The 72,089-nt window shown below is 41.1% G+C and overlaps 2 protein-coding genes and 1 pseudogene across 2 annotated transcripts; 1 reads left to right on the top strand and 2 right to left on the bottom strand.

Moving 5' to 3' along the window:
* Window positions 1-36,866: 36,866 nt before the first annotated feature.
* Window positions 36,867-39,188, bottom strand: LOC135492601 (uncharacterized). Its single transcript, XM_064779149.1, has one exon. The coding sequence runs from the start codon at window positions 39,186-39,188 to the stop codon at window positions 36,867-36,869; it is 2,322 nt and encodes a 773-aa protein (XP_064635219.1).
* Window positions 39,189-48,409: 9,221 nt separating this feature from the next.
* Window positions 48,410-49,537, top strand: LOC135492600 (putative nuclease HARBI1; annotated as a pseudogene).
* Window positions 49,538-53,439: 3,902 nt separating this feature from the next.
* LOC135492768 (uncharacterized) lies at window positions 53,440-54,557 on the bottom strand. The gene has a single exon (XM_064779406.1). It carries the CDS (start codon window positions 54,487-54,489, stop codon window positions 53,545-53,547), a length of 945 nt encoding a protein of 314 aa, XP_064635476.1. The 5' UTR covers window positions 54,490-54,557; the 3' UTR covers window positions 53,440-53,544.
* Window positions 54,558-72,089: the final 17,532 nt, after the last annotated feature.

The following is a 72,089-nucleotide window of genomic DNA, read 5'->3' as shown; positions in this document are numbered from 1 at the left end:
TTCTGCTGGTTTTAGGGACTGCCCTTTCAAAGTGAGGCACTGCTCAGGGAGGTAATGGAGCATGTCTTCGGGTCTTATCATCCCTTACCAGCTTCGGGCTTTCAAAGATACTTTGCAGTGCGAAATTGGTAAGAATGAGAAGTTGTCCGTCACATATCTGGAGACAAAACCGAACATACCTCTAAATGTACAGTCTTGTCCGAAGTGATCAGTGAAGGATTAAAAAAAAACGATGCAAATCCCGATTCAATTTTTTTTCAAAGCTAAAGATACACATTATTAGATTGTCCAGCTTTCAGAATCGTACCCACAATCATTCACAACACCCACAGTCAATTCAAGTCCATCACAATGTCCTCCTCGACTACATTCACGAACTCTGGTCCATCCACGGCATTCTCCTCTTCTTCCTCCAAGATAGCATGTGGTCCAGCTTCGATTGGCCTTGGTTGAAACAATGCTTCAAATCAATTGACGATAACGTCCTCATCAACACCATCCCAGGCATCTCTGATGATGTTGGTCACGTCTCTCAGGCCGATGTGAGGGCAGTCTCCTCTTTCGTCCGTGTGGTCCTTCTTCCACGATTTCCATTGTCGTCGTACGTGACATTTGAAGGACTTCATGACTGCAACGTCTAACGGTTGTACGAGGGATGTGCAACCAGCAGGTACGTAATCCAGGCTGCCTCTCATGTCGCGGACTCTCGTCCGGAAGTTCTCTGTCCGGTGGACCTGATAATGATCGACGATTAACAGGAACTGGTCGGTCTCGTTGTCGGTGAAGTAGGGTGATAGGACTTCATCTAACCACTTGTGCGCCGTTTCCTCCCTCATCCAACCAGTTTCCGATAGGGTAATCTTTACATCTGCTGTTGGGTTGTCTTGGAGGGCTGCAAACACCCGGACGAAACCTCTTCTGGGGAAGGTGGTGTGCGCCGGCAACTTTGCTCCAGAGGCTGCGATGCAGAGGGTGACGGTGCATCCCAACTTAGTATTGGACCTGGATGATCAGACGTCTATGGCCTTCTCCCCCGTGGTGTTGTCCGTGTACATGGTTCTCATATCAAACAGGACAAGGTTTGGTCCATGTTAAAGAAGAACCGCATCTGTATATCAAGACGATCGATGCTCCCAGTAACCGCATCTCGGAAGGTCTGGATCCTTGCAGCAGCATCAGCGGGGACGGTCGTTGTATTCTTGGCCACCTTCCGTAGGGACACGTGGCGTCTCTTCATCAAGCACTCCACCCAGCCTATGGATGCGTTGAAATCCCATAGCTGAGGGCGACAATGCTGAATCCCTTCTCTGACATCTTGGGCTAACTCATTCCACCAGCTTTGCCACACTACCAACGCCTTATCTTGAATGTCGAGAACGGAGACTGCGAGGCGATGCTCTCTCATCTGCTGCAGCCATTGGTAAAGCTGGTCCTCAACCTGTGGCCATAACGGATCACGGGGCTCCATCACCGTCTTCTTCCGGCCATGCCCTTCTTCTTGCTTCTGCTCGAGGTCCTCGAGATTCCACCTTCTAAACGTCTCAGGGGATGTTATAGTGGGCGGCGAACTCTCTCATACTGCGCGACGTACCGTTCACCAGTGCCTCCTTCTGGTCTCTCAGGCAGGCAAGTTTTTATGTCACGGTGTAGCGCCGGCGTCGTTTTCTCAGCAGCTCTACAGCATCCATTGTCGCACAGGTTGTCTGCAATGTGGGTACCCTCAGTGGGGCTTCATTTATAGGCCTAAGAGGCCCTAGAGTTCCTCAAGAAAACCACAAATCCTAGAAACTTCGATTCTGTTTTCTCCCACGTAGGCCTAGGGAGTCTAAATCAAAAAAAGAGGGTTGTAGAAAAACAGAGGATGAGCTCCTCGTTTTTCTTCGGAATTTCGTGACTACTAACATTGCCTGAATATCACTTTGCTTTACTAATGAAAGCATTTGTAGATTTTTCTTCAGAGTTTCAATAAGGACTTTTTTTGTTTTGGGGGGTTTGTATCAATCTAAAAGGTGCTTCAGTTTTATGAGACAACCTGTATAAACGGTCGGCGAGTGGCCTCACCATTTACGTCATCCCACATGCGCACTCATCGACCAGTAGGCCCACAACACTTCGAATCAATAGGGCTGCGGTAATAAGTGGTTTAGCGTAACCGTGACAGCTCGGCTGAGCCATCACAAGGGTCAGCGAAGTCACTCATTGGTTACCTCTGGTGAATAGACTCGAGAGAAGAGGCCGGGCCTTGAATATCCCGAAGTGGTGTTATTTTCATGAAACTACAGTATATTGGCCTGGCAAAGTCATGAAGTAATAGGCCTCGTTTCAGAGATGTTATGGACATATTTATTAGGTCCTTGTCATCTGTTCATTCTTCCGTTCGTTTCATATTTTCTTATTGATTTTGAAACCTTTCGTCCTTATATGTTAATGTTTTTGGAACAAAGAGATTGATACCCTGTTCACGGATGTGTAACAGCGCACTACTCCATGACTTGTGTAGGCCGACTACTGTACGTGCATGCGTGTGTGCACATACAGTCTGTTGATGTACACACACGCTGTGTATGCCCTATTCCTAATTGACTCCTTCCCGCGCTCGTCACCAAGGCAACCCCAATTAGACATAAGAAAGTCCAGGCTTCATTCGTAGATGTTCTTATCAAAATTGCCGAGCACTACCGAAGTTGGATGGGATATAGCAATGCAGCAGGCGGGTGGGAGAGGGGGGGGGGGGGGACTCTTATAAATAGGCTAGGCCTAGAGATAGGTTGTGTCGTGACATGTCCTCGGCGACTGTTGTCTCATCTTTAGGCCTACTCTCGGAATAAGACCCCAGCTGGGTGAAACACTAGGCCTGCACCCCCTGCCTTATGAAGTATATAGGCCTAAAGGTTGTGACAATCCTCACTGTTTATTGTCTCATCTCTCCGAACTATGGGTTGTGACGTGTCTCCAGCGACTATCCTGATAGGCTAGGCTACTAGAGGACACCAAATTTGGTCCTGCCTAATATTATTATTATCATTATCCGCATCCTCATCATCTTCCGGTAGGCCTAAATGGTAGGGCGCAGTTTGCGCGTTATTAACCATGAAGTAGTTGCTCATTACGCAGACGGTGCACAGACGTTTATAAAATCTTGGTCGGTGCGATTAAAACGATAAAATATGGTGGTTAAAATAGTTGTGGTCTACGCGGAGCTGGAGGCTAGGGGTCTTGGCAGATGTTGTCGCTTCTGGGAGGGTGTTCCAGCTTCTGATCGCTCTGTGGAAGAAGGATGATGCGTCTTGCTGGGTGGTATCTGTCCAGGCATGGACTGTAAGAGCCGTGGTGATGAACTTTTGTTCCACTTTGACCGTGGGTCGCAGATCATTTGATAGGGGCAGTACCGGTATTGGTGTTGGTGGACATATGCCGAATCCCAGAAATAATAAATCCCAATCCATTTAATAGACTGTTATTATAGAACACCCCCCATACGGTCTCCCAACCAAAGGTTTGGAATCATCGACAGCAGAGATACCATGAGTACATACATCTGGAATACGATCCGCTATAAAGTTCAAATTGTCTTTCAAGAGCCAAGTTTCCTGAAGCAACACAATGTCATGATTGTCTAGTAAGTGCGATATGTAGTCTATTTTACCACTCCCAAGTCCCTGGTATTATAAGTACAAACGCTTAATACCATGATTAATATTATAAACACCACAGAAAGATTATTTGGTACCATTAACATTACTGTATCTGTTTTGGCTACCCCCGACTTCCGGAGAGATATTTTCGGAACTGTTCCTTGGTCTTATGTACTTTCTTACACACACGCCACCAGGCCACAATAGTTCATCGAACATTTTATGATAATCTGTCTTGGTAACACTAACTTGAAATGATTTAAACTTTGCATTTTCGTGAGATCTACACTCGACTGATTTTACTTCAATGGAATTTTCCTCGATGAAATTTCTTAAGTCATCCTCGTTAGTAGCCTTGTCCAGCCGATAAACAAAAACATCACGACAAGGAAAAGGGGCACCTTTCACTTTAGAACTATCGGTAGACTTTCCCATGATTATTTTATGTTATTTTTATTTTATGTTATTTTATTAGTTTTATTCATTCATAATTTGTCCCTGGTTAGGCTGAATGTGTAACTGGTATTTCAGTCATATTATTACATGTTAATTTAGACCTTTAGCTTGAGTGTGTTGAATAGGACTTTGGTAACTTCAGGACGTTGTGTGATTACTCATCGACATAGACTTATATAACTCTCGGGTTCATTAGTTGGAGCTGGACTGGGTGTGTGCAGTTCCTGGCTGGCCTCTGTAAGGAGAAGTTGTACATCGAACGTGCCGAACTCAATTCCGTTTGACCAACGTGGTCGTCATTCCTGGTTGAATGTGAACCGGCTGTGTGTCGGAGAGTCGTGGTGTTCTCACCTGTTTATTTGCGTCCAGCCGCGGGTTGGAGCGCCTTAGCATGGCTGCTATCGTGTCGGCGAACCGTGAGTTGGCTTTGCGGCCAAGGTGTCGCCAGACCGTTAATTTGTAAACGAGCTTCGTGCTTGGTGGCTACTGGCTACTGGCTACTGGAGTAGCCTTGGACCGACTGCGTGTCGGGACGGACACTTTTGTGTCGTGTGTTGTCGTGTGGTAACGGGAGAGGAGTTCGGAGAGACGTGTGTTACGTGTGTTACGTGTTGGGAGACCGGTGGTAGGTGGAGGAGCCGTTGTTGGGAATTGACCGCACCCAGGGAGTGGAGCCCGGAGTGGAGGGAGCTTTGGACTTTGGTAACGTGTGAACAGACTTTTAGTTGTTGGATTTGAGCGGTGAAATGTTAATTTTGTAAATATATTTTTCTTGTTCTTGTTAATTTTTAATACATCTAAATAATTATACATTCAGCAGGCTTTTTCTAATTTGTGACCAGGCCCGTGCAATAGCCTAAATCCCCGCTCCGTCACATTGGTACCAGAAGTGGGGTCTGGTCACATATATGTAGCAAATTTGCTAAATTGTAGTTTTTTAATTGTATTTTGGGAGTAAGCAAACTTGAGACGAATTTGGTCACAATATGTGTAACCTGTTGAATCACTGTATATGTTGAGTGTGAATCTTATGGGTGCATGAAAGATGTTGCCTGAAGACTTAACCAAGCTGACGGTTGCTGAGTTGCGTGTGCTGTGTGACGAACGTGGGTTAAGTTATGCTGGGCTGATTAAGTCACAGGTTAAAGACATGCTGAAAGAGCATGAAGAACAAGAAGAGACTCGGGTAAAGGCATTTATACAGAGTTTTCATGAGGCCAAGGTAATGGCCAGTCCTCAAGCCAAGTCCACGCCTACAAAGGGGTGGCGGTGTCGCGTTATCTCCTGTAAAAGAGAACAAGGTAAATGGTAGTATGGATGTAAGGCTGTATGAATTGGAGCGTGAGAAAATGGCTCATGCCATTCGCATGGCACAAATTGAGCGGGAAAAAGCAGAGCGCGACGCCGTGATTGAGCGTGAGAGACGAGAGCGCGACGTGGAGATCGAGCGTGAGAGACAGAGATTTGAACGCGAGCAGCAGGAGGCTGCTAGGGCGCTAGACAGGGAAAGGTCGGATTTAGAAAAAGAAATGTTAAAAATGGAACTTGAAATCTCCAGAATGCGCGAGCAAGAAATAACACGGAGAGCGGTTGATCATTCCCGGTCGGACATGGCTGGGAGGTATGGTAAGTATTTGCCAAAGATCCCAAAGCTGGCAGCTGGGGAGGACATCGAGGCCTACTTAGGTACGTTCGAACGCCTCGCTACAGCAAATGAGTGGGAGCGAGACTCATGGGCACCGAGGTTGGCGGCTGTAGTCACCGGTAAAGCCAGGGAAGCTTATGCGCTCATGCCAACTGAGGACATCGGCGATTTTGATAAGGTGAAGCTTGCCATTCTAAAAAAGTACCAGCTTGGGTCTGAAGCGTACCGTGAAAAATTCAGAACCTCAAACAAGGAAGCCAAAGAGAGGTTTCAGGAATGGGGAACTAGAGTGTCCCGCTATTTTGTAGATGGTTAGAAATAAACGAAGTTAAAACCTTCGAAAAACTTCGAGAACATATGATCATGGAACAAATAACTAACATGTTGTCTACAGATTTGCAGGTTTGGATGAAAGACAGAAAGCCTGATACTGTAGAGAGGCTCACAGAGTGGGCAGAGTTGTATGTCAATTCAAGAAAGAAATCCCACATCGCTAAGTTCGCTGAGCCAGGCAAGGGGTCGGGTGGTAAGACTTTCAAGAAAGTTAGAAACGGCAATGCAGGTAAGCCCTCCAAAGACAATGTTACCTGTTTTTCTTGCAATCTAAAGGGGCACTATGCTGCAGAGTGTCCAGGCAGTGCGGGTAAGCCCTCCAAAGATAATGTTACCTGTTTTTCTTGCAACTTAAAGGGGCACTATGCTTCGGACTGCCCTGATAAGAAGGAGAATGCCAGCGGTAGTGGCGCTGGTGCTAACACGCAAGGAAGGAAACCTAAGAAAGGGTATCTTTGCCGGAGTCCATCAAGACCTGGGTTTGTCAATCACAAGCAGTTTGAACTTCGAGGGTATGTTGGTGAGATCCCTGTCTTGATGTTGCTGGATACAGGTTGCTCTAATACTCTAGTTAAATCCTGTTTGGTATCAGACGACTCATATAGTGGGGATAGCTTCGAAGTTCTGTTGGCCAATGGTACGACGGAAAAGGTCCTCACAGCCAAGGTGGTACTGTGTGGTACGCGGGGCAAGGAGTGCATCGTAGGAGTGCTTGAGCGGTTACCTGTGGATGTCTTGTTGTCTCAGCAGGATTTCGTTGTCATTGGTGATTTAAATGAAGAACCGTTCTCACCTATGTCTCTAGTTTCAGATGCTCGCGACTTGGATGGTGTTCCAGCTTTTGCCGTGACCACCAGGGCCAGACAGAAAGAACAGGAAGCAGTAGGAGAATGGGAGAGTAGACAGCCACAAGCGAAGCCAAAAGCTGTTGGAAACTTGGTTCAGGGTAATGTAAAATCAGAGTCACTGGACTCAACTCCAGTTGCAGATTCGTCAGGAGATGTTGAAAGTCCTGATGATATTTTGAGCGCCGAGTTCTTGAGTGATGTACAGATAGCGGAGGGGGAGAGTAATGTCCCTGTAGACTTGCCTCATTTAGATTTGTGGAGATTGGGCCCCACAGAGTTAGCCAAGCGGCAAAAAGCTGAAGTAAAACTTCAGAAAGTTTTGCAAAAATGTGAGAGGTCGTTGCCGAAGGACTCCATTGGATACTTCTGGAGGGATGGTTTGGCATATCGACGCTCTTTTTTGGAAGGCCGACAACAATACTTTGACCAGTTGTTAGTTCCTCAGGAGTATCGGTTAGGTTTGTTAGACTTGGCTCATAGTATTCCATTGGCAGGTCATTTAGGTGTAACTAAAATGAAAGGTCGACTGGTTGAGCATTATTTCTGGCCTGGTCTACACAAGGACGTTGAGAAGTACTGCAGCACTTGTCCCAATTGCCAGAAGTGTTCAAGAAAACTGGCCTCTGAAAAGGCTCGCTTGGTAAGTGTTCCAGTTGTCGGACGATCTTTTTACAAGGTAGCTATCGACATAGTTGGCCCGGTGGAACGCAGCTCAAAGGGCAACAAATACTTGTTGACTCTGGTGGACTATGGCACCAGATTTCCTGATGCCATCCCTCTTAAGGACACGACGGCCGCTTCGGTAGCGGATGGGTTAATAGAAATGTTTTCCAGATATGTTACTCAGCGACCAGGGTTTAAACTTTGTGAGCGAACTGATGACTCAATTGCTTCCACGGCTTGGGATTAAGAAGATGAAGACCTCGTGTTACCATCCAATGGCAAATGGTTTGGTGGAACGTTTTCACTCCACTCTAAAAGGTATGTTACGGAAATTTGTTTCTGAAGAACCGAAAGAATGGGACAAGGTTCTTCCGTATCTCATGTTCGCATACAGGGAGGTGCCGGAAGAGAGTACCGGGTTCAGTCCTTTTGAGTTGCTGTATGGTCGCGCAGTACGGGGGCCACTAGCGGTTCTAAAGGAAAGCTGGACTGAGGAGACCCCGCAAGATGAGAACATTGTAGAATATGTTCTGTCTGCGAGGAACCGCCTTGCGGCTATGACAGATTTGGTACATGAAAATGTGACAAAGAGTCAGAAAAAACAGAAGACCTACTATGATCGTAATGCACGGGAAAAAACTTATGAAGTTGGAGAAGAGGTGCTGGTCATGCTCCCTTCAGCTGCAAGTGAATTGAAGTCAACATGGCAGGGACCCTATCCCATTGTCCGAAAGGTGTCTCCTGTTGATTTTGAGGTCGACATTGGGAAACGCAGGAAGAAACTTCGTATATTCCATGTGAACCTGCTCAGGAAGTGGAAGGATAGAGACAAGGTTGCATTTTATGCACAGGCGTATATCTTTGGGGAGAGTGAAATTGACGTTGATAATTATCTTCCAAAGCAAACGCCCACTCAGACTTGGAAATACGTTCATATATCTGAAGGCTTGTCTGCTACAGAGAACAAGCAAATTAAGCAACTTGTGATTAAATACTCTGCTATTTTTTCAGATGTCCCTTCGGCCACTAATGCCGCAGTCCATGATGTGAAGTTAGTGGAAGGTGCAAGGCCTGTGAGAACCCGAGCCTATCGTTGTCCTGAATCTCAGAAGGGTGGTCTGTGGCAACACATCAAAGAGTTGGCGTAGGCCCAGATACTGGAGCAAGCAAAGCCTGGCCCGTGGGGTTCTGGATTGGTGATAGTTCCTAAAAAGGATGGTAGCATCCGAATGTGTGTTGGTTTTAGAGCCTTGAACCGGGTAATTGAGACCGATAGCGGCGGGAACTTACCCCGTATTGAAGAGTTGATTGAGAAGGTCAGTAGGGCAAAATTCGTTTCAGTAATCGATGTTTAAAAGGCCTATTACGCTATACCCTTGACGGTTGCAGCAAAATTGGCTTCAACTTTTGTGAGTCCGTTTGGTTCATGGTCCTTTAGAATAATGCCTTTCGGTATGAAAAATGCTCCCATGACCTTCACGAGAATGATGAATGAAGTCTTAGATGGTACTGAAGACTATGTTGTCGTGTACATTGATGATGTGGCAATATTTTCTGACTCGTTCCCGGATCATTTGAAACATCTTGAGGAGGTTTTCAAGCGCCTCAAAAAGGCGAATTTGAAAGCAAAGCCTAGCAAGGTGTTCCTCGGACATGCTTCACTATATTATTTAGGACATGTTGTTGGTTCAGGGAAGATTGAACCGATAAAAGCCAAAGTTGAAGCAATTGCCCTGTTCAAGATCCCAGAGACCAAGAAGGAGGTGAGACGATTTTTGGGCATGGCAGGGTACTACCGTAGATTCATCCCTTGTTTTTCAGAGTTAGCAGCCCCCCTGACTGACCTGACAAAGAAAGAGCGGTCCAATAAGGTCCGGTGGTCAGAGGAGTGTGAAACTTCATTTCAGAATCTGAAACAAGCTCTGCAGATGCACCCGGTGTTATCACCCCCAAACTACTCTAAACCATTTCTATTGCAGGATGATGCAAGCGAGCGAGGGCTGGGCGCGGTGTTGGCACAAGTCGGAGACGATCAGTTGGAACATCCCATCGCCTACTTGAGCAAGAAGCTTCTGGACCGTGAGGCGCATCTTGCGACTATCGAGAAGGAATGCTTAGGAATAGTGTGGGCTGTAAGGTTGGTACGACCTTACTTACTCGGACATGAGACAATTCTGGAAACGGATCATAACCCCTTAGTTTGGTTAGACCGGTGTGGCGGGGATAGTAGTCCTAGGGCTGATAGTGCGTGTAACAATAGCCCGCATTGCTAAATGTTTTGGTTAGGGTTAGCGGTACAATAGATCATGCTGCTTAATTGGTCAAATACAATGCTACCGGACTATGACTCCAGGGGGACTATATCCACTGTCACACGGGGTCAAGGATTCGAACCAGAAGCTCCTTAGGTGGAGTTTAGACCTACAAGAGTATGATTTGACCATAGTTCACAAGAAAGGTTCAGATAATGTTGCACCGGATTGTTTATCTCGTGTGTGAGTGGATATTTTTCGTGTGGAAGTTGGAGTTTGTCTGTATTTGAATGTGTGGGTTACGTCATGTTGTGATTGATGGACATTTTATTGTTTGCTTTTGGTTGGAAAAACTGTATTTTCATTACAGGTTTTTCTTTTAAAGGGGGAAGGAATGTGATGAATGGCATCACAGGCCTTTGTGTTAGGCCTGAGTTGTTGGCCTTATAAGTTTTATTTATTCATAATTTGTCTGGTTAGGCTGAATGTGTAACTGGTATTTCAGTCATATTATTACATGTTAATTTAGGCCTTTGGCTTGAGTGTGTTGAATAGGACTTTGGTAACTTGAGGACGTTGTGTGATTACTAATGGACATAGACTTATATAACTCTTGGGTTCATTAGTTGGAGCTGGACTGGGTGTGAGCAGTTCCTGGCTGGCCTCTGTAAGGAGAAGTTGTACATCGTACGTGCCGAACTCAATTCCGTTTGACCAACGTGGTCGTCATTCCTTGTGGAATGTGAACCGGCTGTGTGTCGGAGAGTCGTGGTGTTCTCACCTGTTTATTTGCGTCCAGCCGCGGGTTGGAGCGCCTTGGCATTGCTGCCATCGTGTCGGCGAACCGTGAGTTGGCTTTGCGGCCAAAGTGTCGCCAGACCGTTAATTTGTAAACCAGCTACGTGCTTGGTGGCTACTGGAGTAGCCTTGGACCGACTGCGTGTCGGGACGGACACTTTTGTGTCGTGTGTTGTCGTGTGGTAACGGGAGAGGAGTTCGGAGAGACGTGTGTTACGTGTTGGGAGACCGGTGGTAGGTGGATGAGCCGTTGTTGGGAATTGACCGCACCCAGGGAGTGGAGCCCGGAGTGGAGGTAGCTTTGGACTTTGGTAATGTGCAAACAGACTTTTAGTTGTTGGATTTGAGCGGTGAAATGTTAATTTTGTAAATATATTTTTCTTGTTCTTGTTAATTTTTAATACATGTAAATAATTATACATTCAGCCGTCTTTTTCTAATTTGTGACCAGGCCCGTGCAATAGCCTAAATCCCCGCTCCGTCACAATGTTCTTTATCATTTATTACAGGTTTCAAATAAAACCACTATATTGAAAGGCATCGTTATCAACTTCTGTGTTCGACCCCTGGCCGGGCACACCAACACCTAGACCTCACTTTTCTATAATGTACGACGTATGTCTCCTCATCATCCAGTCAATAGGAGTTAAGGTGTTTCCAAGATAAACAGCTTTTTATCAGAGCAGGCTAATCGAAACTACCGCCGTGGCAGCCATCTTGTATCTGTATATACCTCATAGTCCTTCTTTCTAATTGCATCTCCATAATTACAGTCGTTGATTATTAGTGGAATTAGATTGTTAGGAGTCCTATACGGTAGACCCGTAATTTTCCTAACCCGCTTCCTCCACGCTCTACATACATTTTCACTAGAATGAGATGAACACGTGTGTGAACTGAACGCATGCACTGACTTGTTATTACTGCAAGAACATTGGCAGTTTGAAGAACAATTACAAAAACTTAGAGGTGAACTGGGTATCAATATGAACATTCATGGTGTTACTGGTATGAACGTTGAGCAATTGCTGGTTGGCCGGCCGCACGGAGGCGTGGCGATTGCCTGGGACCAAAGAATGGACGCGGTTGTTACACGTTTCGAAACCCATTGTACAGGTTTATGTGCTATTGTGGTTAAAAGTTTAAAATTAGAAAACAAAGTTATATTGTTAAATGTGTACATGCCGACCGATTCGGGAGGCCACCAGAACCTTATAGAATTTAACGGCGTTCTGCAAGAAATCTCTGCGATACTTGCAGCTGCAAATACCCCAGATATTATAATTGGTGGTGACTGGAACACATATCTTAGTAGAACTGATTCAGCACATACCCGAGCTCTCTTAAAATTTATGGAAGAGGAGAGTTTACTTTGTGGAAAGTCACATACTGCTTGTGACGTAGATTACACATATGAGAGCGACATAACAGGTGACAGATCACTTATCGATCATTTTCTGGTATCGGAGAGTGTTTTTAATAGAATCAAAAAATACAGTGCCCTGCACAAAGCAGACAACCTCTCTGACCACTCCAGTTTACAACTGGTTGTTGTAGTCAATAATCAAACTGATAAAAAGTCCGATATCAATGATAGAAAGGCGGTAAAACCCCAGTTATGGGACTGTCGCTCAAGACGACATTGTGAGGTATCACGAAGTACTAACACTAACAGCCAAATTAGGCGAAATAAATGTTCCCTTTCATGCACTTAGGTGTAATAATTACTCGTGTACGAACCACACTGGGGATATAGAAAAATTGCACGATGATATAATATCGCCATGCGTTAGGGCAGGTGATGAAGCCATACCTTTTAGTAATAAGAGTACCGCGGTAGAGCAGGTTGGGACGAAGAAATCAGTGAGCAAAAGAGACGGGCTCAGTTTTGGCATGAGTTATGGAAGGAAAATGGGAGACCAAGAAATGGTTACGTCGCAGACATACGTCGCCACACTAGGGCACAATATCATTTAGCGGTAAAACGGGTGAAAAGAATCAAGATAAGGTAGCTGCAGACAAATTGGCAAACTCAACTGGGGGTAAGAGTAGTAAGGAATTCTGGACAGATGTAAAGAAAATAAAAGGTACAGGTCGTGTGACACCTAATACTATGGACGGTGTTGAGGGGAGTGAGGCGATATGTCAAGTTTTTTGCAAATAAATTCAGTAGTTCCGTATGAAGTTGATGAAATGCATGAGTTGAAAATGAGTCTAAATGATAGTATTTTACAAAATTGAATGCATGAGTTGAAAATGAGTCTAAATGATAGTATTTTACAAAATTGCTGTGTTGGTCAATGCCAAAATGATCATCGAGTTAATGTGCAGGAAGTTATTCAGGGTGTGAAACAGCTTAAAGCGGGAAAGAAAGACATATTTCAGACATTAGATCTGATCATTTTATAAATGGTGGTCCTAAACTTTATACGTATATATCGTTTCTGCTTAGTTCGATGATCTCACATGGTTACTGTCCTACCAATTTTACAAGGTCTAAGGTAATACCGATACCTAAAAATAATAGGAAGTCATCAGAGAATTATAGAGGTATTTCTCTGAGCAGCATTATTGGCAAGATTCTCGATAACATCCTATTAAAGAAGTACAATTCTATTTTATCTACATCTGACTCCCAGTTTGGTTTTAAGGCTGGGATGTCAACGGCTACATGCAGCACTGTTGTGAATGAGGTTATAGAATATTACAATAGCTGCAAAACTGCAGTCTACTGTGTTATGCTTGATGCAAGTCGGGCCTCGATTGTGTTCATTTCATTAAATGATTAGGGTATTGATGAAGAAAGGCCTGTGCCCTTTAATTGCACGACTTCTGGCCAATTTATATACAAATCAGATCATGCAAGTACAGTGGGGTGAGGTTTAATCGATGGAATTCTCAGTTAGGAATGGTGTGAAACAAGGGGGTGTATTATCACCAGTATTGTTCGGTATATATCTTGACGAACTTTTACATAAATTGGGTAAATCTGGGGTTGGCTGCCACATTGGCAGCATGTTCTTTGGCGCCTTTGCCTATGCAGATGATGTCATCATTTTAGCGCCGTCATTAATCGGGCTTAGGAAAATGTTGAAGGTTGCAAGTGAGTTCTCGCTTGAGTATATGATTTCTTTCAACGCGTTGAAAAGCAAATTTCTTGTATTTTGGTGTAATGATCCTCCACCCGATGTGGTTTTTCAAGGTAATGCAATCAGAGTATCCCAAGAGGAAATTCATTTAGGGATACTTCTGGGTCATGACGTACGACGTAGGCGGATACAACTATGTATAAATGATATTTATAAACGCACGAACATTTTAATGTCTCAGTTTAGATTTGCCAACTACAGCACAAGATATAGACTTTTTAAAACCTTCTGTATGTCCCTATATGGATACCAACTATTAGACATGTCAAAACCGTATATGGAAGACCTCTACATCGCATGGCGTAAATGCATCAGACAGGTATTGTGTCTCTCTTACCGTACACATAATGAGCTATTAACAGATATCATTCAAGATTGCTGTATTCGAAAACAATTTGAAAAGAGAATGGTGAAATTCGTAAGTGGCTTGTTTGTTGTAAAAAACAAGTACACTCGGAAATGTATCCAGTTGATAGTTGCATGCAGCAGTTCACCACTAGGGAAAACGTTTACCTACATTATTCATAAATATAATTGGAATAGGTACAATTTGCCACTTTTAGGATATACTCTAGTTACTTCTCTCTAAGCCCGGTCCGACAGGTTCATTAACTCTTGGCATAACCGGCCCCAATACACAATGGACTGAGCAGGGCCTTTGTGGATTGGCTGGCATTTGTCGGTTGTCGCTGGTGGTGGCAAGTTGATTGACAGTGGTGGATAATTTTTATTTTAATACGATGACTTGAAACTGATCACGGTGACCTATCCACGAGACACTATCCTGTATTGTGTGGTGGATCCATTTCTAATCAGTCCATGTGGTATTGGGCTACGGGGTGGTTCAGAAAAAATGCCCAAAGCAAATTGCCAAACTCATATGCTTGTGAGAAAATCTTCGAAACCACCATGTACATGTACATGTAGCCGTATGGAAATACGGTTCAATGCTTCTGTCCGTATTGATTTTACAGGAAGATTAAAAAAACAATCGTTTTCATTTCAACGCTCAATGTATTATAACCACTAACACAATGCGTATTAATTCAGAATTTAATCACAACACTGACAATAGGGAGGTTTCGCAAATTCGACGGACTACGAAGTACGAACTACGAATTTCTACTTCGAATTTGCGAAACCTCCCTAATAGCTTAGGCCTAAACAAAAAATGCTGTGTTTCGGGTCACCTCAAAAATAAATTTTAGGGTAGGACGGTCGGAAGATTATTTTATTTTATTTTATTTTTTTCCTCAATATACTTTATGATTGAAATTCACACTCAAAAGTACTGTTTGTTGCTCGACGCATTTGCCGTCGTGAATTTCGAAGCCTACGCAAAAATTCAGAAAAAATATAAGTGGTCATTCTGAATAATAACACTGATGCAGTGTCGGTGATGGGATCCAATCTTGCTCAGCCGCACCATGCTTGGCAGACACTGAGACAGGGAGCACTGATAGTGACAGATGCTCGAGGGGGGGGGGGGGACAACACAGTGTCACAGCCTGCCTCAGGCTATGGGGTGGAGGGGCAATGTTAGAGAGGGACATAAGACCCGGTAACATATCGTGCACCAGACCCCTTGCCCTGCCCCCCCCCCCCCCATATGAGGACGCACATGCACGCACAACAGTCCCCCCATCCCAACCCAACCCAGAGAGGCACCCCGAAGAATCTCAACGCTTCGTTGGTGGCAAATATATACAACCATGCACATACACAATATGCCTCAATAAATTGGCCTCACCAGACCATGTACATACACAATGCAACCATAAACATACACTACAGCAATGTAGCCTAATGTTAGAATGTACACAAAACACAAAACCCCCAAAACCCTAACCGTTACAGTACCACACACCTTTCAGGCAGCAAGTAGGCCTAAATGATGGCAGCCTATGCATTGATCAACAGGCCTATCATGTCGTCATTATGTTAGAGGCCTTAAATTCAACAAAATAGGCCATTACACCAACATTCAATCGGACAGTCTAGCCGTACGCATGTCGTGGATGTCGTCGTTGGTATAGTGCGGGCCCAGCTGACCGATGGCCAACACGATCTCATGATCTAACTAAGGTCACAGGGCCAGGGCTAAAAATGCAGTGCCATGGCCAGTTCTTTACGCATAATATCATTAAAAACCATGAAGTTGGATGATACAGATAAATCTTATCACACCCACACATCGATTTACGATCGATTATGTAATATTGGCTTGGATTTTCTGGATTTTATACTCGCTATAAAGGCACCGGCGCTGTCAGTATGTTAGTGCAAATGGCGGAATGACAACTTCCTCTTGTACTGAAATCCTGTAGTCATATGGTCAAATCTGTAGTTGTACAGAATTAAATGGTGAAGCACCATAAATTCCTGAGTGGAACAGAAACTTCTGTTGTTTTGTATGGTGAAATCTGTAGTTGTACAGAACTAAATGGTGAAACACTGTAGGGCAACCGAGTGGAACAAAAAACATAAAACAAACTATAGTCAAAGCAATAAATATACAGAAATGCCGATCATAAAAACCAAAGTGCTGTGATATTACACCAGTTTCTGTAACATTATCGATGAACAGATGATTACAGTACTGTAAACTTACAGATATTTTTAACAGTGTGGGCGACGTGGTGCCACTCACACATTGGTCAATCGTGTTGAATAGAGTCGAGAACAACGTGATTGTGTAGGCTATGCCTTGCATATTCGAAACCGGGCTTAGAGAGAAGTAACTAGAGTATGTTAGATGAGGTTTATAAATTGCCAGGTCAAAAACGATGGTGGGATTTCAAATTAGGGAACTTTTAGAAATAAGGGATCAGGGGAGCAACTTTTTGTCGTCTACTGAAATAAAAATACTTCTAGATATTTTGTGTACAATGTAAATGTGAATACTTTGATTGATTTTTCTATAAGACTTGTAATACTAGGAGAGGATGTCATTGTGTAGAAAGTTATGACAAGAAATTGGTTGTTCTTTTGTTGGCACCCGCACAAAATGTTCATGCACGTTCACAATATTTCAGTACTTATAGTATGAATAAACATATATTATATATATTGAAAATATGTTTAAATCTCATAACACCTACTTGATATTGTGTAATTAGAACTAAATACTGAAAGGAAGTGCAAGTAATCTTAGCAAAAATTTAATCCAGATTTGCCGGAAACACGGATTTTATGAATCTAGGTAATAAAGGTACAGGAAAAAAGGTTCAGGAAAAAAAAGTACGGAAATAAAGGTACAGGAAATAAAAGTACAGAAAATAAAAGTACCGGAAATAAAGGTACCGGAAAAAAAGGTACTGGAAAAATAGGTACACAAAATGGCATAAATAGGTAAAAAGGGTACACAATTTTTGTTTTTGAATATTATTTGAATTCTCTTTTTTTCTATTCATCACTTTAACTTTATTATTTGTTGCGTAGGCATTGCATAGGCCTTAGAAATAGGCATATCAATAATCAAATTTCCGGTATACCGTTATGGTTTTCAATAGTGAAAACACAGCTATCGAGATCATGATGATTGTAAAGATTCTAGGACAATTCCCTCTGCAAAAGGGTTAACTGATAAATGTACCAGTGTTCAAGTTAAATTGCAATTAATCAATTAACATTCATCACAGAGCTGGAGCCAATTAACAATATGCCTGGCCAATTAGGCCTTAAAAGACAAATTATTAGATTTAAGACCAAACACAAGCTATTTAGGGAAATTGGTGAGAATCTTAATTACAGGTAGGATGCCAGGTGCGCCCCCCCCCCCCCCCCCCCATTCCCAAGATCCTCGATTCGCCCCTGATAAGAATACGACACGAGTATTTTAAAATTAAAAAAAACGTGAATGTAGTTATTACCAAAAAAACGTCAGCTCCCTTGTTGGGCAACTTCTTCCATGAATTTTCCTCAGATTAATTCCGTAACAAAATTGTCCGCAATGTATTAAACTATTTTAAGGCACCACCTGAGTCACAGAAGAAGAAAAATGGGCAAGAAAAGATTAAGACATAGGCCGAGTCTGAACCAGTTGAAGAGAATAATATTCTAAAAAAAATTGTGTACTTTTTTACCTACTTATGCCATTTTCTGTACCTTTTTTCCGATACCTTTTTTTCCGGTACCTTTATTTCCAGTACTTTTATTTCCTGTACTTTTATTTCCTGTACCTTTATTTCCGTACCTTTTTTCCTGTACCTTTTTTTCCTATACTTTTTTACCGTATACCGGATTTTATATATATGACGTGGACCGCATGAATTATTCGTATCTTATTGTAAAAAGAGTTGATGTGAACACTGCCGCATATCGAACCGCACATTACATCCGAGAGTGACTAACACTGAGGGAGGCCGATGATCATTTACTTTCAGAGGAAGAAGTTGGACATATTATTGATTTTCTCTGCACGAATTAATTTAGAAAATTATTGTAAACTGTAATAGCTATTGCTGCACTTAAGGTTTGAAGTTCATGCACTTCGCACAGTATTTTGTAGTTGTACTTTTATGTCCGAAAATAAACATAGACATACATAATTAACCTTTTCGTTGTCAAGCACCTGTGGTTGAAAATGCCTTTTGTGACCATGTGCCAACTGCAACCCCAGTCGTTTTGGGCAAATGACTGTTCTGTATCGCAGGAATCTATCGGTAGAAGTGCGGTTTGAATACATGCATTTTGTCTCAATTCCTGGCAGAAAATTGTAAATGTCTAAAACTTCACTGTCTGTTTTTAAAATGTTATTATGACTTATTATAAAAAATTTTAAAGATACATTCGTATTTTTTTCTTCCCTTTTGCTTGGCTGCATCTTCGCGAATTTTTGGACTCTCAATTCACCAAGTACAGAAAAAAAGGAATTCCCAATTAGTGGTAAGATACAGAATGAGCAACTATATTCAAATATTAATAGGTATATGACCAAGCGCAGTATGTCTGTATCGATTAATCAGAATTCAAAATATATAATATGTTTCCAAAACATGATAAAGAAGTTCAACAATTGAAACAATTGAACAATTGAAAGGGTGATTTACTGCATGGTTTGAAAGATAAAGTTAGCAGACAGCAATGACACGTGATGAGGATAAGCCTGCAAGACTGCGCTGTTCCAGCAGAGGTTACCTCAAATCAGTCACATCCTAGTTCTCAATTCTCTGGTATGATCATGTGATGGTTGAAGATTGATGATGAAAACAAGTTGTTGCAACAAATGCCAGTCTTTCCATTATGTTTGGCAACGGTTGTAACCCTCTACTTGCTTTGGAGTAACCGAGTGCAACAGTCATCACCACAAGTGCAACACTATTTTCATAGAGCCCGAAAGTCTCAACGTCGTCTGCTACAGAAATGACATACTCTTCACACATCGACGCCTGTAACATATTGATATGGACAGAGTAGCCTGTCATGCCTGTGTTGTTGTTCTTGTAGAAAACTCGAGAATTACTGATGTTTATATTTGGTTTTTAAAACAGTTGTAGGGAGATAAAGGCAAATCATTTTCATTCAACGGCTACGCCTGTAGCAAACTGGAAATTAACCGAAACATCGTAGAAGCAGAAAAGGAATTGAATGTAGGTATAAAGGAGGTGATCTTTCTCGCTATATGTCGTAGTGACAGCAGATGAGAAGATAGGTACTGCCAAGATTATCATTTTGTTAACAATGCAAGTTTCTGCCTCACCGTCATAATGACAACCCCGAGGTCACGCAAATTTTGGACTGAAATAATGCCTTGTATTGCTAAGATGATGTACGTCTGTAAGATACCAACTCCATGTTTTACTTGGAAATTCGGCATGCGATATGGACGAATCTAACGGAAACATGGATAGAAATTGATAATGCTAAATAAAGCTGTCAACCATATACATGTACTAATAATTTTCATGCAAGGATGACATCAAAGTAGGCAAAGAATGCCCAGCTTCAGATATCTGTTGTTCAGACAGTTTACATTGAGTAAATCGTACGGCTCTAAGAAAAGAGCTTCCTACATTAATCTTCTGCATTATTTGCACTTGAAAACTCCATGTCAGTCCGACCTCCCGTTTCTGAGATATGACCGTTTTGAGACATGACGTCGAATTTTAACTTTTGGGACACAACTTCAGCGTTTCGGTTGCCACTAAAGGCGTCTTCTTTGGGATTTCGCAAGGAATGAATGAAATTCTTGAATGCTAACGTCGCGCTACCTACAGCGAATGTAACTCTTGCCATCAACTTATTACCTATCATCGTACTTTGCGTTTAGAGTAGTACAATTGCATGTGTGCTGTTCTCTTCGATAAGGATTATGATCAGAGGGCTAGGAATAGTATTGGTGGGGAGAGGGGGGGGCTTGCTTGGAAAAAGTGCATTAATGGACTCGCGTATAAATAGCCATGATCAAATTGTTATACACTGTTGCTATTTTCACGCGAAACCTGTATGACGCGAGTCCCAAAATGACATTTTGAGTTATCATGGTCTCCGGTAACTTCGTCACTTGGTCCTCACATTCGAATGGCGTAGTGATTGCATCCATTAATGGGTTGAAACTAAAGGTTTAAAATAAAGAACCAATATAAATACAGTCAGCAGGCATCACTCTCCTTTGATGTATCATTGGCATAGTTGGTAGGCAAATTCTGTATTCACCTTGGAAAATACAATTTGCCTTTCAATCCAAGCTTAAAGAGTCGTTTTAGAAGAATGTTGATCAAATTATCTGCATCGGCTATTTTGCGAAGCGTTTCAGTCATCTCGATTAGCAAAACATCATGACAAAGTACCCTCATGGGATGAAGACTGTTTATCAGTTCTTATCTTAACCAGAACTCATTCAAGACATTCATCCAATGTTACATTTTATTCATTGGACACTAAAATGGGGTAAGATTCAGAAATAAAGAGATCAGCATGGGTGTTACTCAGAGACAGGCGGTTTTTGAACATGTGGTCGATAACTTGGCTTTCAAACGTGTCGATTTAAAAGTGAAGGGCCAAACCTTCAGCCAAATCCGGTGTGTTGTCGTGTGTCTTATAACAAAAGGATGTCTTACTGTTAATTACTGGCATGACGGAGACATTTGTTGCCAATTGAGTAAGCGGAGGGGGAGGTGTATGGGAAAGGGTGAACTTGATGACCATCATGGATCAAGAATGCTTCAAAAAAAGGTAATAAGCCATCAAAACAACTTCATCTGATATCTTTTGAAATTGTTAAGTTGTCAACAAAGGTGTTATGAGCTTGATTCCAATTGTTTACCATCTCGGTAATTTCCATTTTCTCTCGAAGCCATCATCGGGTCAGATTTCCGGCGCCATCAACAGAAGTTTTCTCCTGCTACTGTTTCTACTTTTTCTTAAACCCCGTAAGAGTCGTGGTCTGTCGAAGCGACTGTATGCGTGAGGGAGGGGGAGCGCAATATGCGCCATCGTTTTTTATCTCTAGTTATCTTTTAGTTGGTCAACTTTGTGTCCTTCCAAATTGGCAACGTGTTTGTTGTCCATGCAGGAGCGTAGCTTGAGAGTGAGCAAAGAAGTCACCAAAAAATTAATGTGTTTCTAAAACGCGATTTTCTGAGTGTCATTTTGTCCCCTCACCTCTCCAGCCCCATAAGGTAGCTACATGTACGCACTGCCATGATGAACACCTGTCTCGTTGGCTCAAGTGTTGACTCCCTGGCTGTGTCATGTGACATTTATTAGATGTTCCCCGGGTCTGGTCAATAAGACTCTTTGATCTTATTCAGAGTATGTAAAATTTGAATTGAAAGTATCAGCTCATCATGCCTTGGGGAAGAACCATTCCTGATGCTGTGCTTGAATGTGATAGGGATGTCGTACGATCGGACACAGTTACAATCTGAGGAATGATCACGATTCATCTGATTAGGTCCTTCGTCTTCGTCTTTATCGCATGACAGTGCCCTTGGTAATTTGACAGCCTCCCAAAGCCCAGGACGGTTCGGGAGAGAGGAATAGGTGGACCCTAATATGAAGTGAGGACGTCTATTTTTAATCCTATACCGGAAAACAGACCAGACGGAATACAGTGTGGATGGACATGTGCACGTATCTCAAAATTGGCCTATATTGGCAGAAGGCATAAGGCAGGGAAGAGAACATTTCAGCAATGAATCGGGAGATAGCTAAATATATAAAGCTTAATAAGTTGCAAAGAAAGGGATGAGGTACAAGGAAATCTATTTTTTAAAGACGCGAGCATTTTTTGGTAATACACTCAATTTAAATGCGTAGAATCAAGAAATAAAAAAACCTCATGTTTTTAATGGGTGGATTAACTTTTCCTCGACTCAGATACAATTCATAGTAAAGATAACAACAAGACGAACAAAACTATACCTTATGCAGCTCTGAGCTCCCAAAGATAAAGGAGATATACAGAGCATTTGTCGAAGCGACCAAACGGATTATTCAATTTCCCGTGATTTGGCGTTGTCTTAGAATGGTTTTAGAACTTCGTATAAAATACAATTTCCTCATCAGCCTCCAAATAAGTTACACTATTTGATGCATGTAATATTTGTTTGTGAAATGAAATCAAGCAACAACCAGCCAATAGTAGCGATAGGCATTGAATAAAAGCCGAATTATCTTGAAAAAGCCACCATAATCTGGTACCGAGTGCTGCTTAAGGTGCTGTAGTACTGCAGTCCAAATGTTTAGTCTTTATTCATTCTTGGTAGAATGGAGAAGAAGCAAATTAAACCGTCTGGTCAAGCAAACTTTACTCGTTGTGTTACTGAACAGGTAAAATGTTTAGGGATCGGAACCTGATAGTCTCCGGATGGTGGTAGGTCACCACTGTAGGTTAATTGTGGTATAACACCGATTACTGAAATGCCGTTATATATATCAAGCATACATAGCCGCGTCGAACTCTGGAAATCACTGATTTTGACGTTAAGATGAATGGTTCGCTGATTTCTCTTTCTGTTCAGCACAGGAACATGTATACACGGGGTCCCCCGGCATTACTCATACCACCAAAACCTATGAAAAAATACCACCTCAATCTCGAGTATCTTATAGCAGTATATTTGGAAAAATCAGGAGTTTCGAACTTTTTGATTTATGAGTATAAACCAATAACTCATGTGTTTCGAGTGAAATATAACGGCTCGTTTTTCTCACGCCAGCCGAGAGGAACATTTGCCTACTTTGAAAAATTCCTCTTGATCTTTGATGGCCCTGAAGTCTACATGTATGATTTTGCAAAGGGTATTGTAAACGGAAGTCTAATTCTGCCCAAGGAGGGCAGGCAATGTCTCGAAAAAGAAGTAAATTACCCTGAATATAACCCGGTTTTAGATTTACGATTTTCTGAAAAGGCTGTGATGATGTGCATTGATTTTCCCCGAAGTATTTTTTTGTTTGACTACTACATAGAATCAGGCTCAGAGCCTGTTCTACGGTTAACTAATAAAACGCATCTTCACTTCCCTCATGTTCACAAAGTTAATCCAACTTGGTTCAACTACAACTTATTCGCAGTTGGTTTTATATGTCAGCGTGAAAACTATTTGACGGTGGCTGTATATCATTACATGCAAGGACAATCATCCGGGTATAGCTTACTTCAGACACACTTAATAAAAGCCTACTCGGGAGGGGCAAAATTGTTTGGCATCATATCAAATCCAAACTATGGAGTTAAATTTGTCCTCAGTGGGCTGATGTTACGCTTCGGGTTTGTCATCGAGTGTTACAAAAAGGCCTACATAAGAAAAACAGGCACACACGTAAGTCTTGAAAAATATGCTGGTAAACTTGTTTACATCAATGAGAAAGGCCAAATAATGCACATGATTCGTTCAAAACCTTTTAACTCAAACACAAAGTATGTGGTTAGATATACAAGAGTAGACTGAACAAGAAAAACTCTGAGACATCGGCCCTCATAACCTGTCCACTGTAATGTAAATTTTAGTACGCATCAATTACTTTCGTCTACCACCTGGTGGTTTTACGAGTTTCGTTTGAAGACGTCGAACTAATGTCCCAGATCTTTGGGAGCTGGTATTGCCTGCCCTGCCTCTGCTGAGCGACGACTGGTGTTGGCGATGACTGGTTTAGTAGGAAAGCCAATTATGCCATTCAGATCAGCCAATATTCACCATTATTTTGATAGAACTGGCTTCCTAAGATCTTGATTAAAGGATGACCACGCTAGTGGAATATGTCAAAACACTTGAAGTGCTATTTAAGACTTTTAAACTGATGTTGGCTGTAGCGTTTGAACGAAAAATGTTGTCATTTGTGCTTTGATTCCTCTCATTCGTCTGACTTCTTTTGTTCAAACACTGAAGCTGGAGATATAACATCATGCCAGTTTAAAAATATCAAAATATACACTCCTTGGATGTCTTGGAAAACACTAACAACAATAAGGTAAATGTCAATTTGATGAACGGTTAATACGAGGGCTCAGTTGAAAGAGGTAGTCTTCAGTTTGAAGCTGGATAATCTCGGAATGAGGCGGTCAGATACTAGTTCAAAAGTCTGACATTATAAACTAGGTCATTCACCCAATATGTCTTTTCCAGTACACTTGCTTTGTTTTACGACAGTGATAGACTACCTTTATAAACCTTGTACTGGGCCGTAGCTAGAGGGGCTTGGCGCGAGAGGGGGGACAAATGTCCCTCCAAAGAATTACAAAACACGTCTTTTTCATGCACGTTTTGGGCTGATTTTCAAACTGGCGGAGGATAAAGAGGTGTTTTGCCCCCCCCCCCCCACGACGAAAAATAGCTGGCTTATGACCGGCAATACTACCAATATTGATGAATATCTTCGTCAAAGATAACGATATCACACTAATGAAAGTTTTCCAAGAAAACAAATATTAGCTCTGGAATATTTAATGGTTCTATCACTTACTTATTAAGGGTAATCGAAATCTACGGTACAGACGCAGAATGAGAGCGAGGTTTCTACCACCTGTGATATTAAAAATCGGCAACCATGATAGGTTGCTTTATAATCACGTGACTGGCGCCATTGTTGTCGTTACCGACGTCCGTGGTAAACAGGATTACGATGTGTGCATGTTTTGTCTGAATTCAAAGCAAGGTATATTCGTTCTCACCCATAGGACAATCCTTCGTGTAAACAAATTAGTGTACGCTAAACTGTATCTAGCTAGCATTGCACTCGTCTATGATAGATACATCGTCGTAAGTTGCTGGGAAGAGCAAAAGTATCTGACATTTATCCTCTTTGACGTCAGGCTGGGCATCTGCACGTGGAAACTAGTCATACCGGAAACGGACCCGTGCGTAAGCGGGGTGTATGTGACGAAGTTAAATATTTTGCTCCGACACGGGACATTAGTCATTGATTGCAAGCGATACGGCCAGTCTGTCATTAGGATGTATTCATTCAATCTGAATGATAGCGCCGTTATAAGACTGTCCTCAAAAAGCGCTATCGAAATAAACGTCCCGGTGACTACTTACCACAAATTCTTCCTTGGCGAAGATCTTGTGTACTTTATTATTGGTCAAAAAGAAGAGAACGACTATTGGGGATTATATTTATACTGGTTTAGAAGAAGCAAACATTTTACTCTCCCAGGCTCCAGAACCGAATTTAGTTCCATTATCAACTTTCCAGATCTCCAGTTCTTATCTTGCATTTCATGGTTTAGGGAATCAGATCACCTTTTAATTGTAACTGCGGCCTTTGGAAGGAATAACGAGCAAACAGTGACAGCATTCTTTGGATTTAGAATTGGCTGCGTCAGGAGCCGCCTCGATACAACGTTAGCCATTGAACATGTTGACATTGAATTGAGATACCAGATTCCCAGAAGCGCGTTTAAGAACTTCATCCAAGTGTTAGACGGCACTCTCTATCGCATTGTAAGGGTTTCCAAATCAACAAAAATGTATTGGAAACACGTCGATATGTTCACAACAAACGACTGATCTATATGAGCCAATTTTTATATGAACAATTTGAGCTGATTATGAGAAACACAATCAATTGAAGGGCAGTTTGATATGGCGAAGCCACAAACTTGCCAGTAGTAAGCAGGCTAGAGTGGTTAGGTTGTACATGTAACTCTTTGTCTCTGGGTAATGAATTAACGTCATCTCGATTATATATGAGCAATTGCCACAATGTTAATGGCAGCACCAAATTTTGAAGGAATTGCCAGCATGCTGAAGCCAGCCAGAAAGTGGTGGTGACTCGATCATGACCTATGTACCAGCAGTTCAGCAGTTGAAGTTGGAATATAATAAAAACCTAAAACGACTTATTTGAAAGCTGTGATACATTATGATAAAAGTAGAGCGGTCACAGTTATTGGCTGCAATCGCCGATAAACCACAGAGGAACCTAGACAAATAACCAAACAGCATTGGCAGCGGACAGTGACACAGAGATTTGAGGCAGAAAGTTTTCGGGGTATGTTAGGAGGTGCTGAATTTTGAAGTGTACGATTAATTTTTCAAGTGAAGCATGGTGTTGCGATGATTTGAATTTTGTGCTGTCAAAAGTATTTCCACTTGACTACTTCAACTTTGAATGCTTTGAAAAAACTAAGTACTAACCCATTCGTTGCCAAATGCGGATGTGGTCGATAAGGCCTTACATGCTACCGTGTGCCAACTGCGACCCCATCTGTCGTTTTAGGCAAATGACTGCACTGCATCGCTGGAATCTAGTGCGGTTCGAATACATATTCTTCTACATTTCTGGGAAAAAATTAAGTTTGAAGACACAAAAAGTCGGACATTACGGTTATATTAGTTCGTCTCGTGAGTAGTTTCATCGGGTTCTGGAATCAATGGCATTGTCAGAATCCATCACTGCGATGTTGGTTTGAAGAAAGTTGCATCGACAACTTTGTTGTTAAGGAAAGATGTCACCTTGGTTAAGTCACTGGAGTTTGTTTTTTCATCGTTTTCTTTGCAACATTTCAAGCACTTGTTGGTAACTGACTTTTGTTGTCGTCTCATCGTTTGATCTGCGGCAAGCCGTGTCGATGATAGCGTTCTCCATTGCATCAACTGTGTCATAACAGTAGGAGCTATCATCACTGTCAGGTTGTCGGGCCACAAAGATGGGCAATGTGTCTTGACAATCGTCCTATCGTCAATCGGCAATCGTCCTTAACATCTAGGATAATCGAATTATCATCACCATCGAGACACTGAAAGGAAGACAAAAATAATTAAGGTGAAGGAAACGTGGCAGCTCTATTAGCCCTTATGCAGGTCAGTAAATCAGGAAAGTAGGTCAGTTCAAACCAACTCCTCATCGGCTCTAAATGTCTTTAGGAGAGAAGGTCAGTTTAAAAACTTAATCAAGATAAGCAAAAGTTTGATCCCAATCACGACTAGCTTATATACATTGTAGCTCGAACGATCATTAAGTAGGCCAGTAGGTCACGAACCCGAGTAAGTGTAAACCTGATCCTCATTACCTAATGTTTGATATCAGAAACGACTTCCTTGACTCTAACGGTTTTTAAATAATGTTGAATACTATTACAGTTCACATGTTGTCACATTTGGTGGAAGGTATCCAGGTAGAAGTTTTTGGACTGTACAGCGCACATACTTCTCTCAAAGTCCACTTCTTTGTGGACGACATCGGAGACTGAACACTTTGCTATCAACTTCAACACCTGGGCATCCCTGCATACTAAAGGTTCCATGTTTCGGTGAATGAAATGGTCAGGAGCCATGTGGTCAGCTGTGGTAAGTGACAGGAATAATGGTTACCGTTAAGATACTAGAAACATTGACCTCTGTGACAGTGGAAATTAGGTCAAGGCCAAATATTTCAGCCACTATATTATTCTTGTCATAATGATCAGAGTAATTAATGACATACATTTAAAGAATGATGTTGTGATATGACCTAAATAGGACTTTATGATCTTGACCTATTCACCCCAGACATGTATGTCAAATTGACGTAAACCTGGACAACATTGTAGAGATGCCTTAAAGGTGTCAACATATCAAATTTGAAGAGGTTAGGACAAATATAGAAATTCCAAGTCCATGTCAACAAATGCATCTGCTTGTATCTATATTTACCACTCCGAAGTCCATTAATGATGTCATTACCTCATTATGGTGTTCCCCAAGCTATTTCAGTATGGTCTCCAGGAGACCAGAAAGTCGGTCAAATTGAAAAAATGAAAAATGCTTATGGGCACATTTCAAAAAGCTATCAGCATACCAAATTTCAGTCATCTAACACCAGCGGTTACGAAACGTTCTCCACTAACGTACGACCACGCAGTATGTCTGTATCAATTTAGCAGAATTCACTTCAAAAATATATATAATATGTTTTCATAAACATGATAAAGAAATTATACAATTGAAGCAATTTAACAATGCCTTATAATTTCTTGAGAATCCGCAAGTTCTTATCTAACAGATCAATAACTCCTGGTCAATATGCTAAAACACCTGAGTTTAACTTTTTCGTAGTCAACTCTGTTCTACAACAGTTGGATCGTCTGCACTTCACCACCCAATCATTTGCAACGATTAGCTAGGCACCGTGAATACAATATGTCAAAAAGTCAACGATAGATTTGTTTTGGTTACAATGGTAAAGATTTGGTGATCTTGTTGCTTGTAAAGCTCTGTACACACTGACAACATTTTGGGAAACATGTTGGCCAACATGTTGTCGAGGTGCGATGTTATCGAAAATTTGGCCCTGTATACACATGACAACATTCGACAACATGTTGGGCAACTTGTTATCGAATGTTTCTGAGAAAATGAGGATTTTGGAGGGAAATTCATAAACAATGGAAGATTCCAAGAGAAGAAGATGCATTGTCGGGGGCTCTGCCATAATTTTACGTATCCTGATTGAAAGACGGCAAAGAAGACGTAAAGATGAAAAAAGAGTGTGGACAAGACCATGGATATATATGAGAGACCAGCATGGGGCCTACCACTGTCTCCTGTCTACTGTCATCCCATAAACCGGCACAACTTTCCCATACTGCGATAAGTTGTTCCACTTCACTCAATAACCATTCCTTGCTGGAGGCTGCTATTTTGACTACATCACATGGCTTCAGGTAGATCATGTGATTTGTGGCCTATTTCTGATTGGATAAAACTCGACAACACTCGGCAACAAAATTGATTTTGTATTATTTCGACAACATTTGAGCAACATTTGGCCAACATGTTACCGAATGTTTCCGAATGTTTCCGAACTGTACACACTGCCAACATTTTCGATAACATCGCACCTGGACAACATTTTGGCCAACATGTTTCCCAAAATGTTGTCAGTGTGTACAGAGCTTTACACAGCCACTCATGCAGTTTTCTTATTATATTAGAGACCGGGTATGTACTGCTGGTCACGCACCTGTAATAAAGTTTTAAGCCCTGAACCTTTTCCGAGAGGTACCCAGGAAGAAACGTTTTCTCAGCCAAATAGACCTATCCTAGCCTGTTAATTAAACCATGAAATTTTCGTTGCACGTTATGCATGATAATCTCAGGGTTTGGGGGGTCTGAAGTTAGGGGGTGATTTCTGACGGCTTTTAACCCGCGAATAAGCTTTTTCACCACGACGGGTTAAATAGAGCCTCAAAACCACATTTAGTAAGCCAATTAGATTGTTACCTCATCATTTTCTTAATTTTAAACACACCTGATTCACACTTCAAGAAGAACAATATTTTTAAGTGGAAATTACCATTCAACTAGTATGGTGAGACCGCGCATTGATCTCGAACTGAACTACTCTATTTTTCCTTTTACCTGTCCCACTACGGAACATGGCAAAATAATGACAAAGTCTGTGGTAGGCCTATTTTGATGGGGGAAGCTTAAGTCTTAGAAAGGCCTAAGTTACATAAAAAAATGCAATACCAGTTGGACCGTGTGGTGTAGTAGGCTTATATAGGCCTAGAATGTATAGATTGTGGCTTGTGGTTCGATTTGTCAAGATGAGGTTACTTTGGATAAACTTTTTGCTCTGCGTTTTGGATTTGTGTGGTGATTTCGATGAACAAAGATGACGATTGGGCGGACGATGAGCAGGCAGGATATGAAAGGAGGCATCTTCATGGTTACAGATTAAATCAGCGGTTGGACTACGTTGATACTTTTTAGGCTGCACCCTGCAATAGGCATCGACAATGCCCGGTCTATGCGTTCATTTGCGAACCATTTTCGTATCCACTCACGGCATTTCTCTAGATGGGTAGATGAATACGAGGAAGTGGCAGAAAGGTGTGATCGATGCACACAACGACGCAGAATTCGGCAGCATGGCCATGATGAACAAGGTACATGTACCTCAATTTTTTGTGAGGAATTGGCGGAAAACGTTTGCCCTCAAGTGGAGTAAAATATCATTGTGAGCTTTTTCAGTCAGTGGCATTTTCGACATTTTTGTTTGAATAGTTTCGATCCGGGTGCCTGTAGTTAATCCGTGAGAATGCATCGGAGAATAAGCAACGTCACTTTGCTTGAGACAGCCGAAGCGATCACGTCATACCAGGTGGCGAGGCGTATGCAAGCACACACAGGAACGTTTTGTTTTGTGTCTGAATACGGCTGCACCAAAAACGCAGAAATGAGATACCCGTATAACTCTGTCTGCGCCTCGCTTCTGATGCGATTTAATAGTCAATCACCAAAAACAAAGTTTCGTTTTTTTCTGTCTTTTTCAGTAGTTTGGCCAGAGATGGAAAACCAACTTCCTCTCATCGTAGATCAATACCCGGCCCATCGGCATCACCTAGTCTCGTCACGAAATCCCACGAGCGAATAGACATGACTCCTTCCTCCCTTCTCCAGCCTTCGGACGTAACGTTTAACCGCAATTTTGAGAGCCACCTCAAGTCCTTATGGAAAGTATGGGAATTTTGGCATGCTCATGAGGAAGGACACTGTCATCCGATTTCCCGCCAGGAAGTAGTCCGTATGATCAGTCTCGGTTGGGAAATATTGGCCGAACGAGTGATCGACAGTAGATGGTGGCTGAGCGGGCCTCTTCCTGACGGTAGTGGGGGCGCAGTGATCCCGCCTCCATTAAATGACGAACTGATAAAGGATGTTGACGACAATGAGTTGATGTTTGAATCGGATGTAGATGATGATGACGGTGGTGGTGGTGGTGGTGGTGGTGGTGTCGGTGGTGGTGGTGGTGGTGATGATGATAATGATGATGATGATGATGATGATGGTGGTGGTTGTGGTGGTGGTGGTGGTGGTGGTGGTGGTGGTGGTGGTGGTGGTGGTGGTGGTGGTGGTGGCGGTGGCGGTGGTGGTGGTGGTGGCGGCGGCGGCGGCGGCGGCGGCGGCGTTGGTGGTAAATGATTCAGCAATAAACCTTTTTTAGTAACGTTCATTGTTTTGTTCCAGTCATTTGTTCAAACTTAACAGTTTATCATTCGGCCAGACAATGCGATTGGATAACCCTGTATTATTGTCCCTATTCAAACTGAAAGCCAAAATCTGTGCTGTAACACTGGAGAGAATGCGGGGGCTGTTGTTACGCTTTGGCCCAGTTACATACCGATTACCTCATAGAGATCGAGCACCCGAACCAAACAAATTTCGAACATGGCGGCCCTGCCGTTTGTATTCTGTGCTCCTAAATATCTTCTTCTTACACGTTCATTCTTTTTATTTTGGAAGATTGGTGTGAATCATTTGAAATATAAGATTGCCGTTTATTTTGTAACCTAATTCTAAAGCATAGTTTTTTCTGTGAAGGTCCTAAATTGAATTTCATAAAAATGGCATGGACATTTCATGTACATTTTGTCCATTGCTAGTCATGTGCTTTCGTTCCACTTCTGTGAATCATCAAATCCATATTTTAGAAGAACTTTTTTTATGTGTGGCCAGGATGGTTGTAAACTACCTGGTCGGTGCGGCCCGTCCCACTTCCCTGTATGAAGAGTATTAGCCTCTAAGGTATTAGCGGTGAAGTCCAAGCATATTTCAATATCAATGGGTTTCTCATTCTATATAGCGTGTCCAAATTCAAGTAGATTGTCTTATTCAGTTCAAAAAGATAAATGAGCTGTTGTGTATTTGATCGGCCACGATTGGGAGAATAAACGTGATAACTCGTAGATATCCTTTTTCGTTTATATTCACTTTAAAAGAGGATTTACAAGCGTACAAGTAGGAAATAAAAAATTTCCCAAATCGTGTTGGACTTCGTTCATTCGTTGGTGTCGTAGTTTTTTCCGGCGAGCGCAGAAGACGAAAAGTGTCTTCGGCAAAAGGTTGTGACATTAACACAATGACTTCTCATAACATCCCAGGGGACACCATTGGACAGGCATGTCCTTACTACTGAGAGCTGATAGTCCAAATGAAGTGATATTTTCACCCCTAACGGCAGTATCACTAATTACAGTTCGGATAACGTTTCACTGTTCACAAACATAATCTTGTTTAACTATGAATTTGATAGTCCATCTTCCAATCTTTGGAAGTACTAGTAAGTACAAACCCACAATGATTCTAACAAATCCAAAATCACTATATAACATAATGCTTAACTCTAAAACTTTAAAAACTTGAAATGAGTTAACTTCGCTAGTTCAATTTAGAACCAAACATTGACAGTAACCTTAATTCAACCACAGTTTTGCAACTCAAGGCAACACTAAAATTTCACCAGATAACACTACACTCAAACTTTCAACACAGTGTAAATCTGAAACCAATGCTAAACCTTAAATTGACTACATCAACATATAGACTTTCACCATAGAATTCAACTATCTCAAGCTTAACCATAATATGTAAAGAACAAGCTCCAGTGAACTCACACAACTGTTTGACGTGGGGGAGCCCCCCAAACCCCCGTCCTTCTGACATATTTAGCCAGTACATTGGGGGATGAGTCCCCCAAACCCCCTCCCCCGTTCTCTGAAAGTGACAGGTTTTAGTCAGTACATTGGGGGGAAGACCCCCCCCCCCCCATTGGACTCTAAAAATAGAATTCCTTGGAGACGCTGAACAATACAATAAGGCCCCATAAAGAAATAGTCCCCGCCCCGGTAGCTGTCTCATATCTGCGGACAGAAGCAGCTCTTTGTGGTGAAATAATAATTGAATTTTCCACCTGCTAGCCTAGATATTTGTGTATGTTTCTTCACCAGTTAGTTAATAACGAATTTTTGTAGCTGATATATTCTTAATTGTTTTAACGCGTTTTTTTGGATTCGTTTGGCGCCAAAATCAAGAATGGCAAATTTACGATCTTGACACTAGAGGCGCTGATGTCGTTCCGGAACGGTATATGCTAAATCGGATAGCCAGGCGGTACGGGAACTCCTGCACTCTGACCACGTGACCTACATCATTACTTCACAGTTCCGGCACTGGGTCGAGTTTGGCAGTTACTGGAAATCACGTGACTGGATCTGGATTTAGTAGTGTTAAGACTGATTTTTTTGAAGTAAAGTACGTAAATCGAGAAGAAGAGGACGTTTGCTTTGTCTGCAATGAAATGTCACAACTGTCTCCGCCGACGTTGTTCTGTATGTCCTAGCAGACGATTTTTAAATACATGATGTCCCACACCCGCACTTCAGTGGCGCCGGTGTGAATAAATCTACTTGTGTGAATGGTCAATGGCTCATGACGTCATGAAATAATTGCGACACGAGGAAGGAAACAATGGGAATCACATCCGACGTGGTAACTGTGGTTGCGGTGCGTCGTGAATGCAGGATCGGCCAACGCGCGATCCGTATGGAATGCGACAAACTGTACCGGAACCAGAATTATCATGGGTCTGCACAAATTTTTTCAGATTCGATGGACATGATGGATATATGAATTTTGTTTACACTTTATATACATACGTAACTATTACACTCACTACGTTGTGTGAGTTACAAATGTAGTTCTTAATTTCAAGTTAGCCTTGTAAAGGAAATGTTAAACCTTTTCTGATCTGAATAACAAATTTCAAGAAATACTCAAAATGATTCACTTGAACCTAACCAACTGCTGTTACCAGTTTTAGCAGTAAATATGAACATTAAAACCTGTAATATCAAATAACTTGAAAATAACACTTAAAAACACCTTTGAATCAAAATTACTCTAACTCAGGTCTGGGGTAGACTACCCATTCCTGACGCACGTAAGACTGAGGTTATTCTCCCTCAAGCACTGTCTTACTGCATGATTGATGATTTTTATGAGATTTCTAAAGTTTAAAGTGTCAGTTTCGCGGAATATCGTGAATTTTTACACTTTCACGTCTAGAGTTCTGTCCTTTCACACACTTGTTACTCGGTATCATTTAAGTCTGTTCTCTCAAGTCTACTCATAAGGAGAACCAATTTAGTAACTGGACGTTTCAAGATCAGTCCTGAGGGGATTCTGACGTCGACAACTCGAACAAAATTGTCCTCTCCTGGGAATACTTTTTCAACCTCGGCCGTTTGATTTTGTCATCGATGACTAGAACAACGTCACCTATTCTGAGGTTTTCCCTAGCCTCAGACCATTTGTAGCGAGCAGATAGTTTATGGATGTTGACCATCCACCTACACCAGAAATTGTCAACTAGTTTACGGCACAGAGCACGACGTTTGTGAAGATCTCCAATATAATCCTCACATGGGACTTCGGGCGACAACAAATCTCCACGTCCAATCAGGAAGTGATTGGGTGTCAGCGGGGGTTCGTCCAGTGGCGATGATGCAACTGCACTGATCGGACGGCTATTAATCAATGCAGAAATCTGTGAAAATACAGTTTCCCACTCGACGAATGTCAACTTATCAGCATGGACCATATGTCTCATGCCCTTTTTCACCTCTTGAACCATTCTTTCGACAGCCCCCTGGTGATGGGGCCCATCACCAGGACCAAATTTCCAGTCAATCTTGAACCTGGTGCTAGCTGCCAAGATTTTCTCTTTGTCAAATTTCAAGTTCAGATCGTTGATCGTATTGTCCGCTCCTCGGAAGCAAGTGGCATTGTCACTACGCATATGGGCAGGAGCTCCACGGATAGCTACAAAGTGATCAAGTGCCATCAGAAATGCTTCTGTGGTCAGGTCCTGAACACAGGTTACGTGCACAGCACGGACGACAGCGCAGGTAAACAAAGCACCATAACCTCGACTTACAGTGTTTCTGTTCAGTTTCACATTGATAGGACCTAGATAATCCACAAAGGTTGTGAAGAATGCTGGGGTGAATGGTTTCAACCTGCATAGCGGTAAATCGGCCATCAGAGTCTGAAGAGCCTGAGCATTGTTCCTGATGCATATTTTACAGTCTTTTATGATAGCACTAGCGAGTTTCATGTCCCCAATGATCCAATAGGACCTTCGAATCTCAGTAACTGTGCGTAATTGTCCACCATGGAGAGCATAGCGATGTTTTTCATGCGCAATCAGGAGCGAGATGCGATTCCTTCTAGGCAGTAAGTATGGATAACGCATGTCGTAAGAGACAGGAGCTCGATCTAGACGGCCTCCAACGCGATACACTTGTTGTTTCAATCGAGAATTGGCTTGAGTTTCCGAAGGTTGTGATCAGTAACGTTCAGATCTCGCTGGGCATATCTGATCCAATAGAGTTCTGCTTCCTTGATTCTCGCCAAGGTAGGAAACTTTGCGACTGTCTCTGTGAGACGACTGAGCCATTGATTTTTCGGTAATTTGGACAACGACAGAATCCTTGCTGTTACCATAGTAAGACGTGTCCAACTTGAGTAATCGATGGGATTCAAGATGGGTTGTTCCGGAAAGTCAGCGACTAGTTTCAGAGCAAGGACTTTGGCATTGCGCACATGGAACTTTTTCAGTTCAGCATCATCAGAGTTCATTTTCAGTTTTGGAGCGCTGGGCCATTCTGACGGCGATTTGCGGAGGAATGCTGGACTCGCGATCACATTTCTCATTTGGTCTACAGTTCCACCACGCGATACCAGATCGATGACATTTTCGTCAGTAGGTACAAAGGCGATTTCTGTGGCCGGGTCAAAGTTCTGGGTGACTTCACCAACTCGGCAGGCGACGTATGATCGAAAGGCCTTCGAATGTCCTTGGAGCCAACTTATAACCGTTTTACTGTCGGTCCAAAGTTTCACAGACTCGATTTCAAGACGTAGCGCATCGCGAACAGTAACCACCAATCGACTAAGAAGCAGCATTGCTTGTAATTCCTTTCTTGGAATACTGGATTGTTTCAATGGTGTGAGCCATGAGCGAGCACATACGAATCCCAATCTAAATCGAACAGCCATAGTTTTTGTAGAAGCATTCTAGGACGCACGGTTACACCGGATATCATTCCAAATATGTCATAGTATGACGCCACTTTTTTCAATATGTTGCGCTTGGTGGGGACGAGAATCTGGTAATCAACGTCTTTCACACTCAGAGTGTCCCTGTTTATGTTCCATTTAGTACCCAAGACTGTTGTGTTGCCATCTTTAGGAACACATTCTGCCTCGCATATTTCTCTAGCGTTCGATAACCACTTTCGAATGTGGAATTTGCCCTTATCGAGTGTCTGAGTCCACAGATCGCTGCGAGTCACTCAGATCATCGACGTAAAACTGATTGGATATCACACGTTGAATTTCCTGATTCTGGGGTGCATGAGATTGTGCAACGTAACGTAAGGCTAGAGTAGCGTCAGTGGGAGATGGTTTGTCCCCAAATGTAACAGTCTGAAGTTCATAAATCTCAACTGGAAGATCAGGACTTTCCCTGAACAGGAAGCGGTGAAATCTAGCATCGTCAGATGTCAGCTTGATAGCCTGGAACATCTTTGAGACATCGGCAATTACACCTATTTCAAACTCACGAAATCGCAGCGCTATTTCAAAAATGTCTAAGTTCATATTATCTCCTTAAGCGAAATAATCGTTCAGTGAATGTCCATTATAACGTGACTTACTGTCGTACACCACACGTATCGGCGTAGTGGGAGAGTCTTTGACAACTGCGAAGTGTGGTAGGAACCACATATTTCTACCCATTTTCAAGTCCATATCAAATTCCTCTGGAGTAACACGACGTGCGACTTTGCGAGTCAACTGATCAGTCATTTGTCAGCAGTACAATTCCCATTCTTGGGGTTTATTTTTGAATTGCTTCTCTAAGTTTACCAAACGTTTCATAGCATAGTCATAGTTATTTGGCAGATTTTCTGGAGACTTTTTCCATGGCAAGCTGATTTCGTATGCACCATCCTCAGTTTGTCTCAAACTTCTCTCCATCTTCTCTGTGGCAAGACGGTTTTCAACATCTAAAGCACATTTGCAAGGCTTTGGCTCCAAGACTGAAGTCACGATTCCAAGAAATTGTTCAATGTCACTGGTAGCCATGAGCTGAGCGTGATTGACTGAAACGGAGTTTGAACCAGGCCCGCCCTGGATGAACCAGCCGAGAGGACAACGTCCAGCAATGGGGTGATTTTTACTATCACCCGATATTTTCCTGTCAGAGGTGATGAGGTCCGCGTTGTCAACCCCAAGTAAGAGATCGATCACTGGGATTGGAGGTTCGGTTATCTCAACATCTCTCAAGTGAGTGTAACCCTTCAGTTTCGAATTCGGAATGACTGGTACGTTTCCACACGGGGTCTTCATTTCTGTAACAGTTATTTTGCGTTTGATATTCCTATCAAGACTCTCGAGAATACAATCAAGAACACGAAGTTTTTGTTTCGACGTTTCACCACCCACTGCGGTGATCATGAAGTTTTGCATTACACAGCTCGGAGTTTTAGGGACTATTCCCTCGCGCAAAATAGATTGCTGACTGCCTGAGTCCAGAAGGATTCTCACTAAGCATCGCTTATTGTTATGATTGAGATAAGCCATCACGGTAGGCAAAGTAGGTACACTAGACTCAGATAAACATGGCGCAGAAATAACTGAAGTGCCAACGTTCTTGGTAATAGTAGCAGCGGGTTTGAACTCTCCAGCAGCTGCGTTATATTTCATCTCAAAATGACGATATCCATCAGTTCCATATACCTTTGGATAAATTGAAGAACAGTGAGTGTCTAGGCCACATGTAGGCACAGCACAAGGCCTGAAGTATTGACACTGTTCAGGATTGTACGGGGGTTTGCCACTAACACAGTCATCATGACCACACCTATGACAGATACCACTAGAATTCAGAACGTTGAATTTCTCTGACTGAGGTAGAGATCTAAACTTGTTGCACCCTTTGATAAAGTGGTTGCTAGCCTGCGGGTGGAGAGGGCACTTCGGTTTATCACGCTTTTCCTGAGAATTTCCATATTTTATAGACGATTTTTCACGATTTGAACCACCGGAACTGCCATCTGAACCACTGGCACCGCGCTCTGAAGTACCAGGACCAGGGGACACCGTAGCGTGCGACACAGATCTACTGGTGCTGGATTTGGACATAGAATTAGAACCCAATTCGTATTTAGCGGTTTTTCCTGAATCCTGATAGATTTTCCTGACGAGTACGAGTTGATCCTGAAGAAATTTCAGTAGCCCAGAAATCGTGTTATCGTATTTTGAATCCTGAACTCGTTCCAAGAACAGAATGTGACGTTCCTTTGGTAGCTTTTGACGAAGTTGAGTGAGAATTACTCGACTATTGAGATCGCTTTTCATCCCAAGACTATCGAAATGAACCGTAAATCTCTGTAGACTATCGACGAATTTTGACATGGCACCCGGATTGTTGGTGTGATAGGACTCGGTTCTCTCTATGTCAGAGATCAGAATATCGATCAGTCGGTCCTCATCGCCAAACTCAGTGTCCAGAATGGACCAAGCTACTGATAGCATTGTACAGTTTTTTATTTTAACTTTCTCTCTAACCCTCTCCATTGATTCTACGAGTTGGTACAGGCGTTCAGGAGGGGGGAGATCCTTAGTGAAATACGAAAATTGTTCTTTAAACCTCATGTAGTCTCGTATGTCCCCCGAGAACGTGGGAAATTTAAGTTTCGCCAAGCGTGAAGCAATACGAGATGTCGTAGCAGCAACAGAGGAAGTTGGGGGAGGAGGTGTTGTCGGTTTACCATCTCGAATTCTCTGCACGACAGCCATCAGCTCCTGTGTTAACGGGCGTACTTCATCTGCAATTTTTTCGAAAAACTCTACCTCCTTCGCTTCAATGTCATTTCCCAAAGTTTCTCGCTGAGGATCCCCAGCAGGGATTTCGTTAATTGATAATTCTATAACACGGTCATTAATAGCTCGAATATGTTCTAAGGTAGAGCGCAAGCGCTCAACTAATTCTAAGTATTCAGCCTCGGGGAGTCCCTTTACGTCTTTCAGGGATTTGGCCTCTTTGATCAGCGAAGCAATTGTCCTTTTTACAGTTCCTCGAACAGACTGTGCCCCAGTGAGGGTCTTGGGCAGATTCTTTCCACTCATATCGTTTACGTAACGTCTAACCGTGCAGGAAACCAACAACAATCAATGTCAGTGCATATACATGTAAACCCTGCGCGCACCATACATTCGTGCAGATCGACAGTACATTTACACGTGCATGATATGTGCGCTTAACGAATTTTGCGACCAGACACCGTTCACTTTGGTCGGGATTTTCAGTTCATTTAACCGTTAGATTTGGGAAAGCTGTTGTGTATTTGATCGGCCACGATTGGGAGAATAAACGTGATAACTCGTAGATATCCTTTTTCGTTTATATTCACTTTAAAAGAGGATTTACAAGCGTACAAGTAGGAAATAAAAAATTTCCCAAATCGTGTTGGACTTCGTTCATTCGTTGGTGTCGTAGTTTTTTCCGGCAAGCACGGAAGACGAAAAGTGTCTTCGGCAAAAGGTTGTGACATTAACACAATGACTTCTCATAACATGAGCCTTTACAAAGAGACGTATCGTTGTGAGTTAAAGGGACAACTTGGGCATGTGATTTACCTGGCCAAGAGGATAATGTGTCAGCTTGACACCGTGTGCCGCCACTTGTAGTATTACACTGATGCTGTTATTGGAAGGCAGGTTTGGGCATGGCTTGTGAATTTCAGGCAGGCCTATGATTACACCCCGTTCTTGTGCATCGTTTATTCCATCACTTGTCAATTATCCTGTCACAGCGGTCCAGCTGGAAGCCATTTTTGTTTGAAAAACCAACATATCATATGCCCAAGTTTGCCCTGAATTAAGTCCCACAGCCAGGAAGGGGTTAAATATTGTAAAGTATCCATGAAGGCTTGAGGATGAAGAAAGAGGAAAAATCCGAAGATCCCTGTTCTTCCTGAACCCTTTTACAAATTTACTGTTTTGCTACTTAACATTGTTTATTGGTTTCTATAGTAAGCGGCCATTTATTCACCTAAAGGCTTTTTTTCAAAAATGCCATTTCACCTTGAAGAGGAGATAATAACCTTTGTCACAAAATTCGAATTACATCGATTGGTCATCAAAATGTCATATTTTTGCACAATGTTTTTGTGTAGGATACTCACATTTTGTATTTCTAGCTTGAAATATCGTAAAATAAGTATTTTTTCACAACGTAACGAAAGGAAAGTGCAGACGAAGATCTGAGCAGACGATTGAAAGTGGGGTTGAGGTAAACACGGACTCAGTGGCAAAGCGAGGAGCTACTGTGCGGTCAGTCACAGTCGGGGTTCATTAAAACTGCAATAATATGGCCAATATTAGGGCTAATTCAACTCGACAAAAAACAGCACTTTTGGAAGGATGTGGCCTATCCGAATAACCTCAATTAATATTACTCACAAATCAGATGATTTTCTGCGAGATGAAAACTGAGACAACCTGCCGGCCTGACACCCCATTTAAGTGTGCAGAAATGTCAAACAAGTCTTTAAAAATAAATATGGACACTATGAAACATTTTTATATTCCATCATAGAATTAATCTTCAAACTTTGGGGTCAAAAGAACAAAGTTGACTGGGGGCTTGTAACAGCCAATAAACTGTACGTTCACTCTGTTCTCTCCATCTGACCAGATTTGTTTGTCCAAATTGATAGGAATTGCACAATTGGGTAATTTCTCACTGCTTGCATACCTAATATCGCGTATTGCCCCCACGGGCTGCAATGAGCGCTGCAATTCGTCGGGACATGCTTGTAACGAGGCTTTGTATCCTTCGTTGGGGGATTTCGCCCCAAATATGAACAATTGCATCACCAAGGTCGGCAAGGTTCTGAGGCGGAGGGTCCAAATTTTCGATTTCTCTGCCGATATGATCCCACAGGTGCTCTATGGGGTTCATATCCGGGCTGTAAGGAGGCCAGTCCAGACGGTCGACGTCTTGTTCGTGCAAGAAATTGTTCACTATTGCTGCTCTGTGGGGTCTGGCGTTGTCGTCTGCTAGTGTCCAGTTGTTGCCGAAGTGGGCCCTTGCTTCTGGCAGCACGTGATCTCGGAGGATCTCCAAGTAGAGGAGACCGTTTACATTTTGCTCTAGGACGCGGACTGCAGTTTTTCCATGATAATGAATGGCGCCCCAGATATGGACTGAACCACCTCCAAATGGAACACGCAGGCCTACACAGTCTTCCCGAAGCTGCTCGCCTGGTAATCGACGAACTCTGACCCTGCCATCAACACGGAACAGCAAGAAACGGGACTCGTCACCAAAGACGATGTGGCGCCACATTTCGTCCGGCACGTCAGCATGCGCTCTCGCCCACAGAAGCCGTCGACGTTTTGCCGTATCTATCAATTTTGGACAGACTACCTGCCTTCTTGCATGATAACCGGCAGCAATCAGCCTACGGTTTACCGTTGTCCGACTAGCGTCAACATTATCCAGGTTGTGCCAGTCATTGCGCAGCTGTGTCGTCGTTTTCTCACGATCTGCACGGCAACGACGCAAGAGATGACGGTCGTCTCTTTCATTAGAGATGCGAGGACGACCAGTAGATCTCCCAACGTTAACATTACCGTCCTGTCGCCACATCGAAATCCACCTTTGCACCGTCCTTTTCGAAAGTCCCATCACTTCGGCGATGGCGCCAGGACCTTGCCCGCTGCGCCACCTTCCAATGGCCTCACCTCGCTGAATTTGGCTGTATGGGCCGGGCATAACAAGTTCTGCATTGGCTGGTCAAGAAAATTCAATAGGATTGGGTTGGTTAACCAGGAGAATGCACGAACACCTAGTTGGCTGTGGACTAGGCATAGGACCGAAAGGACATGGTCAGCAGAAACACTCCTTTTATAGTGTCTTATTACATCACACGACTGCCATACCCTGTGACGAAATTGAATTAGGTCACTCATGTCAATTTCAATCTAAGAATGAAAGAAACCTGACCATGATTGTGGAGAAATATGGATATAAACCTGAAACTCACAATTTTCTATAGGGGTGACAACCATTTTGCCCAACAGTGTATTTGGCTGTTTTTAAGTCTCTGAAAATGGTGTTATGCTTATTGAGGAAGAGTGCCCCATGTCCATGATAGTCTGGTAGTGGCAACTAAGCTTATCCCTAGTCAGTTGGCTGGGAAAGGACTATGACATCAATCCATTGGTACCCCTCCATTCTGATGGAGCTACACTCCAGCTTCATCTTGTTCACTGTCATTGTTTGTGTCAAGACGGCATCAGCTCCTGTCCCACTCTAAAAAGATGACAAAGGCATTTTCACAATGTGGCAGTCATGGACTCCTTGAACAATATGACACTGGTCCCTGCACCACTATCAAATGATAGGCTACTCAAACAGTCAGGATGGTCAGATACATTTTTATACTAGCCATAGGACTATCAGGGACACTTGTCATGACCATTCTAGACACTGTCACAACCATGTACATCTGCCCGATTGCAGGAACCTTAATAACTTCCAAAATATCCCGATTGACGGGAACTTGATTTGCACCGGTGAATGAGTAACTTCAATTTGCCACATCACTAGTAATAATTTGCTTTGGTGTCTTGAATGATACAATAATGTGCATATCAACCATAATATGGTGTTCTCTATATCAAAGTCTATAATCCCTCGAGACAAATGAAATTCCTTATGTTACTATAACAGTCTCAAATATCTAAAATTAGTAAAATGTTAACTCTTGGGAATCACATGAAGGGTATTAAAATGATAAGAATTGAAGAGTATTTACAACTTAGTAATATTCCTCTTTGATTTCAGTTTAACAGCCACAACTACAATAATCAAGGCAAGCTTTGACATTCGAAAAGGTGTTTTCTTTGACAATTACACTCCCTTTCAAACAGAACACTGTAATAAGAGGATGAAGTTGCAGAGGCCACAGTGCTCACTTGTTGACAGAGCAGAGGAACCTTGAACAGTCCAAATTCAACAATTGCCAACACCTATTGAACTTGCTATTAGTTGCCAAATTGCCCTTACCATACTCAATAATTTGGTACTTAGGAATTTATCAGTCTCACTGCCATGCGGGGCTGCAAGGCAATTTACCCACTTTGCACCGGCATCTCTGAATGATTTATCTACCTTGGGAGGGAGTTGAACCCTCATACATGGCAGTGAGACTGATGAACGATTTAAATATTTAGTCCCAGAAAAGTATTTTTAATCTAAAGAAAATTATTTCTAGATTTACGAAGACAATCTAATACATCTGTGTCAAATGTTCAATTGAGGAAACATCTAGGTATTATGATTGATGCCGAGTTGGACAATTTAGGTCTCTTTTCTTACAGTCTATACAGTTTTGGCATGAGGATTGGGATATACTTAAGTCAAGTATATCATCAAGTTGACCTCCTGTATTTACGATATTCTGCAGTATTTCTTCAGATGTCAACTCCAGGAAAAGGGTGGGTCAGACAAAGTCTGTTATCGCCAATTGTGAATGACTCCAAAACCATCTTGAGGGCAAAGATGTGACTCTGAATTTTACCTGCAACAAACATTTCAAACTTTAGGCTGTAGGCCAATTAGCTATATATTTCTTTAAAGGAGGACTATACACAGTAAGGGCACTGGTTCATGTTAGGTTCAGCACTAAATATATTCCTTGTGAAAGTGTTACTAGTTTCATTGTACTTTCAGATGCGACATAGAACACTATTGGTGACATTGCGTAAATTCATCTTGCCTACCTAGCTCCATAGCCGCTGCATAAAGAGTCCCCTTCCGGCCTTTAACCACAAGCCACTGAATTAAGTGTCACACAGCAGTATTAAGGCGTCAAAACATTGTAAAAGGTTTGTTATCGAGGAGCTCCATTACTGATCTCCTGGGGGTTTCAGTCTTGGGTACCAACTCCGGGATCAAACAGGGAAGAACCTCCACACGAGAATAAGATGTTATACGTACACTTAAATTATCCAAGATGGAACTTAAGATGGAACTGCCGCTGCTATGGGAGAGGCAGTTTTATACCCAGGACCCAACCAACCAGGAGACTGGGAATGAACCGCAATGCGCCACCGCGCCACCGCATCACGAATACGTCACTGCGCCACTGCACCACGAATACGCCACCGATCAGGAGGCCAGCAGCGTACTGCAATGCACCGAGTCAATGCGCAAAATACGCCACCAATCATAAGGCCAGGAGTGTACCGCAATGCGCCGGCAATGCCGCAGTCAGATCAAATACTCTCACCTGTACCTATTTGGGTCCTGCATAGAGCCTACCTGTCCGTTAACAGGAATAATGCAAGGTGAATACATTAAAATACAATACGATTACAGGTTTCAGGAAGAACAGGGATCTTCGGATTTTTCCTCTTTCTTCAACCTCAAGCCTTCATGGATACTTTACAATATTTTAACCCCTTCCTGGCTGTGGGCCTTCATTCAGGGCAAACTTGGGCATATGATATGTTGTTTTTTCAAACAAAAATGGCTTCCAGCTGGACCGCTGTGACAGGATAATTGACAAGTGATGGAATAAACGATGCACAAGAACGGGGTGTAATCATAGGCCTGCCTGAAATTCACAAGCCATGCCCAAACCTGCCTTCCAATAACAGCATCAGTGTAATACTACAAGTGGCGGCACACGGTGTCAAACTAACGCATTATCCTCTTGGCCAGGTAAATCACATGCCCAAGTTGTCCCTTTAACTCACAACGATACGTCTCTTTGTAAAGGCTCATTTATCTTTTTGAACTGAATAAGACAATCTACTTGAATTTGGACACGCTCTATAGAATGAGAAACCCATTGATATTGAAATAGGCTTGGACTTCACTGCTAATACCTTAGAGACTAATACTGTTCATACAGGGAAGTGGGACGGGCCGCACGGACCAGGTAGTTTACAACCATCCTGACCACACATAAAAAAAGTTCTTCTAAACTATGGATTTGATGAATCACAGAAGTGGAACGAAAGCACATGACTAGCAATGGACAAAATGTACACGAAATGCACATGCCATTTTTATGAAATTTAATTTAGGACCTTCACAGAAAAAACTATGCTTTAGAATTAGGTTACAAAATAAACGGCTATCTTATATGTGACCCGTTCAAGCAAAACCAGCCGCATGTCGCACATAAGATGAGCCTAGACGACACCAGGAGATAATAGAAGAAATTGATGTCGTCAGATTTCACAAAATGCAGACAATAGTGAAATAAAAAAAACAGTCCATCTCAACCTGCCAAGCTCAGAGCGACATACGACTGGTTTTGCTGGAACGGGTCGCATATTTCAAATGATTCACACCAATCTTCCAAAATAAAAAGAATGAACGTGTAAGAAGAAGACAAGCTCTTCGGCGATAATGGCTCACTGTGAGAAATGATTGCTATAATGTTGTCAACAGGGACTGGACCAATTGGTTCACTTACTGAATCCAAGATGGCGGACCACCAGACTAAAATGCGAATACTAATTGAAGAGCTTAGAAGTATAATCAGGCTAAGGCACATTTTAAACCCTATATTTGGAGAAAAATGCAAAAATATGAAAAAAATCTTCACATTCCCTGGAAACACGCAAGTGATGATTTCTAGATATCGCTTAATCATTAAGAGGCACAGATTATATGTGTTGAAAGCATTTGCTTCTTTAAGGGTATAAATACTGCAAAATGTGCATAAACCAAGAAGGGTTGTTACAACTAGTTACACTACGGACTTAGTGATAAGGCCTCGTCCCATCGCCCTTACCGGCCACTACGACAAGTCAATACTCTTGCTGATGATTCGTCATTATTGGTCGTCGCAAAAACAACGAATTGACACAGATATCAACTAGGTCAACCAATCACGCGGTAGTCTGGCGGACACACCTCCACGACACACTTTATGTGACTTAGCATGGTGTCCCTGATGCGGCCACTAAAGACATGATGACGTAGATTGCCACAACAAACTTGTGGTGTGAAGCTGTACTCCTCCTACTATAATATTACGTCTGGAGGCAAAGTCGTAAGTTGTACAGTTAGCCGACGACGTTTGGTGTGCAGGTTTCTAATGTCTTCGGCATTCCGCGGGCGATGTGGAATTAGTCCGCCGAGGTTATGGAAGAAAGAAACCAAAATGGCGGGAGTGTCGGAGAACGAGAAGTGTACTGCAATTTTTTCTGTATCAATTTTGAAGTACGTGGATAATGAGGCGTTGGGGAGTTGGTTCAAGAGCCATATAACTTTTGCATACCAGGGTTATGAAACTGCCGGCTTGTTAGAAAAATGTCGGCGGATTAGATGGTCTTCGCTTTTGGACATTTTTTTTTTGGTTGGCACGAACGATTGTTTTAGTCGTTCTAGTGCAAATGGACATGGTGGAGCTAGTGCTAGTGGGCCAGGTTACTGTATCAGTGAAATATGCAGGCGTATTGATGTAAGTTTTATCTGTTATAGTGGTGACTTCTCGCTACGTTAATTGCAAAATACATGTACATGATAAGAATGAGTTTACATAAGCAATCTAATCTTTGTTTAAAAATAGTGAAATACATTGAAAAGACTTCACCACGTACACGAAGGAGTGCAGGGAGTTTTCATATCCATCGCTGTTGGGAAGAGAAGGCAAATAAGCCTGGCCAAAGCCTGGGGCCAAATCGGTTGCCTTGGATGAGCCGTCATCAGTGAATTCACCTTTTTCATTACAGATTGTTAAATTATTCACAGACATACTTGTGGGTAGGCCTAATCCAGAAGAAACATACCGCCAGCCTTTCCTCCGGGTTTTTCCTACAGCCTTCCAGCACAGATAATTCACTTATTTTTCAATATATTGCAATAAAACTTGCAAAATATGTTTTAAATAACCTATTTTAATGTCAAGAAAATATAATTTTGATAACTTTGAAACCTGGTGGACGCTGGTGGACGCTGTTTAGGATGTCCGGCCTATACGTATACGTTGACTTCAGAATTCACCGGCCATCCGCATCAGGCTGCAAGTGCAACTCTGTCAGTCAGTGTCACCCAAACCAGGTCATACCAATGCTGCCAGCGATTCACAGACAACTAATTGACACTTCGATGAGTATTTCCATCACCTCGACATCTGAAAACTTACTGATTTTGTACGGAAAGCAAGCAGTGAACGATGTAAACATTAATGGATGACGGGAATTACGGTGATTACCTCGTTCCGAATGCTCACCATAAGCTTAGTTGCATACAGTCATACACCTGCAATATTTCATCGATCCCAGGTTGATTATCGGCTAATGTAGCATATGTAAAGAGCAATCTCTAGTGAACTCACACAACTGTTTGACATGGGGGATCCCCCAAACCCCCGTCCTTCTGACATATTTAGCCAGTACATTGGGGGATGAGTCCCCCAAACCCCCCCCCCCCATTCTCTGGAAGTGACAGGTTTTAGTCAGTACATTGGGGGGGAAGGCCCCCCCAACCCCCCCCCCCATTGGACTCTAAAAATAGAATTCCTTGGAGACGCGGAACAATAAGGCCCCATAAAGAAATAGTCCCCGCCCCGGTAGCTGTCTCATATCTGCTGACAGAAGCAGCTCTTTGTGGTGAGTTAATAATTGAATGCATGTCATGACACCCAGGAGCTTTTTCTCATTTCTGAAACAGTTGCATGGCTGGAATGAATTTCCAAATCAGTCCGTCAAATCTCTATGCAATGAAAATTGAAATGTCACAACTGTCTCAACCGACGTTGGGTGAGGTCAAATCTCAGAGTTAACTCTACACCTAGATTATCCAAGTGTAATCTCTGTGAAAAGTGTTAACCTGAACCCTAGACACCAAGTTCAGGTTAACACCTTGGTGACACCTGGGTTACACCAAGATTACACTTGAATAATACTTTCCCAACACCTTCTAGATACTTTACTTCTACATGGGCAAGGTGCCAAGCCTGGCACATGTCAGTGGTAAATGATCCATGCCACAGTTACATAATGATGTTAGTTTCACTTGGTTTCCTGGTTGCACAGGTCTGGCACTTTGCCCATGTTGAAGAGAGGTTGAATTGGACTATGCGTAGATCTTTAGTGTAAGTCTGTCATCTGGGGCCTTATTCATGAAGCCTTCTTAGGGCTTAGTAAGCGTTTACGAACTCGTACACCGCTCGTAGTGTGCTTTTATCGATTTGCGTCATATTCACAAAGCACTCGTTACTTCAATCGACCTCGTAACGCGTTACTAGAATTACGCGAGGTGTTTTAGGCTTCGTTGAGTTTTCGTAAATAGTTTGAAACACTTGTACGCTACAATCATGGCAGCTGCGTTGGTTTTATTGGAAGAGGTTAGGGTCAGACGGGCTTTACGGCGGCAGCGTGTGTTTAGAGACAGATTACAACCACTCGACGTCTACGATGACGTAGATTTATATTAGCGGTACCGGATGACTCGACCAGTCCTCCTTGAAATCATCGACCTGTTAGCAGGTGAGATTGCCCCAGCCACCATGCGATCACGTGCAGTACCAGCAACTCTCCAGGTCTGTGTTGCACTCAGATTTTTTGCTACCGGCAGTTTTCAACTTGCTAATGGGGACATGGCTAGTGGCTTGAGTCTACCTACCATATCAAGGATTGTGACCAGAGTTTCCTCTGCTTTAGAAGCTAAAGCACAGCAGTCTATAGTGTTTCCTCGAACGGCTGCCGAGCAAGAGCGTGAGAAAGAGGGTTTCTACTCTGAACGCCATCGGATTCCGAATGTCGTCGGCTGTATAGATGGTTCACTTATTCCAATTAAGTGTCCCTCCGTAAACGAGGCGTCTTATGTCTGCAGGAAACAGCGACATGCCATAAATGTGCAAGGAGTCTGTTCGCATGACTTGAAATTCACTAATATCGTTGCCCGTTGGCCAGGTGCCACACACGATGCGTTTATCTGGTGTAACTGCAGCTTAAAGGCGAAGATGGAACGTGGACTACTGGATGATGGTGGATACCTGCTAGGTGACAGTGCCTATCCTCTCAGACCCTACCTAATGACCCCTGTATCCCACCCAGAAGATGCTGCAGATAGACGATATAACGTTCACCACCGGCGAGTTCGAAGCATCATTGAACGAACATTTGGAAGATGGAAAAACAGATGGAGGTGCTTACATGTAGAAGGTAGGCCCCTGAATAATGTACACTCATTATCATATTATGCAATTCCGGAGATCGCATCTAGGACCAGTCGCTTAAACAATGGAATTATATACTTACACATGTATTCCAAATGTTTGCTATTTTTTCAGGTGGAACCCTCCGATTTCGACCCGAAAAGTGTTTCTCAATTATCATTGCGACTGCCGTGTTACATAACATATGTGAAAACCATGGACTTCCCGTTCCTCGTAATCCACCCGCCAACGTGGACAATCCCGATGTCGACAACAACCCTCTAATTGGTTTCGCAGACAACGAGACGGGCGTGGACGCAAGGACAAGAATGATAGATCAACATTTTAGGAATATGTACGTATTTTTTACTTATTTTATTGCCAAATAAACAACCGAACCATCACCAATTACTGCTTGGGAGAAATATGTGTGTTTGGCCAGAACAACGGATAAACAAGAAAATTCTGTAGGTCTACCATAACACATGATTGTTTTGAAGAAAAAAACTATGATATCTACCATAACACATGATTGTTTTGAAGAAAAAAACTATGATAAGCAATTATATATCTCACAGAGTAGGTTACACATGTAGTAGGCTACAACTCAGTCACCTGGGGCAGATGTAGAACCCATGCACAATTGTCCGTAATATTTCGGCAGTGTTAACAAGTTTACCATGAAGGAATCACTCTCCTTTGCCCATATTTTCCAGTACAGCAAATGAAGACGGTCTAGACCTGTGTTCCTTCCGTTTTGGACCAATATCCTCCGATTCACTGGCTTTCATGACTAGTACCTCCAAAAGATGCACAGCCTTTTTAAAGGTATCAACTTCTGTTTCTTCCAGGTGAAGCCTTCTTTCTTCAACATCAAGTCGCTTCTTCTCAACTTCTACCCGCTCCTTCTCTACCTCGACTACTTCAGCTGCATGGGAAAGTTTCCTTTCTGCTGCAGATCCCATGGATGAACCAGCCTTTCCTGATCGCCGGAAAGAAGAAGATGAAGCTGAAGGAACGTCACCATCCGAGATGTCATCGACAGGATGAGTGATGAATGGCGCTACAACTCGACGATTTGTCTGAAATGTTGACGAAATTAAAATCATGTTAATTTTAATAGTAAAATTCTTATGTAGTTCATTTCTTGACCACTCAAACTTTTTGGGGTGTGGGATGTACTGTCAACTGCAGCGTTCGTCTGTCTGTCGGTCGGTACGTTTCCTGTTCTAGCCGAGTAATTTGGGGAAAAGGGAGATGTGAAATTAGAACACTTCCCCCTTCCTTAAATACGTAGATGCACAAACACCACTTCATGGGCCATCCCGCTAAATTAGTAATTTTTTTCTGTCTTACCTTTGGTGATCCCGGAAAGTCAAGTACAGATGACGTTCTTACTGGGACAGAAGAACCACGCTTTGAAGATTGCAAGCTGCGGCGTTGTGGTGGTGGAGTAGGAGAACGGACGGCTTCATCGGAGTTGACATCATCACGGCGTGTCATGGTACATGAAGCTCTCTTATTTCGAGCAGCCTGAAAAATAAGATCCATTGTGACTGATAACAAGCAAAAAATACAAATTGTTTGCTTCATGCATTAGTTTATAGGCTTTTATGATTATAAAGCTAATTATTTTGCGCTTAATACAATATCATCAATATTTAAGGCATAAAATCGAGCAATTAGTCTTTAACATGGGTGAAGTAAACAATACTTACAGTCAGTGATTTCTGCAAATCTACACGAGCGGACGTCTTTGCTGAAAGAGGAGAATCTCCCATGGACTCCATAAACGATCGGGAGACGGGACCCTTATGTGGTCGCACACGATTCCTTGGTGGTGGAGAAGGAGAACGGACGTCTTCATCGTAGACGGCAATGTCTGGGGACGCAATGGTATCTATTTCGTTGCGATGTTCCTGTAAATTCAATTTAGTGGTTGAAATGGATATCAAAGAGAGGAGGGTTTGTTACAATATCAGGTTGTAGTGGTTGGGGTAGGGGTAGGGGCCCTCACTCGAGATTTTTGTATGATGCAGTTCGGGAGATTTATTTACCATTTTCGACATGGCATACCAGTTTTACCCGTGGCAAAAAGAAGTATGCGTTATGCCAGTCACTTTTTTCTTGCCATGGGGTGGTAGAGTTACTAAATCATTCTTTAGACTCGGCCATCTTTGAAACGTGTCTTTGAACACTGGTTGCCAACAACTTACTTGTTCTGATATCTGCGTTTCGAAGTCGAAGTTGCGGTCCTCGTGGTTGTCATGGTCGACGGAGACAGGCTCTTCTGTATCTATGCCGCCAGGGATTCCCTCAATCATTTCAGTCCCGATGAGTCCTGCAATCCTTTCCTCCAATTCCGTTAGCTGAGGAATGACATCTTCCAATGGCACGTTGCCAGTTTTTGACAACATCTTTTTTACATAGACGGCCTTTTGTTTGACTTTTGATTTCATATCGTCCCACTTGTGCCGAATGCTTTTGTTTGTTCTAAGTACTGTGCCAACGCTGTTCACTCTTCGCGTTATGTCACTCCACACATCCTGCTTTCGCTTCAATGCAATCACGTCTGAAAACCTGTCATTAATAACCCTCCAATTCTTTTCCACAAGACTAACTAACTTTAGAACTTCGGTGGGGGAAAACTTCGGCTGACGGCTGTTAGAAATGGTGTCATCCTCGTCATCTCGCGGGACGAGAGTTTTTCTCCTCTTTGGTCCCATCACGCTTCTTTCAAATTCCGGGAAATAATGGTGTATAGAGCTTGTTGTGTAACTGTATATAGGTCTATTACAGTGACGACACGCTCAATTGTATTTCATAACACATCTATGACTCACCCCGGCCAAAGTGCTCAACCGCGCAAAACAACGTGAGCGTTACGAGAGGTGAAGTAAGTAAGGCATAAGGAGAACCATAAGAATGCTTTGTGAATACTACGTAATGACTTACTACACAGTTACAAAATTCTTACTTAGGGCCTCGTAGATCGTTCGTTACTGACAATTCTACGAAGGCTTTATGAATACGCACCCTGAGCAGTCATCATGGACGGAAAGGGGAAGAAACGCTTCCAGTGGACACTCGAGAAGAGGATGCAAACTCTTGAGTACATGATTGATCACCATGAGGCATTTCGTCGTGCCAAGAAGAATGCTCTGGTCCAGGAATTTTATGCAGCAGTAGGGAACCACGTTGGTACCCACGCCGAAGTGGTTGAAAATATGCTTAAGAACCTAGGGAAGGAATATCGAGATGCCATCAAGACACAGCAGGCTTCAGGGGCTGCAACAGATGATATGCACCCTGGTTTAAAACTCAAGGACTCTCGTGAATTATTTGAACTTTTTGACTCTTTCCATCGACTTTATTATCCGAAGGGCGGGGCAGCCAGACCTGCAATTGTTATGACACCAACCGGCATCACTAGGCCAGGATCTGCAACGAACTCCCGACCCCAAACCCCTAGCGATGAAAACTGCAGCATACCAGATGACCGCGGTGTTGTCATCAGCTCAGATAGGAGTACTCCATCCCCTTCGACATCAAGGTCTGGAACGCCAACTGTTCAGGCAGGAACCGATGCCAGTACCAGTGCCGGAAAAAAACGTCCTGCTTCACAAATGATGCCCCCGGTGACCACAGGAAAGAAGGCCAGGGACGAAAGTGATTTCATGAACTCTTCTGTGCAACATCAAGAGCAAACTTGTGACTTGATGAAAGAAATCAGGGATACGCTCCGTGAACTTGTGTACGAGATTCGTTTATTCCGTGCTGCTGTGTTGGAGGAGAGAGGAATAACCATTATTGAACAATTACCTGATACCGACTAAATTACAGTCCCTACTAACCCGCTCAATACCGGATTTTTCAAGCACCGAGTCCCGTCATACAGACAAGACTCTTTTTATGCAATTAATTACCATGATTGCTGAGTGAACAACATTTTATTGATGAAAACAGTTACAAAAACTGCGATTTGTCACGCTAACAGCAAGGAATTAGTTTTAGTTAATTTTATAGATGGCTCTTTATAGTGGTGGCTTGATCTATACTACACCCACAAAACAGAGAGGTACAATTGTTGTGTGATAACAGACTATTTTGTTTCTTCAGTTCTAGCCATGACTATTCCATCATATTTTTGGTTCAGGATTTGTTTACAAGTAGTGACAGGCCACAGATTGGACAGCCAAGTAGGCTTCTCTTTCAGTTACTAAATTGGGGATACTAAGAATAAGCAATCATTTTCAGTTATTTTACTTTTGTCTTTGTCTTTCACATATGGTTCAAGCCAAGAAATTGGTGTAAAGGTTGTGTAACACGCATGTTGCTACAGTGCATTTTGATGGAAAAACAGGGCCATATTTCGCAGCGTACCTATTCTCTTTTAGCTGATTGATCCTCCATATCAGTTCAGTACATCCGATAGACCTCTCAACTATTTGACGGAGTCGAGTGCATCTGTTGTTAAAATCTAGTTGTTCCTGTCGAAGATTATTTCCCGTAAAAGTAATCAGCACAGATCGGTGCAGGTTCCTGTAGGCAGGATCACCAAGCATAACATACTCCTCTGGAAGTTGATCAAGGAAGTCGAACAATTCTCGAGACCACTCGGCCGCTGTTTTGTCGTGCGTCGATCCAGGTACTCCGCTTATAACGTGTCTTACCCTGCCAAATCGATCTACAACGTACTGCACGTTGATGGAGTCGCAACATTTCCCCGGCCTCCCACAGTAATACGCATCACCAGCCCTATCAGGCTTTTGGATTTTCACAATAACGCCGTCTATGAAAAGAATCACTTGCCGCTCAACTCCGTCGATATCAACCAGAGGCTGGGCCAGTTGATCAAACTCATCCTGCTCAGGGAATGAAATATGACGCGCAGCTATGTCAAAGAAAAAGTCAGAAACCTCAGTCACATGTAATATTGCAGTTGGCTTAGCATAACCAACAGCATAACCGACCTGTCTGTGAAAGCCTCCTGAAGCGAGGTAGTGCAAAAAAGTTTTCATTCTTCTTGAAGATGTACTTGCGTTGACTTGGCCATTCCCCTGGTGATTAGCCTGCCTCCATCCATGAAAATAATCAACAAGGTGATCAAATTGTTCTTGGTTGAGCCTCATATGCCGCTCAATCGGTTCTCCACTGTAGGCAGGCGTTCGAATAAAGTTCTCTGCTCTTCTATTATGTCTTAGGGCAACAACTTGAAACATAGGAATCGCAAACATGGCTGCCTTTGTAACTCTGAGAATTGACCTCTCACAGGTGTTAACCTCCAGGAGGTTAACACCTGATGTACACGATCTGTAATGCATTTTCTTAACACTTGGCCACTTCCTCAGATTAAGGGAACACCTGAGCGATCAAAGTGTTCCCTAGGTGTCTACCAAGTGTTAACTTAGTGTCAACTCGGTGTTAAGAAAGTGTTAACTAGGAGTCAAGTGAGGAGGTCAAATCTCGGGGTTTTGGAACACTTTCTTAACACCTGGTGTTAACACTTAGTAAACTCTGAGATTTGACCTCACCCGTTGTCCTGTATGTCCTAGCAGACGATTTTGATATACTTGTAGATTGGAATGAATTATTTCTTCAATGATATGAAAGTTGAAAGCCCTCTGACATGTCTGAGTACAAAAATGCAGAGGCAAGACACATCATGCATGTCATGACACCCAGGAGCTTTTTCTCATTTCTGAAACAGTTGCATGGTTGGAATGAATTTCCAAATCAGTCCATCAAATCTCTATCCAAATGGAACTTTAAGACCACTCTATATTTGTGCAGTAGTGTTAAAACTGACTTTTTGAAGTAAAGTACGTAAATCGAGAAGAAGAGGACGTTTACTTCGTCTGCAATGAAATGTCACAACTGTCTCCGCCGACGTTGTTGTCCTGTATGTTCTAGCAGACGATTTTTGGATACACTTCAAGACAGTGGCGCCGGTGTGAATAAATCTACTTGCGTGATTGGTCAATGGCTCATGACGTCATGAAATAATTGCGTCAACAACGGGAATCATGGTAACTGTGGTTGTGGTGCGTCGTGAAAGCAGGATCGGCAAGCGCGACCCGTATGGAATGCAACAAACTGTACCGGAACCGGAACTGTCATGGGTCTGCACAAATTTTTTCAGATTCGATAGACATGATGGATACAATTATGAATTTTGTTTACACTTTATACACACACGTAACCATTACACTCACTACGTTGTGTGAGTTATCAGTGCAGTACCCTAGTAAGCGCGCAGCGCCTTTAGGTTGGGGGGAAACCCCCCAAACCCCCTGGTTGGGACCCTGCTATAGTTCCTTCCGCCAATTTTTTGTTTTGATAGACAGTTTTCTCCGTGTATCGCATTAGCAGTAACTCAACTCCATCGTCATAATAGCCGGCAAAGAAATGGAAATTGTCCCCCCCCCGAAAGGTGTCCGGACTATGATGTTGGCACTGTTCACTGCATGTACATAATTTTACTAGTAAATAAATAGAAAATGGCAACAGGATATTTATTAAATACCGAAAGGGCACATAAGATTCCACTTGGTTTAAAAGCTGAGAGGCAGCATCATATCATTACTCATAACCCCTCATCTGCTAACCCCAAAGAAACACTGTATGTTAGAATACCGGCATTGCGGGAGAATACATTCTTTGTACCTAAATCTCTTTATCTGTCTGCTGATGTAACCATTTCTGGTGATTCTAAAAATAGTGTTGTAAATAATCTTGGTAGAAACCTGATTTCAAAGATGGTGGTTAAGTGGGGAACAGAGCAGATATTTGACCTTGACGAATACAGTCATTATTCTACATTTAAAGATCTGTGGTTTACAGAAGAAGAAAGAAATGATAGAGTTTTTCAGGGTATTCAGTCAAAAAATCTTAGAGAATTAAGATCAGGAGTCGCTGAAGCTGATGTCACTGGAGAAACAGCTAATGAAAAGACTTTAAAGAAAGTGTTTGACAAGAAGTACAAAATACCATTAGATTTTGAACTATTCCATCATCATGCTCCATTTTACAAGTTTCCAATTCAAGAAGATGTGATTATTGAAATAACTTTAGCACCAAAGGAGGAAATAATAGTCACCACAATCACAGCTAGCATGGGTTACAAACTAGAGAATATTTGTTTTGAATATGATACCGTAGCCAACAAAATGATTGCTAGTCAATTGAGTAACAAGTACAACTCTGGATTCTCAATATTTTATGATTGGGTAGACCATTTTAAGACAGTCAATGTTACTGCTAATGAAACACTAATTAATGAGAACATCAACTTTCCAAGAATGTCTATTAAAGGATTATTATTACTATTTGTGTCTGACTATGTAGATGGAGCTAGAGATTCAGAGAAGTTTGAAAACCCTAACATAAGTAAAGTGCAGATCACAATAGAGGGTGTTGCCAATCAGGTGTTCCCAGAAGGAATGAGAATGATGGATCAATGGGAGGAGATCAAGAAACATTTTATGTCTGAAGATTTGAAGAAAACTCATGACTGTAACATGACCATGGAGAAATACTATGGTGATTCTAATCACTATGGTTTATGGTTGGACCTGAGAACTTCTGAAGATAATCGTCTACACGGATCAGGAAAGAAGCTCCAGAACACAAAAGATGGTATTCAATTATCTATTACAAAGAAATCTGGAAAGGGACCATACAAAATGCACATATTCGTGGTTTCTGACGCCCAGGTAAACATCCAGAATTCTCAGATTGCTTCACTCCAGCACTGAGGTGCTGCAAGAACAAAGTTCGCTCCAACACTAAGGTGTTGCAAGAACAAAAGTTCACTCCAACACTGAATACTAGATAAATGAGTTTTACTAGTGATTTTCTAAGTAATTAAATGGATACACCAGGAAAGAAAGATATCATAAATACACTGTATCAAAGTTTACTGTTGGCATCAACAACAATTGGTTACTCTATGTTACTGAAAAGGTTCTTGAGAATCAATATTGGTCCCCCAAGTCAGGCCAACCTAGAGGAAATTCTTAAACTGGGCGGAACTGTAGCTATTAGTAATGGAACATTAGAGTACCTTTACGATCAAGGAATCCTACCCAGAAATATTATGAAGTAAGAATAATTTACTTATTTGATAAAAGGTAAATTTGAAAACGAAAATTTGCTTAAGTAAATGGTTACTGTAATGAACATAGATTCAAGTGACTATCCAGATCAGAGTTCAAGTGATTTAACAGTCAATCTCAAGACTGAAATTCAAGATGCATGTAGCATCACTTTAACTTTTGCAGTAATACCTTGTACATTCTACAACATAAGTGCAGCCAGGGAGAATAACCGAATCAAAGTTAAGGGGTTTGATGTGGCAGAGATTACGCTACCAGATGGTCTCTATGACCTACAGAGCTTTTCAAAAGTATTTGCGGATAAGTTGAAAGAAAATAGTATGAGTAGAGGTGCTGTCAGATTTGACCTTGAAGAACCAACAGGTAAGGCCATCTTACACTTCCTAAAGAGAAAAAATGAGGCGCATTATCAGATCTATTTTATTGGTAAAAGTAATGAATTATTTGGCATGAAATCAGAATGGCCTTACCCTTTAGACAATAAAAGTAAGGATGATGTTGTAAGCGAGAAACCCATCAATTTTAGACCAATTAACCATTTTGTTTTTCACTGTGACATAATCGAATCTAATAGTGTATTAAGTAATGGTGAAGCATCTGATGTGCTAACCACAAGACCAATAAAGGAAGCTAATTTTGGGGATTTAATAGCATACACATTTGAGAAACCAATAGCAATTCCCTGTAAACCAAGATTCAATAAGCTGAATATTCGCTTAACTGATGAAAAAGGTGACATCATCGATCTTAATGGTCATAATGTACAGTACCAATTGGTATTAACTCGAGCTATGCTCTCAGGGACACATCATTGAAATTAAAATTCGTTGAAATTAAATGGCTGGCATTGGTATGTTATTTGGATCTGCAATAATCAATGGATTAGCATTCACTGGATCCGGTTACCTTTTTAAAAAACTAGACAAGAATGGCTATGAGACTGAAGTGAAAAGACATGATTTGGCTCAGGAGCAATTGCAAAGAGCATCAACAGAATGGGATGAGCATCGGAAAAGTACCATTGACTTTGTTAATCTTGAATTAAAGAGAGAAAGAGACGCTTCTATTGATTTTAACAATACTGATTCAGCACTTACTGTTTACAATCATTTACATCCAGAAAGAACTATTGTACTACCTCAGCGACCACAATTAAGTGATTACTACCAACCTAGTGATGAAATGAAGAAATACGAGTACCTATGGATTATCCTAGGACTTAGTGGTTTAGGGTTAATAATTTATTATTTTACTAGGGTTAGAAAGACTAAGACCATTGATCGGACACAGTCCTGATGATCGGACACAGTCCTGAGAGCATAGCTCGATCAGAAGCGGGACTAAGATTTTTGATGTGAAAGAGTAAATCCAAATGGATGTTGTAGTCTAATGATCAGTTTTGATCCTTTTTTCATCTTAAGTTCTTCTATGTAGTACTGTCTTTTCTCCTTAGGAATAACACTGTTTTCTTCTAAGGCATCTTTCATGGCTGATTCATCCTTATTAAAAAATAATACTAAAATTCTTATGTTCTCTCTGTAGTCCTTGACAACTGAATTGTACTTCTGAACTAGTAACCAAACAGTGAGATTGTAGTGCCTGCCGGAAAAGGCAAGATTACATAACTCGGACACCTTCTTTTTTGTGTCTCTCAAATTAGCACAGTCATCAATGAGGAATAATGTGTTAGAACCAGCAAAGGTCAGAGTAGCAAACTGAAGCACAAGGTCGAAATTACTGGCCACAGCTTCGGGATTAACTATGTAGACGTTCTTGTCTTGGTAAATCCATTTCCTTTCATATGTCTTATTGTTGAAATATGTTGGACAGAAAATGACTATGTTCTGGAACTTGTGCCGATACTCCTTTTCTAAGAGGTCAAGGGCAAAATATGTCTTACCACAATTGGTAACACCAGAAATTAACATATTGTGTGGCTCGTAAATAAATACTTCACTCATTTAAATGAATGTAAAGGATGACACACAGCAGTATCTAAGGGATTTGTACTACAACCCCGAGAGTCCCGTGGCTTACAGTTCTTTGAGTAAAATCTGGAAACAGGTCAAGGAAGATATGACTTCGTCACGAGAGCAGAGCACAACTTCGTTGCTAGGGACAAAGTCCCGCTCAGGAAAACTTATTAAACAAAAAGAAGTGAAAGAATTTCTAGAAACACTACCAACTCACCAACTACACAAACCGGCCATTAAGAAATTCACCTTCAGGAAGACAATGGTATCGTACATCGATCAACAATGGCAAGCAGATCTGGTGGACATGCAAAAATTTGAGAAACAGAATAAGGGTTTCAGATTCATTTTAACAGTCATAGATCTATTTAGTCGTTTTTCTTGGGCTCTAGCAGTTAAGAGTAAGAGGGGAGAAGAAATCAGAGATGCATTTAAAGTGATATTTGAGGAAGCAAAACCAACGAAAATCCAGTTTGATGACGGTAAAGAATTTTACAACAAACACTTCAAGGAACTCTTAACAGAAAATGACATAGAATGGTTCTCCACAAAATCTGATAAGAAGGCAGCAGTAGTAGAGAGATTCAATAGAACCCTTAAAGAAAAAATGTGGCGTTATTTCACCGCTAAGGAGACTGACAAGTGGATTGACGTTCTGGATGACCTGGTCAGCGGCTACAATAACACATTTCACTCATCAATAGGTATGAAACCTGTAGACGCCAGAAAGATGGAAAACGAAGGAACAGTGTGGTACAATCTTTACGGTCTTCACCTCAAAGAGACATTTGGTGATCCAAAGTACAAAGTAGGTGACAGTGTAAGAATTTCAAAGTACAAGTCCATTTTCGGTAAAGGTTACATGCCCAACTACACTGAGGAGGTGTTCCAAATCAAACAGATCATCTTTACTCACCCTATCGTCTACCAGCTTGAGGATTACCACAAAGAAGAAATTCAAGGATATTTCTATGAAGAGGAATTGAGCTATGTTCCTAATCCTGACCAGCTAGAGTACAAGATCGAGAAAATCCTAAGGTACAAGACCAGTAAAGGCAAGAAATACGGATTAGTGAAGTGGAAGGGTTACAGTGATAAGTTCAATGAATGGTTACCAGTTTCTGATATCAAATCATTGAAATGAAATAAAGTCTCTAAAGTGACTTAAGTCACAAGAACAAGTTCGAAAAACGTAATTTAAAAAAAAATGTCCTACTAAATAAAGAAAGAAATGGATGGAGCAATATTTGATAATCAAAATGGTATGATGAATCAAAATGGTATGATGAATCAGAATAATATGATGAATCATGATAATATGATGAATCAGAATATTCAGAAGTTTTTGTATTATTTGCATCAAAATAATATGTTAAATCAAAATATGATAAATCAGATTATGTTAAATCAAAATATGATAAATCAGTTTATCTTAAATCAGATTATGTTAAATCAAAATATGGAAAATCAAAACATGGAAAATCAAAATATGATAAATCAGAATAATATGGAAAATCAGAATAATATGATGAATCAAAACATGGAAAATCAACCTACAATTTATTGTGTTAAGTGCTGTGAAAAGAAACCTGAAATTAATTTTGAAAAGAACAGGCGTAATAAACTACTTGATTATTGTAAAGAATGTGGTTCAAGTAAAATCAAGGGATGTAATAAATGTTATGAAAATAAATTACTAAGTGATGGTGAATTTGGTAAAGACGGAAATAGAGGTAACTGCAGATCATGTTTTAATTCATATTACAAAAAGGATTACCTTGACCAAAATGGTAATAGAGACAGACACAAAATTAGAGTTGGTCTAAACCGCATTTCTAAGGGAGAGTGTACCGGTAATTCATCATTCAATCTAGGATGTACAGACAGTTTCTTCTCACAGTGGTTAGAGTACCAGAGGAGTCTATCTCCAATAGGACAAAGTCCCGAGAACAGAGTTCGAATAGTAGAAGAAGAGTTGGATCATGTCTTACCAATCAAGGAATTCAAAGATAAACCTGAACTGTGCTTTGCTTGGTTTAACATTAGACCAATGGAAAAGACAGAAAACAGACAGAAGAGTGCTAAAGTAGACTACACACTATTTAAGGATCAATTGGATAGGTCAATGGATTTCATGGTAAAGATGAGAAGTGAAAACTGGTTTGTCTTTCGAGACCAGGATGTAATACCAAATTGGAAAATAGTGATATCACAGCATTTCGGGGATTATCTTCGTGATGAAAATATGATTCTGCTTGATAGATTATCGAATTTAAATAATAACATGAGAATGAACCAGAACATTAACATATGTAGTCAGACAGAAATCATAAACGAGATGATTAAGTTGAATAATAGACTTGAAAGAAATTTACTCTTTGCAGTGAATTGATTTATTTAACTTAATTAAATGAATAGAACTTGGGGTTACACAAAACGACCACGTAATTGGAAAGAAAGATTAGAACGATTTCATAGAGAATTAGAGGCAGAAGTAGAGTCAAAGTTGGAGCCTGGTCCCGAAAAACCTTTAAAACCTGCTGTGCCTGCTGGGACAGAAAAACCTTTAGAATTTAATGTACTTCAAAAACCTGTAGTGTCTGTAGGATCAACACTAAACACTAGAAATGACAGAACAACTGATTCTAGTTTTTCCCACTAATTAAATGGATGGAGACAATAAGGTTTATCCAGATTTAAGTAATTTAAACTCTGAAAGTAAATTAAACTATGAAAGGTCTGAAAAGCATACAGAAAGTAACCCTCAGGCTTTCAGACTACAACAAATATGTGAGGTTAAGAGTTTCTTAGAAAGCGAGATTGAATTTAGAAGAAAGATATTTCCAAAGTACAAAAAAGCATTTAGCGTAATTACTGGCATTAGCCATTTCCTTAATTTTGCCAGCGTTGCAGCTGGCTCTGTTGGTGTTTCCGCTCTAGCTGGTGTCATCACGGCACCGATAGGCTTAGCTTTGGGTGGCGTAACAATAGGTAGTGCCATTATTTCATCAGCCTTAGGCTGGGAGAAAAAGAATATTCTAAGGAAAATTGAAAAGCATGAGAATATCAGAATGTTGGCAATTTCAAAACTGAACACAATCAATGATTTGGTTAGTAAAGCCTTAACCGATTCTCACATATCTACATATGAGTTTACTTTGATTCTCAAGGAGAAGGAGAAATACATTTCGATGAAAAATGCCATTAGGAAAAAACAAAGGGAGGCAAGTTCAGCTGTTGATGTAGAGTCTTTAAAGAAGACTTTTTTAGAAGAAGGAAAAAAACTAGCACAGACAGAGATGCTAGAAAAACTGAAGTCACAGTAAATCAAACAGGATCCGGACTACGTCCTAATCCTAATGTGGTGTATCACTATCACTATTATCATGACTTCGGTGTTAGGGATGAATTTCACCAAGTAACACTACCATCAGCACCACCCTATTCATTAGTTTAATCGAACTTTGTTCTCTGGACGTAGTCCTAATCGAGCTATGCTCTCAGGACAAAGCTCGACTAGGACAAAGTCCCGAGAGCAAAGCTCGACTCGAGCTATGCTCTCAAGACGTAGTCGTACTCAAGCGAAGTTTGAATCGCTGTAATCTATGTAGCCTTCATAATACATTCCAAATGGTAAGGTGCTTATTCCATCTTCAAGTATGAACCTCTTGTCATCAAAAGGACTGAGGCTTTTTTTGTCAACTTCTTCCAAATAGATTTGGTGTTTATCTGATCTTAAGTGTCTCATCTTGTGGTAAAATGACCTACTCTTTTCAAGACAATCAACATAGTCATCAAATGAGATATTTCTCCTTACTACATTCTTGGCAATACCCTTCAATTTCTTAGAATCGTAATCTTTTGTCGAACTCTGTTCTCGGGACTTTGTCCTAGTCGAGCCTTGCTCTCCAGACATAGTCTTGGTCCTGTAAGCGTACATCTTACTTCTCAGGGCAATGAATTCAGTCATCTCTACTCCTCCTAGCTCATCCTTAAAGTAGCCTGGTACCTTCTTCTTACTGGTGTCATAGAGTGTATGATCTTTTGGATAATTACTGAAGTCAAAATAGTGTTTCAACTCCTTTAAGTCTTTAGTTAAGTCATCAGTATTAATGTTAAGTACAAAGGAATCTGTATCTAGATACAGTAGTTCAATACTTTTCTCACCAAAGTACGGTTGAAGAACTTCATAATAGAATTCATACATTAATAATTTAGACAATTCAAGTACTGAAGCTCCTATGTAGATTGGTTTGTTGAATTTCATTGAGGTTTTCCTCATGCTAATAGCAGCATTATGTTCGTCAAATACGCATATCGATGAAAACCTGGGATTGGCCATTACATTCCTGGCTCTCTCCCCGTCCGATACAAATTCAATTTCAACCCTGTTCCTTACATTCTCACAAGTTTTTCCATAGAACGCATTATTCATTAATTTAAAGTAATCTTTCTCAAAATCAGTCTTAGAGTCCATACGTCTTTTAGTGTTAAAATCAATGTATGGTGCTAACCACTTTGATTGTTTAAAGCTTATCACTGAATGAACCCTCTTAAGTACCATTCCGTGCTTTAGGTAAAATTGTAGCATTCTGTAATGCACTATGTAATTAGTTTTATCCTTTTGTGTTAGTATTAGTTTCTCTACATTTGATCTTTTATCATCACCCAGTAACTCTCTCTGGTAAGGACTTAATTCATCATCTTCAATAAAGAGAGATTCGGGACAGAATGGAAAGTTCCTTGACTTAAATTTAATATTTCCTGGATACTCCAAATCAACCTCTAAGAAGTAGCCTACTTCACTATCACTTGGAATTGCCATAATCTGCTCTTTACTGATAACATTCATGTTAAGTCGAGCTTTGTCCTGAGAGCATAGCTCGAGTGGATCAATATCTATCATTTCAAAACTACCATAGGGTTGAGGTTCCATCATGGACCAGCCGTAGAGATTATTTGCGTCTACGTAGAGTAGTTTGTGGTGTTCATCTGCCTTGACATGTCTTGTTCCCATAACACCCGAAATTCCACCTCGTATTGCTTTCTCAAAAGTAAGTAAGATGTTGGTATCAGTCAGTAGTTCTAGGTTTATTCCTGTGTACTTCAAACCAGCTTGCCAGGTTAGGCCTGGTGCCGAGTAACAGTGACAGGGATCTATCTGAAAGTAGTTCAAATTGACATCCCTGAATTTCTCAAATAAATCAGCTAAAAGGATCACATCAGTTTTGAGGTAGAGGTCAATGAACTCACCGTGATTCCTGATCTTGAAATGATCCCATATTACCTTAGCCTCATCATAGGCAGAATCAGGTGCCATTTCATTTTTCAATTCGTCAAGAAACATAGACTTTTCTAGGTAAGTAACATTGTAGCTTTCATGTGATGTGTAAAAAGAGTAAGGTTTTTAATTCTTTAATAAATAAGTGAGAATCGTAATTACTGAGATTGTGAAAAAACACTGGAACAAACATAGCTTTCTTTTCATTCAAATTACACGAGTTGTGAGCAGCACCTCGATATCTACCACAGTAGTGATCATGATCCTTGACCTTGTCATATCCCAAAGGTTGATTACAATAGTAACAATGTGTTTCTAATTGATATTTATGCCAGTCTTCATCTGTCATTGTTAGAGGAAAGTTACAGTTCAATAAATTAGAGAATTGTTCTTCCACCCTGATTAACCAATTACATAACACATCTACAACATCAGCACCCCTGTGAGACACATACTGGCTACTGTAAAGGTGTGTGTAGTCTGAGTGAACATAAACACCAACAGCTGATGCATTTTGTTTAAAAAGTTTTTTAGTGGTAACAGTGGTATCTGTCTGAGTTGTGAGAGCAGAGCTCGAGTTATCATTGACTGTTGTGCTTATCGCTTCGAAATCAGCATAGATAACAAACGGAACTCTATTTTTGAATGAGTGTTTTTCAAATTTAATTTGTGACCATTTACTGTTAGGTGGAGGCAAAGTAATCTTACAGTAATCGTGTTCTCCACATTTCTTTTTATGTTTATCTAGTGTTGACTTCCTGTAAAAGTAATTCATGCATCTCCTGCAAAGATACACTCTATGAGCTAGTGTCCTGAAGAAAAGATTGATGTCTCTTATGTACATGAAATGGTCCTTGAAATAGAGCAGATCAATGACATCATCATCATCATAATTCTTGGACAGGTAGAGAGGTTCTAGTTTTGCCTCACAGGTGCTCTTAGCCGATTCGTTCTCTAACTTGAACACATTAATTTTGAGATTATTATCACTCTCTATCTTAGGAATATCCTTTTGAATACATACAGGAAATGATTTGATTTTGATATCAGTAGTTTTCGAACTCTGTTCTCGTGACGAAGTCATTTCTAGCATATCGGTAGTAATATTTAATGTACTCTCGAGCTCTGCTCTCAGGACAAAGTCCGTCTCTGGATTTTCTTTCAGATATTTAGCGGCCAATAAAGACCAGAGAAAACATTTATTGTCATTTGATTCCACATTTATTACTGCTTTTGTTTTAAATGGTAATTTAGTGTAATGACCACCTTTACACCTCTTGTAAGAACAGATGGTCATGTTACAAGACTCTATTTTATTTAAAGTAAGTCCAGAACCTTGAAAGTACCTTTCCTCAATCTGTGTCTTAATGTAGTTTAACTGGTTGGTTATGGCATAAATTGCCTGGTTCCTTTAAATTATGATTTCCATTGGAGACTGTATGGGGTGTGTTACACTTTCACCCTGACGATCAAACTGAGCAAATACTGATATGCTAATTTTGTGATGGTAATCATTGAGTTGAAATAATACCTCCTCTAATTTATCTCTGTATTCATACACTTGTTTAGCTTCTCTGTCAATCTTCAAACTAATGGTGACTACAGGCTTGCCAAATTGTTTTACTATTTCTATTCCACTCACTTTCTTTATGCCATCTAGCTCATTTTCCTCAAATGCAAGTTTCTTATCCATAGTTTTAGGGATCAGTGATTGGGCTCGGGGTTGAGCAATAGGGACATAATCCGGATTTAATTTGGATAATCCGGATTTAAGTGACCTTTGGTTCTCCTGTGAATAGCCATATTATTGTAGGATATGTACTTGTCACATGTAGTGCAAAGTATTTTCTGATTCTTATCAGTCATTCTATTTATTAGATTAAAATTTATTAAATTCAATAAATATCTTGAATTAAATAGAAATGGACTTCATAATCAATGAACAAGAATGTAATGAAGCCAAATTTGAGTACTACTTAACAGACCAATTAGACATAAAATCCATTACTTTGAAATCGATAACCTTTTACAATTCATGGTGGACAGGTGATTTTCTACCAGAGGGAATCAGGATTTTCTCATTTCTAGTCGAAATAACCAGAATTACAAAACATGAGCCCTTAGATAAACAATTATGGTGTAGGACATTATTTGCTCCTGGACTTGAAACAGATACACTTGAAAAGGAAGTCATGAAAATTTGCGAACGGCATTTGGAAAATGATTCTACCACAACTAAAGACACCATTACTCAATACACATTTCCATACTCTCGACATTTTAGTTTAAGTGAGTTTTGTGAGGTATGGCAAAAATACATAAAAGAAATTGGAATAAGCCATGTGAAAATTTACTGTGATAACAATAATTACATAACCCTTGAACTTACAGAGGATAAAGAGTACCCTCTGAAAGTAGACAAGTTAGATAAAAATGAAAAAATCAAGATTGAGAGAAACACAGAAGGTTTTCAAATAAGCAAAACCATAAGAGAGGTGATAGAAAAACAGCTCACAGTGGTGAATGAGTGGTTTGGCTTTAAGCAAACTAAATTCACCAAGAAAGGAAAATACTACTCCACAAGACCACTCAACTCAACTTTACAGGAAATATCTATTCCTGCAAGCTAATTTGGTTGACAAAGCTAAGACCCTCTACAACAATAAACCATCTAACATTTTCTGCATCATACCTGTAGAAGATGGTGACCAAATAAAAATGCAGCGATACGAACCGAATTGTAAGAAAACGATAAATAAGTGTACTAATCACATAAAATTCGAAATCACTGATGAGAATGGTAAGCTAGTTAATTTCAGAGGAACAGAGGTTTCTTTAGAGTTAAGAATCGAGCTCTGCTCTCAAGACGAAGTCTGACTGAGACAAGGTCCAGAGAACAAAGTTCGACTCGAGCAGAGCTCTCAAGACGAAGTCGGACCACCTGATGAGATCATTCCATTAAAGGAATAGTACATTTCTTCTCTTTAACTACAGGTTTAACAAGAGGGTTAATTGATCCCTTCATGACTGCTTCATTAGGACTTTGTCCAGAGAGCATAGCTCGATTCAAGCCTGATCGCTGCTCTTTACTTACTTTTTTAGGAAGTTTCTTAAACATAATGAATGCTGCTAAAATAACGGCACCTAAACCTAGTACATAGACATAAGTATTACTACTAGATTCACGCAGTGATACATCAGTATTTTGAGATTGTGGTTCTTCTTCCTCTAATTCTTCTTCCTCCTTTTCCACAACTCTGTTGTTTGGTGAGGAGTCCTGTACTTTAAATGTCGTCTTATCCTTTTTTATCCTCTTAAATTCCTTAGATCTTCTACCCAGTTCTCTAGACCATGCTAATTGTTTCTCTGATCGAGGTTTCTTAGACACTGAAACTTTAGTCGAACTTTGTTCTCTGGACATAGTCCTAGTCGGACTTTGTCCTGAGAGCATATCTCGAGTAGTATCAGTTACAGTTTCAAGTTCCATTTATCTTGGCCGAATTTAATTCGAACTATGTTCTCATAACCAGGTTAATTTAGTCTTCTTTATCATCACTACCTGTGATATCTAGACTTTCATCTATTGATTTGTCACATTCAGAGACAGTCATATTTGGTGTATTCATATTTGATGCAGTCATACTCGATGCAGTCATAGATGATTCCTCATGACAATGACCTAAAGTAATAAGTGTTGTTGAAGCAAGTGCAGTTAATGGTCCCATTCTCAAACTCAACCATACAAGCCATTTATCCAACTCGTTAGTTATCAAATAATCATTTCTAAGATCATGGTAAAGATTATCTTCATCATCTATTGGTAATAACCACCTTGATAATTTAGTGTAAGCTTTAATTACTGTCTTACCCAAAGAATCATTAAGTCTGGCAGCCATCTTTGTTTCATACATTCTATGGTGTTTTAAGATTTCTTTTTCAGTCATATTATCTGCGTCATTAAAAGTTATTTGTTTATTAAGGAAATCCTTGCATTTACCAGTTGCAACTAGAATCTCTAAGTCTTGTTTGGCTTTAAGGCCACTATCAGTCAAATAGTTCAAATTTTGTTGATTGCTAGTTGAGCCTAGTTGGCAACTAGAATTGACTATTCCTTGACTGGGATTAACTATTCCTTGACTAGGATTAACAAAATTTGAACTATTCAACTGCTTGTTTGAAACTTGTTGATTTGTAGAGCAGTTCTGTTGAAAGTTAGTTCTGTTTTGTTGGTAACTACCAGTGTTCTGTTGGTTAGAAGCCCCAACTCGAGCTAAGCTCTCAGGACTCATAACACCAATCTGTTTCATCTGTTGTTCAATCACTGCAGATGTCTGACTATTCATTTGCTGATTATTCATTTAAAATTATGGAAAAATGACTGTTAAGTGCAAAATGCTGTTTTCACAACTTTATTGCATCTTAACACTAGATCGAGCTATGCTCTCAGGACGAAGTCCGGCTGGTGCTATGCTCTCAGGACGAAGACCGGCTGGTGTAAACTTAATATTACTGATGCAGTTAATGTCTCTACCTGCACTGGCACTCAGTAAAACGTCAAACTGCTTGTCAATATCCTGGTCGTATTCCTTCTCAACTTTGTAATTCTGGAAGAAAATACTTTGAGTGAAATCATACCATATTCTCTCCAAATCATTTACTCGCTCCTTGTTGGTTAAAAAAGGTGTAAATATTACATAATCAATTTTCAGCGTTTTAAAGGCTTGGTGTAAAAATACCGTGTAGTTAATGGTGACCTTGACACCACAGTAATGCAGAAATCTAAGGAAAGCATAGTACACTAGTCTAAGGTCAGTGATATTCTTATCGGTTAATTGCGGTTTACCAATTGCCCTGTTAATAAATTCAATGGCAAGAAACCAATCATATTCCCCACAGTGAAATTTAAAAAGCATGGCTTCACCATGTAACCCTTGGTTACATAACTTAGAGGGGAGAGTGTTAATACCCATTTTTAGGGCTGACTGAAGAGTACTTTCATATCTCTGCTTACTAAGACATTTTCTGTGACTTGAAAAGTAGCACTGTAAATACCCTTCCACAAAGTCCTTTAAATACTTTACTGCCGATTCGGACAGCCGACTCCATCCAAGTTTCCTTAGAATACTGTCAAAGTAACGTGTCTTGTTGTCAATATTGATCTCAAGAGTTTAAAATCATCGTCGTAAGTAGTCGAATTGCAATTGGTGCAGAATTGATACTTCACAGTTTTAGCTGCGTACCTTGCTGAATTCAAATTTTTTTGATACTCAAAAAGGGTCCACCTTTTACAATTACGGCAGAATTGAGCATTAGTGTTGGTACTGACGTCATATTCTTTCATTCTTGGCAGGACTACTTTGATTGTCTCAGTCGGACTTCGTCCTGAGAGCTCTGCTCGAGTCAAGCTTTGCTCTCGGGACTTTGTCCTAGTCCGACTTCGTCCTGAGAGCTCTGCTCGATCCATAACCCTAGGACGAATGTATCCTTTAAGATTCTCATTGTTCCACTCGAGCTCTGCTCTCAGGACGAAGTCCGACTCACTAGAATAATAGTCTTTTAATGAGATGTATTTATTCATATTTACATAATAATTATTTTTTTAAACATTGTTTTGATAGAAGGTAACCTAAGACCTTTTACGTGATTTTACTGTTTTACGTGATTTTAAGGCTTTAACACCCCCAATTAAACCATAAATTATGGAGCTCACAATAGCAATAACTGCTATGATCAGATGTTCGGCTAGAAAGCCAGCAACTGCACCAATTGTTTTCAGGAGAAATGATACGATAGAACCGATGATTCCCGGTAAAGCCGCAGCTGATTTCTTGGCTAGTTCTTTTAGCCATTCAGCAAACTTCTTGAGACCTTCTTTTACTTTATCTGGTATTGATGGTTTTGGTCTAGGTTCTGGTGTAGGTCCTGGAGTTGGGTCTGGTCCTGGAGATGGTCCTGGTCCTGGAGTTGGTTTTACAGATTTAGTGGCACCACTTAAAGCACTACTGATACTGAGACCTAGAGTTGTAAATGTCATTACAACAGCTGTTATTATGGCGCTAATAGTTACACCATACGTCTTAAAAAGTAACTTTATTCTGTCCTTCAGAGGAATAGTTGAATCTGGTTTCTTTAGAACATCAACAATTAAACGTTTAATTCTTCTAGTTTGTGACTCCCTGTCATTGTCTAACCTCCATACCTTTGACTTTTCCTCATACAATTTGTCATTTAGTTCATCTATTTTCTTTTTCAACTCCCCCGTATCTTTAGCATCTTCTTCTACAGACTTTACATAGTCTCTTGTTAAATTATTAAGTTCTTCTTCTAGGCTTTCTATTTGCATGTCCTTATCCCTCTTTACTGCAGCTAGATCATCACCAGCCTGTTTTAACCCTCTAAGTTCTCTCAAGGCATATTCAGTAAAACCCAGTGATTTAAGTTCATCATCATTAGAATCTATCAGTTTATCTATTGGTTTGTTTGAACTGTTTACCTCATTAATTACTGCCTGTGTTTCAGGGGTTACTAATGTAGGTTGACTTACTGGTTGGTCAGGTGCAATCATACCTCTAATCATGTTAGCAAATCTAGTACCAAACTTAGTCTTTAATGTGCCTTCAGAAAGGAATTTACCATCGGATTTAATTAAAGGAATGATAAAGGCATTCCCTCCATTAGGATTAGGAATTTTATTCATATTGTTCTTTTGTTGTTCTGTAAAGTTTGCTAATTCTCCTTTTGTAGTTCCTCGTTGTGCAAATAAATACGTGTTGCTAGTTTACTTAGTTTGTTAGGGTCATATTTCCATTTACCACTTTTTTTCAATGCTGTATCAAGTTTATCCTCTTTATCATCTAGAAATGACTCCTTTTCCATCAATTCAGGGACAATACCTCTTACTCTTTCTGGAGTTGTAGTGAATGAAGTTTCATCAGTAAGATTTTCACCTCCTGTGTTGTATGTTGTGCGTTGCCTTTCTGGAGTTTTAGTGAATGAAGTTTCAGTAGTAAGATTTTCACCTCCTGTGTTGTATGTTGTGCCGGCATCTTGAAAAGTTCTATTGGTTTCACCTGTATTAGGATCTATCTCATCCATTTGGATATATTCACCTCCTGTGTTGTATGTTGTGCCGTCATCTGGATAAGGGAGATTCTTTCTCATTTCTAGAATTTGTTCAAAAGTTCCTGATGATGATGATGATGATGATGATGATGATTGTGAATCGTAATCATCCATTTCATAATTTTCACCTCCTTCAGCCATAATTACTTATTTATCTAACCATAAAAACAATCAATGTACCAACAACTGAGTAAAGCATGAATTTAATTGTTTCATGAGTATCATCCACCTTCTCAACTTTGGTGTCAAGTTTAGTAGTAGTAGGAGTATTCTTTGAGGTTTCAGTTGTTTTTGGTGTATCAACATTACTATTTGGTTTATGACTGGTTATTGATGTACCAACG

The sequence above is a fragment of the Lineus longissimus genome, chromosome 8, assembly GCF_910592395.1.
Source record: "Lineus longissimus chromosome 8, tnLinLong1.2, whole genome shotgun sequence".
NCBI lineage: Eukaryota > Metazoa > Nemertea > Pilidiophora > Heteronemertea > Lineidae > Lineus > Lineus longissimus.
This window is presented reverse-complemented; position numbering and strand designations above follow the sequence as displayed.

Bases quoted from the DNA above. Each gene is read 5' to 3' on its own strand.
- LOC135492601 (XM_064779149.1), bottom strand. From the start codon at position 39,188: ATGAGTGGAAAGAATCTGCCCAAGACCCTCACTGGGGCACAGTCTGTT.
- LOC135492768 (XM_064779406.1), bottom strand. From the start codon at position 54,489: ATGTTTGCGATTCCTATGTTTCAAGTTGTTGCCCTAAGACATAATAGA.